The following is a 72,089-nucleotide window of genomic DNA, read 5'->3' on the forward strand; positions in this document are numbered from 1 at the left end:
TGAGATTATTTCCTATTTTAGTATGTGGCATTTCATGAAGAGATAAAGAGTACTAAAATGTTACAGGCATCAGTATTTGAAGCTAAATCTGAAAAAGTTTGAAAAAGTAGGTGGCAGAAGGATATGAAGGGAAATAGAAAAATATAAGTATCATTCACTTATTCAATATACAATTAATCACTAAATATTTCCAGCACTGTTCTAGGATTTGGGGACTATGATATACAAGACAGGGTCCTTGTCATTAACCTCAGTCTTGAGATGTGATTTATATGGTGATCACTGAACATCATGAAGAGATAGCCTATTTGAACCATTCATTATATATAACCACTTAACCCCAAATCCTTTCTAGACTATTAGCTTGTAACAGGGTCCGAAAGCTTCAGAAGAAATGATTGCACTTTAGACACCCCAGATGTCCAAGCATTTTGGCACAATCTCAGAAATGTTCAGAAGATTTGCTATTTACAAAGTGTGGAAAAAGAATAGAGAATGCCAGTTCAAGTGATGCCAAGAAATAATCTTGGCCAGTGTGAGAACATACTGTAATCTTTATCCCCACACGAACAGAGTACCACAGAGGGTAGGAATAGTCACCAAAATAGAGCTGAGGATTAGTAATTCTAATTCATTAGAAGTCAAAAAAGAGTAAAACAGAGTTTCATACTTGGTGGAAAGTACAAAAGTTAGGAAATACTTAGGAACATCAAAAGAAAAGAGTAGAAGGAAGACTTATAAGAACAAAGAAACCAACTTTTATGAAAAGTTATTTCACCATTAGCAGGAAGTGGGGAATAAGTAGTTATTCTCAAATTTTATTATTGAGGTATAATTGATTTACAATATTACATTAGTTTCAGCACACAACATAATGATTCAGTATTTCTATAGATTACACTCTATTTAAAGTCATTATAAAATATTGGCTTTATTCCCCATGCTGCACAATATATACTTATTTATTTTATGAATTTCTGGAAGTTCACGGTTCACGTATTGCTGAAGCCTGGCTTGGAGAATTTTGAGAATTACTTTACTAGCGTAAGCCTTACTTGAGAAACATGTATGCAGGTCAGGAAGCAACAGTTAGAACTGGGCATGGAACAACAGACTGGTTCCAAATAGGAAAAAGATACATCAAGGCTGTATATTGTCACCCTGCTTATTTAACTTATATGCAGAGTACGTCATGAGAAATACTGGGCTGGAAGAAACACACGCTGGAATCAAGATTGCTGGGAGAAATAACAATAACCTCAGATATGCAGATGACACCACCCTTATGGCAGAAAGCGAAGAAGAACTAAACAGCCTCTTGATGAAAGTGAAAGAGGAGAGTGAAAAAGTTGGCTTAAAGCTCAAAGTTCAGAAAACTAAGATCATGGCATCTGGTCCCATCACTTCATGGGAAATAGATGGGGAAACAGTGGAAACAGTGTCAGACTTTATTTTTTTGGGCTCCAAAATCACTGCAGATGATGATTGCAGCCATGAAATTAAAAGACGCTTACTCCTTGGAAGGAAGGTTGTGACCAACGTAGATAGCATATTTAAAAGCAGAGACATTACTTTGCCAACAAAGGTCCATCTAGTCAAGGCTATGGTTTTTCCAGTAGTCATGTATGGATGTGAGAGTTGGACGGTGAAGAAAGCTGAGCACCGAAGAACTGAGGCTTTTGAACTGTGGTGTTGGAGAAGACTCTTGAGAGTCCCTTGGACTGAAAGGAGATCCAACCAGTCCATCCCAAAGGAGATCAGTCCTGGGTTTTCATTGGAAGGACTGATGTTGAAGCTGAAGCTGCAATACTTTGGCCACGTCATGCGAAGAGTTGACTCATTGGAAAAGACCCTGATGCTGGGAAGGATTGGGGGCAGGAGGAGAAGGGGATGACGGAGGATGAGATGGTGGGATGGCATCACCAACTCGATGGACATGGGTTTGGGTAAACTCCAGGAGTTGGTGACGGACAGGGAGGCCTGGCGTGCTGCGATTCATGGGGTCGCAAAGAGTCGGACAAGACTGAGTGACTGAACTGAACTGATTTTACGAATAGCAGTTTGTACCACTTAATTTTCCACCCCAATATTGTCTCTTCTTTCTGGTCACACTAGCTTGTTCTCTATATCTGTGAGTATTAGCTGTGCATTTGTCATATAGCTTTTATTATATTGCATTATGCTTTTTCTATATTGAATTTGTTGAGAGCTTTAATCATGAAAAAATGTTTAATTTTTTTTGTTAAACACTTTTTCTGCATCTGTTGAGGGGATCATAGGATTTTTATTCTTCACTTTATTAATGTAGTGTTCTTGACATTTTGGGAAATTCAAATTAATTTCAATAATAGATTCTGAGAATTAGAAATAAAATTGCTGAGCTCAATAATGTAAAAGTATTGTTACACCAAATGAAATAAATGATTTAATTAACAGAGTACAGAATTTACAGGAGGATTGTAACAATATAACTTTTACCAATATTGCTTAGTACTGTCTCTTTCTAACAATATTAATAAGAATTAAATATTACAATATTAAATTGTTTTCAAAAATTATTACTTGTCTAGGCAAGTAAAGTATTTTACTTGTTATCTATTTTTTTACTGAAGTTAAACATTAAGAAAATATTTTGAAATCTTTTGCGTTTTTCAATTATAAATACTCCTTTCTTGTTCTTTGCTATTTTTTTCTAGTTCAGCTTATAGAAGGGTCTTTATCAATGGATATTTAAAATTGCATATTAAAATATCAATCCATTTTTGTACTTATATCAAATATTTTCACCTAAATTTGTTTAGTTTTTTTTAATTGTAAGCTTGTTATGTTTCCGTGTTTTTTTTTTTTCCAACAGATACTTTTATGGTTTTATAGTGACAAATCTGTCAATATTTTACTTTGAGATTGACTTTGCACTTAAGCAAAAACAAGTCTAAATTCACCGCACATATTCTAATTTTAACAATTTTACCTGGTATTTTGTGTGTGCTTGCATATGTGTCCATGTTTTGGGCTGATGATCTAGATATCTATTTCTCTCTCAAATTATTAAATTACTTGTTCAATAATTACTCGTTACATGTTAAAATTTTACATGAAATAAGAATTATTTCTGGGGTATTAAGCCAAGCAATAATATTTACTATTATTATAATCACATAATATTCTCAGTACTTTTCAAGGAGAAGTTGTTTTCATTACTTTCTGTTACATAGCATCACTCAGCACAGTTTAAAAATATTCTACTCAAGGATGTTTATTAATCTTCTTTCTAATACACAAAGTCATTTCTGTTTAGTTTCACTCATGCTAAAACCAAATCAGAGCAATATGACACCTGAAAAATCGTTCTGTAATGCATCGGTTGGCTTTCCTTTACCACATGCTATCAATCCATAGACAGAAATAGTCAAAAGGACCTTGCATATTTTGTTTTTGTTCCCTTGCCATCCCAAGCTCAGCTAAGTGAATATAGAGAAAGAAATATCAAAGGGAATAGTTGAAGAGAAAAAATATACATTTCTACATTATATACGTATGATATAATATATTTATACATTTAATAAATTTATACATTTAGAAAAGTATACATTTATTTGTTCATGTTATTATGCCATATATTTGTTATATATAATTATATTGTTTTAAATGTCATATTCAGTTCGGTTCAGTTCAGTCGCTCAGTCGTGTCCAACTCTTTTCGACCTCATGAACTGCAGTACACCAGGCCTCTCTGTCCATCACCAACTCCCAGACTCCACCCAAACCCGTGTCCATCGAGTTGATGATGCCATCCAACTATCTCACCCTCTGTCGTCACCTTCTCCTCCTGCCCTGAATCTTTTCCAGCATCAGGGTCTTTTCAAATGAGCAAGCTCTTTGCATCAGGTGGCCAAAGTATTGGCGTATCAGCTTCAACATCAGTCCTTCCAATGAAAACCCAGGACTGAGCTCCTTCAGGATGGACTGTTTGGATCTCCTTGCAGTCCAAGGATCTCTCAAGAGTCTTCTTCAACACCACAGTTCAAAAGCCTCAATTGTTCGGTGCTCAGCTTTGTTCTTCTTCTCTTTCTGCCTTAAGGGTGGTGTCATCTGCATATCTGAGGTTATTGTTATTTCTCCCGGCAATCTTGATTCCCGCTTGTGCTTCCTCTAGCCCAGCGTTTCTCATGATAGCATTGTATATATTATTCCATAGGAATGGAATATATACATATGTGTATATATATACATATAGAATCTCTACCACCCTCTTTTCCTCCTTTCTCCTATTTTTAAATAATTAGTATTTTATATGAATAACTTTTCACAGCAAAAGCTGATATTTGCTTCAAAAAGACAGCATAGGAAAAACTGTAGAGGAAAATGTTACTTCTTTTTCTATTTCCATCAAATATAACAAACGTTATAACTTACAGATTCAGAAAGAGAAACCTGGGGTGAGTGATAAATGGTTTCTTCTCCCCACCACTGCAAATGTATAGGAAAAGAGAATCATTTTAAAGCACTATACAAAAGTGAATTTTTGTTCCCAATTGTGAGATTTTATATCCTCATTTATATTTTAAATTAATCTTTTGTCATCCTATCTTGCTGCAGTATTCTGGCCATCTGATCACCTCTTCTCTTTTGACATTTCCCTGGTTGTAAGGGTTTGGCACCTTTTATGTTCTTTGGCACCAAATAGAGTATTTTAAATATGGTCTCAGTTGTGCCATTGATAGAAGAGTCAACACTCTCTAGAATCATAACATAATGTCTCTGTGTACCCTGGGATGTATTTCTTTACTCAAATATTGTTTCCTTGATTGTTTTAACAAAGTTGATGTGTTTTCTTAGGGTTCATCTATCACAAAACAATTTAAAATGCCTCACAAAACTCCACTACCTTGGAAAGAAAGTATTTATGTTTTCTTTGGCTCAGAGTGAATAACTCAGGTAGTACCATGTCCCTGAGGCCTTGTTCTTTAGATTCTTTCTGTTTAAAGAAAATACACTTAGGTCAAACACTGAAAAAGGAACTATGTTTAGACAGCAATGAGAACTTGTGAAAAATTGCTTGGCAAGCAAACTTTCTTAGCAAAGTTCTCTTGCTGAATTTAAGAACCTTAAGCTTAAAGAGCCCATAGCCTTATGTTATTTAAAACTACAGATAATTTAAAATTAGTATTAAAGAAAACAAAGCCTTTGATTAATGAAAAGAAAGATATTGTTTGATTTTCTACCTGTGTCAATAATAGTTGTCCAAGACTAAAATGAAAAATACTGTTTCATTCCTGCGACAATCTTAAATGGGCTGAGCATGTGTTAGATGCCTGGTGTGCACTTCTGTGTCTGGAGCATAAGAATGCATTAAAATGCAGGACTTGATAGACTATTTCTTTTATTTTTTGCCTATACAATTTTGTAAACACACAATCATAAAGGTATATTTATATAGAATAGTGGAGTTTCACAAGTCACTGTAAATTGCTTTGTGATAAATTGAGGTAAGTTGGAAACATATTCCCTAGTTTTCCATTTCCTGTACGTTTCTGGGTTAGGTTTGGTCACAGGAGGAATCTGTGCTAGATTTAGAAGTTGGAAGCAAAGCAGTAGCCAGTACCCTAGTGATCTGCACAGAGCTACAGGCATTATTGCAGTCCACACACACTGTTGATACTCATATCAGAGGGAAGACACCTATATTTTATATCTGTCTACTCTACAGTTTGCGGTCCTGGCTTTTGCATTAAGAAAAATGTTTACTCAGAGCCACAGGTTAAGTTTCTGGTTGTTTAGTACTTTATGCTCTTAAAATCCTTAGAATGCCTGTTCTTGTTTTGCAATAATAAGTTAAATAAGATTCTACAAACACTGGCAGTGTCTTATAAGCTTCACTCTATTTACCAGTTGTTTACATTAAAATTGATTTTAGTGAAATTCTCACAAATAAAAGTTTTCAAATCATATGTGTTGTGGGTGCTTAGTTGACATCAAGAATACCTATTGGTGGCCTGATTTGCTCAGAGGAGTCAGAATATTGGTTAAAAAAATACACATTTTGGGTTATCCATCTCTAGAAACTTATATGTAGACAAATAATGTCTCAATTTTAATCAAGGAAGAGGACAAAAGTGAAAAAAAAGAAAAACATATAGGAAAATGAGAAAGACCTATAATTGGTTGGAGAAAATTAAAAATAAGAAACAACATTAGGAAGGTAATTTAATGTTGAACTTAACTATAATCTTATATTTTGTCTCATTTTATTTATCTCTATCCTATTTTTAAAAATTAAAATATTTAATTTTATATTTTCACCAAAAATCCCCATTAGTCTACTAATATTTTGGACAAAATAAAGTTCAGTTCAGTTAGTTCAGTCACTCAGTTGTGTCTGACTCTCTGTGACTACATGGACTGCACCATGCCAGGCTTCATTCTCCATCATCAACTCCCAGAGCTTATTCAAACCCATGTCCATCGAGTTGGTGATGCCATCCAACCATCTCATCCTCTGCCGTCCCCTTTTCCTCCTGCCTTCATTCTTTCAAAGCCTCAGGATCTTTTCCAATCAATGGGCTCTTCATATCAGGTGGCCAAAGTATTGGAGTTTCAGCATCAGTCCATCCAATGAATATTCAGGACTGATTTCCTTTAGGATGGACTGGTTGGATTTCCTTGCTGTTCAAGGGACTCTCAAGAGTCTCCTCCAACACCACAGTTCAAAAGCATGAATCCTTTGGCGTTCAACTTTCTTTATAGTCCAACTTTCACATCCATACATGACTACTCGAAAAACCATAGCTTTGACTAGACAGACCTTTGTTGGCAAAGTAATGTCTCTGCTTTTTAATACGCTGTCTAGGTTGGTCATAACTTTTCTTCCAAGGAGCAAGCATCCTTTAGTTTCATGGCGGAAATCATCATCTGCAGTGATTTTGGAGTGCCCCAAAATAAAGTCTCTCACTGTTTTCATTGTTTCCTCATCTATTTGCCATGAAGTGATGGGACCAGATGTTATGACCTTAGTTTTCTGAATGTTGAGTTTTAAGCCAACTTTTTCCCTCTCCTCTTTCACTTTCAAGAGGCTATTTAGTTCTCCGCTTTCTGCCATAAGGGTGGTGTAATCTGCATATCTGAAGTTATTTATATTTCTCCTGGCAATCTTGATTCGAGCTTGTGCTTCCTCCAGCCCAGTGTTTCTCACGATGTCCTCTGCATATAAGTTAAATAAGCATGGTGACAATACACAGCCTTGATGTGCTCCTCTTCCTATTTGGAACCAGTCCATTGTTCCATGTCCAGTTCTAACTGTTGCTTCTTGACCTGCATACAGATTTCTCAGGAGGCAGGTCAGGTGGTCTGGTATTCTCATCTCTTTAAGAATTTTTCATAGTTTGCTGTGATCCACACAGTAATATTAAAAAATAAAATAATACCATGAAAATTTTTATTTAATATTATATATTCTTTAAAGAAAATTTAGACATAATGATCACGTATGAACTATGCAATTTAAATTTAGAATTTAAATATCCAAACCTAACATAATAAAATAAAATTATAAAAAAATTTTCCAGGGTATTTCACAAAAATTATTAACACGTTTTGCTTCATTTGAACCTCAAAACTAGCCAGAAAAGTGTGCAAAATGAAAGCTCTGACAAAGTTTATTATCCACATTATCTCAAATTTAGCAAATCAAATTTCAAATACTTCATGAAGTACAAATGTATATATTAGTATAAGACTGAATTAGGAAACAGCTACACACATATCCTAAAGGAAAAATAATAAATAGTTAATAATGAAATATTGACCAAGACTTTATTCAAAGCTTAATTTTTCTGTGTACGAAGTGAGATAAAACAAACCCCCCACATATACATTAATTTAAATTTTTATGGCATTTTTAAAACTTATTCAGGTTTATGTCTAGGCTTTCCCTTTGCAAAATTCTAAGCACTTGCTTCTCATCATTTTCTTGACATTTGAATTATTTTTCAAAAAAATAAAAGCTTGTATTTTGCCAATTGAAAGCTATTTTTTTCCTGTCAAAGGGGGAAAAATGTAACAAGACAATTTGAAAAACAAACAGGAATGTAATATATCTTTTGTACTCTTCACAGATAAATCCAATATGATCCTCTCTCACATACTTTATTTCTCTCACATACTATCCTTAGGGAAATCCCCCATCTTATTTTGTCCATTTTAACCAAGAGGGGGAAAAAATATTATACATCCTCAATGCCAGGATTACATGAAACACAATGACTACATTGTTCATGTCTGTCTTTCCAATTTATTCCTAATATTATCTATGATCTTGTTTTATTTCTTACAATTTAATATTTAAATATGTGTACTGTGCAAAGCATTGTTGCTTATGATGTTTTTTTGAAATGTTTAAATGGAATGTAATTTTAACTTCTGAAATATATAATTATAGAAACTTAAGGAATCTTAGCTTTCTTAAGCAAATCTGCCCTGTTTTATAAGAAAACCCATTGAATATGCTAATTGTTCAAATCTTTCTTAATGCAATGTTAATAAATGTAGATTTAATTTTAAAACATTATTTATAACTACAGTATAATAGACATCTACATTTCAGAAGTCTGTCAGATGCATTAAATCTAACTCAACAAATAATAAGCATCAAGGATTAACTTGCACCATGCTTTTTTACCAAATATACAGAGACACTTATATCATGATAACATCATCAGTCTTTTGTACTAAAACAGAGGTTCACCCTGAGTTATTATTTTGATATCTGAGAGTTAAGTATATGAAAAATTATTTTTATCTTGATGGATACTGGTGGTCAAATATGTAACTCTCTAAAGTGAAGAAGTGAAGTGAAGTGAAGACTCTCAGTCGTGTCTGACTTTTTGTGACACCATGGACTGTAGCCTACCAGGCTCCTCCATCCATGGGATTTTGCAGGCAAGAGTACTGAAGTGGGTTGCCATTTCCTTCTCCAGGGGATCTTCCCAACCCAGGGATGGAACCCAGGTCTCCCGCATTGTAGGCAGACGCTTTACCATCTGAGCCACAAGGGAAGGGAAATAACTCTCTATATTACTTTAAAGAGCCCTACAACTGTTCATCCATACTTTTGGCGATATGTACTCCAGTAGACGAGGCTTCCCAGGTGGAACTAGTGGTGAAGAACTTGCCTGACTATTCAGGAGACATAAGAGATGCCAGTTCTATTCTTGGGTTGGAAAGATCCCCCTGGAGGAGGGCATGGCAACACACTCCAGTATTCTTGCCTTGAGAATCCTATGGACAGAGGAGCCTAGTGGGCTACAGCCCATGGTGTCACAAAGAGTTGGACATGACTAAAGTGACTTAGCACACACACACGCACTCTGGTAGACACCTGGAGTAACACCTGGAGGACATTGATCCCTATGCCAGTTATTTAACACTTTTGAGCTTAGGATGCATCATCTAGGTGTCAGGGTTATTCCAAATGAATATTCCATGAACAACATTTTGCATTGGATCTCTCCATTACTAAAAGAATGAGTAGTTTCCTTAGCACCAAACGAGCAGATTCTTGCACTGATTCATAAGAAACATGTTCAGTAATGTAAATATATCTTAATCAATTGACTTCTCCTCAGTAACTTTTAATTTTAGGAAATAGTTGGGTGAAAACTTGATTTTTTTCCATGGGTAAGCAAGGATAATCCTATAGAAGGAGGACACATCATATCTAATTTTATATTTTTCCCTGAAACATTCATATTTTTTTAGTTTAATATGTTACCATTTAGATTTCATGATAGGCAGGTGATAATTGGTTGTTTTACACAGGACAATGCATTCAAAAAGTTTATTATATAAAGAGAAACTAAATACATTGAAGGATGAAGTGTGTTATACAAGTTCTAAAATTCATTTCATAGTTTCTTCTAGCATGTTTTATTTTCCCACTTTTTGTTTAATCCTCTCATTGAAGTACCCAATGGTGTAGAAAACTGTAACTGTTACATAAGTAAGCTTTAAGGAATGGTGCCATATTTTTTTAACAAAACAAAAATAGAAGGCTTTTTTTTTTCCTGAATAAATTTGCAATCTCTGGAGATATTTTATCTCATTTTATCTCATTTACCTCATTTTATCTCATCTTCAGAGAATTCTGCCCATAATGAGTTATGTTGTACAGTTTTATGCTTTTTACAGATAAATAAGGATTTATATAAATTGTTAACCCATGGTGCTTGTGTCAAAATAGATATACCATTCCATGTATTGCTCTTTGAAAATCAGTTCTTTAAAATTGTCCAGTATCTTCATTAGAAAACATACATTTTAAGGTATATGCCAGACTTTTTCCAAACTGTAAGAAAAGATGCTCAACTTTTACACTGAAAGAAAAAGTTAATTGAAGCATTATAAATATTGTCATGGATGTAAAACTAACAGATTAAAAGATACCAAATTTTATTGCTTTGAATTTGCAAACTATTTTTCAGATTCTAAAAACAAGATAGATGATATATCTTTGATCCTTCTTTTCTTTTAATATTTGAATCCAATTTTGAATAAAATTGTTATATCACTTAATAATCATTAGTGGGTAGATTTTCTCTGTTTTGCTTATTTCAAACATATATATATATGTTACTATGATAATATACACACATATTTTATCATAAATCAAATGCATATTATACTATATTCATTATAACTTTGTCTTAGAAATAACTTCATAAAATATAAAGCTTTAGCAATAGAAACATTTTACTAATAGCATTTTGTAACAAGATAATAGAGTATTAATACTTTCAAAATTTTTCTCCTCTTAGGTATAATATATGAAAGAGCCAACTACCAGACAAGACCATAGGATTCTTGTTAGAGAAGAACTAGTTGATTGCCTTGGAAACATTTCTTTTCTTTTTTTTATTCAATTGAGATATAATTGATGAATAATATTGTATTAATTCTTTGTGTATAAGGTAATTATTTGATAAATGTTTATATTGCAAAATGATTACTACACTAAGTTTAGTTAACATCCATTGCTACACAATTATAATTTTTTTCCATGATAAATTTTAATATCTACTCTATTAGCATCTTTCAAATATATACTATAGTATTGTTAGCTATAGTCAGGATTCTATGTATTACATCCACAGGATAACTAGGAGTTTATACCTTTTGACCATCTTCATCCATTTCACTTGATTCCCCCAATATCTTAACTTCAGAATCCAGTGTCTTTATCTAAAATGCTACACAAAGAGAGTTCTACCCAAACTTGTAAAGTTAAAGACTAGATTACTGAAACCCCTCCCAATTCATTATCAGAATTCATACAAATGCCAATCATCAGGCTTTCTTAAAAAGTTTGGAAACAAGTTCAGTTCAGTTCAGTTGCTCAGTCATATCCGACTCTTTACGATTCCGGCCTGCAGCACACCAGGCTTCCCTGTCCATCACCAACTCCCAGAGCTTGCTCAAACTCATGTCCATCAAGACAATGATGCCATCCAACCATCTCATCCTATGTTGTTCCCTTCTCCTCCTGCCTTCAGTCTTTCCCAGCATCAGAGTCTTTTCCAATGAGTCACCTCTTTGCATCACATGGCCAAAGTATTGGAGTTTCAGCTTCAGCATCAGTCCTTCCAATGAATATTCAGGACTGATTTCCCTTAGGATTGACTGGCTTGATCTCCTTGCAGTCCAAGGGTCTCTCAAGAGTCTTCTCCAATACCACAGTTCAAAAGCATCAATTCTTCAGTGCTCAGCTTTCTTTATGGTCCATCTCTCACATCCATACATGACTACTGGAAAAACCATAGCTTTGACTAGATGGACCTTTATCAGCATAGTAATGTCTCTGCTTTTTAATATGCTGTCTAGATTAGTCATAGCTTTTCTTCCAAGGAGCAAGTGTCTTTAAATTTCATACCTGCAGTCTACATCTGCAGTGACTTTGGAGCCCAAGAAAACAAAGTCTGTCACTGTTTCCATTGTTTCCCATCTATTTGCCATGAAGTGATGGGACCGGATGCCATGATATTCATTTTCTGAATGTTGAATTTTAAAATGGCTTTTTCACTCTCCTCTTTCACTTTCATCAAGAGGCTCTTTAGTTCCTCTTCACTTTCTGCCATAAGGGTGGTGTTATCTGCATATCATAGGTTATTTTTATTTCTCCCGGCAGTCTTGATTCCAGCTTGGATATCATCCAGCCAAGCATTTTGCGTGATGTACTCTGCAAATAAGTTAAATAAGACGGTGACAACATACAGCTTTGATGTACTCCTTTCCCAATTTGAAACCAGTCAGTTGTTCCGTGTCCGGTTCTAACTGTTGCTTCTTGACCTGCATACAGATTTCTCAGGAGGCAGTTTAGGTGTTCTGGTATTTCCATCTCTAAGAATTTTCCACAGTTTGTTGTGATCCACACAGTCAAAGGATTTAGCATAGTCAATGAAGCAGAAATAAATATTTTTCTGAAATTCTCTTACTTTTTCTATGATCCAATGGATGTTGCCAATTTGATCTCTGGTTCCTCTGCCTTTTCTAAGTCCAGCTTGAAGGGTATACAAATATTGAAAATCATTGTATATTTAGTATTGCCTGGACATTGAGAAAGGGTAAGTATAATTAGTATAGATGCCAATGGAATAGAGATGGCCAGGAAATGTAAGGGTCTACAGACTGTTTTAATAGTGTTCTGTCTTCAGTAAATATAAGTTCAAACTATAAGTTTAAAATTGTCTCATAATAAATAAAAGTTCAGAAATTTCAAATTGCATAGGTAAGGATGAGGGCAGAGCAAATGAGTCCAGGAAGGTTTGTATTTCATCCAGATTATAGTAGCTGTCTAGAGAAGGATTTAGAGAAGAATAAAAGATTGTTGGGCTTCCGTGATAGCTCAGCAGGTAAAGAATCCACTTGCAATGCAGGAGACCCCAGTTCAATTCCTGGGTCAGAAAGATGCCCTTGAGATGGGATAAGCTACCCATTCCAGTATTCTTGGGCTTCCCTGGTGGCTCAGTTGGTAAAGAATTCTGCCTGCAAGGCAGGAAACCTGGGTTCGATGCCTGGGTTGGGAAGGTCCCTGGAGGAAGGCATGACAACCCACTCCAGTATTCTTGCCTGCACAATCCCCATGGACAGAGGATCCTGGCAGTCTACAGTCTGGGGGTTGCAAAGCATCAGACATGATGGAGCAACTAAGCACAGCACAGCATAAAAAATATAGCTGCTGCAAAGCATGAAGAAGAAATGGTGATTTGGGCTGGGTGGTGACTAGGTGGTAAATGTCTGTCAAATCAGTCCACCTTTTGGACTGATTTGAGAGATATTTAGAAGGGAATATCTATGGGAAATCCAAGATGTTAGTGTCTATGATGACTCCTGTATTTTCAATTTATATAACTAGATAAATGGTAGACTATGGAAGAAATGCAAATTTGGATAGAAAGAAGATTAATTCAATCTTGCTTCATTAGTAATAGGTGGTTTTAAGTGATTCCAAGAAATAAGGCTGACTATGGTCCATCAGAAGAACTAAAGAGCCTCTTGATGAAGGTGAAGGAGGAGAGTGAAAAAGTTGGCTTAAAGCTCAACGTTCAGAAAACTAAGATCATGGCATCTGGTCCCATCACTCCGTGGGAAATAGATGGGGAAACAGTGGAAACAGTGTCAGACTTTACTTTTTTGGGCTCCAGAATCACTGCTGATGGTGACTGCAGCCATGAAATTAAAAGACGCTTACTCCTTGGAAAGAAGGTTATGGCCAACCTAGATAGCATGTTTAAAAGCAGAGACATTACTTTGCCAACAAAGGTCCATCTAGTCAAGGCTATGGTTTTTCCAGTGGTCATATATGGATGTGAGAGTTGGACGGTGAAGAAAGCTGAGCACCGAAGAATTGATGCTTTTGAACTGTGGTGTTGGAGAAGACTCTTGAGAGTCCCTTGGACTGCAAGGAGATCCAATCAATCCATCCTAAAAGAGATCAATCCTGGGTGTTCACTGGAAGGTCTGATGTTGAAGCTGAAACTCCAATACTTTGGGCACCTCATGCGAAGGGTTGACTCATTGGAAAAGACCCTAATGCTGGGTAGGATTGGGGGCGGGAGGAGAAGGGGACGACAGAGGATGAGATGGTTGGATGGCATCACCGACTCGATGAACATGGGTTTGGGTAGACTCCGGGAGTTGGTGATGGACAGAGAGCCCTGGCGTGCTGCAATTCATGGGGTCGCAGAGAGTCGGACACGACTGAGCGACTGAACTGAAATGAACTGATGGTCCATCAGTAGCCATAAGATATTTAAATAAAATGAAAAAAATTCAGTTTCATGCCATTTCAAGGAGATAAATGGTGGCCAATACTTTGGCCACCTCATGCGAAGGGTTGACTCATTGGAAAAGACCCTAATGCTGGAAAGAAAGCTGAGTGCTGCAGAATTGATGCTTTTGACCTGTGGTGTTGGAGAAGACTCTTGTCTTTCAAGAGTCTTGAGAAGACTCAAGTCCCTTGGACTGCAGGGAGATCCATCCAGTCCATCCTAAAGGAGATCAGTCCTGAGTGTTCACTGGAAGGAATGATGTTGTAGCTGAAACTCCAATACTTTGGCCACCTGATGTGAAGAGCTGACTCATTCGAAAAGACTGATGCTGGGAAAGATTGAAGGCAGGAGGAGAAGGGGACGACAGAGGATGACATGGTTGGATGGCATCAGCAACTCAATGGACATGAGTTTGGGTAAACTCCGGGAGTTGGTGATGGACAGGGAGGTCTGGCGTGCTACGGTTCATGGTGTTGCAAATAGTCCGATATGACTGAGCGATTGAACTGAACTGAACTGAACTGAACAGGTTTCAGGGATTTTGAGAAGTTAAGTAAGATGAGAACGTCAAAATAGCCACTGTGGTTGGAAATGGAGACCTGTGAAAAAATTAATGAGACTATTTTCAGAAGCATGTTACAGTGTAATCTAGAAGGGAGTGGCTTAAAGAACTAATGAGCATTACATTATGGACTTGTAGTTGTGAAAAGGAGAGAGATTGCAGTAGTTTCAAGATCATGAAAGGTTAAGGAGACTGATCTATCTGTCTGTCTGTCTATCAATCTATCTATGATTTATTTTATTTTAAAAAGTAAATTTTATTTTAAAAAATTTTAGAAAGAACAACTTGAAGAATAATTATCCTGTTGAAAGGGAAGGGAGATAAATATACAAGAGGAAGAAGAAATAATATATAGTGTAAAGTCCATAGGAAAGAGAAGAGATTAAGACAAAGCAAGAAAAAAATTGGACAGCTTATCCTGAGGTAGATTTACCCAGTTTACCAAAGTTCCTGTGATTTTATCACCTTTTGAATGATCTTCGAATATATTGTTTTTTTTTTTTTTGTATTTTGAAGTAATCTAAACATCTAATTTATAAACACATATAAAATATATTTTATTTACATGTGTTTCTGTTTTCATACTTGTCTGCTGCTTATATTTGTTCTTCCATAACAACTTCAGTAAAATGAGGTAATGAAGTTTATTTAATCCATGCAAGACTCCTCTGTATGTTTCCCACATGGCAGTAACTTACCACACGTTCACTCCTTTCCCTCTCCAAGGGACTGGAACATTGTTAATGAGTTAGATTTAATAACTACCTGGTCAGATTTATGTTTTAGGTAATTCTTCCTCAGTTAAGTGGAGAAAAATTCTAAGCCAAAGAAAGACAAATTAGGGAGGATAGTAAAAGGAGAGTGAAATAAGACAGAAGAGAAATGGCAACAGTTGGTGTTATCTGGGATAAGAATGAGGAATGTCAAGACAATGAACATCAATAACAAAATCAGAATGCTATACAGAATTACTTGGAACGTAAAAAATGTCAGTGGTTTCCTGTGTTGCTTTTTAATATTTTAGTCTAAGATTTGGTATCAATAACAGGATTACAGTATATATTAGCTCTGTCTAGTGTTTGTATACATAAATATATTACAGATACATAGTATATGTCTAGATATTGAATAGATATAGAATATATGCATATTTACAGCTAATTCATATGTATATTTGCATCAAAATTTACAAAATTCTAATCTTATAAGGGTTCAGTCTTTTTAATTTGTTTGCTTTTATTCTGTTTCTATTTTTCAGATATAGTCAAAGAACCCAGTAGACAGATTTCAACTAATAAGTACAAAGCATTATAGAATCTTGGAGTGGTTTGCCCAGTTAGTGGTTTATAGAGATGAAGTATTGTGTTTAGATTTATTATATTTTAGAGCATATTAAGATAAAAAATATAGACAAGAGTAGAAAATTAAGAATATTTAAAAATAATGAGAATGTAATAATTTAAAATGTACACAGAGATCTCAACATATTGTGTTTTCAATGCCAGTGCAGAATTTCCATGCTCCCCTAAGGCTTCGTAGGACTTAAATTATTTCTTTGATCTCTATATGCTCTTATAATCATAAAGCTCAGTCATGATTCTTTGTTCAACTTTAGATTCATACATACAATTGTCTCCATCTGACTGAATTTATTATTAAAATAATCAAAATTTGCTCAAAATACTACAAATGGAACCAATCATTTTCACAATATGTGTTCTTTCTATATATTTGTTTATCTTAGCTGGTGTGCTCAGAATATAACCAGTCACCAAGGCCAGAAACTTGAGTATTATTCTAAATTCCACATTCATCTTTACTCCACTATTTTACTCAAAGGTTCTGATTCATTTATAATTTCTGTTTTATGTTAATCTTGATCTACTCCACTCCGCTTGGCAATATTCCCTTTAATAACAAAAGGCATTGCAAGCCCAGTTCAAAGTTTATGTAAAATGCATTTCCACTTTTTTGGCTATCTCTCTTTATAGTCACACATGTTGTAAAAGCACTCACAGCCTCCAGAATGCTTTGAATATCCTGTGCCCAGAAATGGAGTCTATCCTGTGCACTCTCATCCCTTCCATTGCATTAATAGACTAGTTGTAATGTTTTGGGGATTATTTCGGAAATAACTCCCATGGTAGTTCTGAACTGAAAATATCTCCCAATTGCATGAACTCTGTCAGATAATCCCCCTAGACACAACTTCTGAAATTTTGTTCAATAATCACTGCATGCCCCCCTGCATTTAGATTTCATTTTTTTCTTCATATTTTAGCTCAGAAATTCCAAAACTTATATTTGTATTGGTCAAGAATAGAGTTACAATTGAGGGAAAAAACCTTCAACTACACCAAGAGGATCATTGATTAGCATACCTCAAAAGAGCATGTAGGAAACTGACCCAATGTCACTATTGGAAGCAAGGTTTCTCTACTCTGTCTCCATTTTCCTTTTGTCTTTACTTTCCTGTCATATCACTTAATTCTCCAACCATGATAAAGATACTCTATGGTTGTGGGAACACTTTCCTTGAACCCTAATTTATGTTCTAAGAGCATTAGAAGAAGATTGTTTTCTCTCATCTATGCTTAGAAACATGCTGGGTAAGATCTTTGATCACATGACTTAATCCTATTCCTACAATCATAAGCATAACAGGGTTCTGTGTGTAAGTTTTGTAACCAGAAGAACGAGTAGAAAGGCAGACACAATGTTCAGCAATTGTGGTAGTTATAATAAATATATTTTATTTCAAAAATATGTTCATCATGTTTTATTATAATTTTAGTTTTGAATATTACTTTTAGTCAACACATATTTAGAAAATCTGTTGTATTTGATTTTTGTATGTATTTACTACAAACAGAAAGGAAAAATAACCCCTTTCTTCTGCTTCTTGTTATATTTAGTCCTACTGCTCAGGAAACAGCAGAAAAATACATTAGCATATTCTTTTTTGTTCTTCCCACAGTGACTGGAGATAAATCTCAGCATGAATGAATATATAGTGAATGATGCTGAGGTCATCTTGGTATATGTTCTGAAAAGTCAAGCAGGCCTGATTTTATTAAATGCCAACTCCACCACAAACAATCTGGATATAATGAGGACATAATGATGAAAGTATTCAGAAGTTCTCTTATGCTGAGTTGTTGTCTTCAGACTTTAGATCTAAAGGAACTGTGTGTTAACTTGTCCAAATAGATTCTTGGCAAGTTGGTCTCCTACAAATGTCCACAGAAGCTAACCATTGTTCTTAGGGAACCAACCCTGAATGTAGCTAAGAGGGAGGGTTATGAAACTAGTCTGACATGTTATACACATGCAAGACCAGGCTTGGAATATTGTAATTAACCTTCTAATTACATCATAAGGGTTGCCTACATTGATGTTCCTCCAATCATGGATGCTGAGGCAGGAGATCTGGACTGGAGCCAAGGGGCTGGCCATGGAGTGCTATTTCCACATCCTAATCAGGGGAGGGATGATGATTTCTTAACCATGCAGTCTAACTAACCCCACATTCTAAGGGTTTTGTCCTATCAGAGTCTAGAAACTGTTCCTGCACTATTCCTAGGCTCTAACCCAGAGTGTAACTGGTTATAAGGGATCCAAACTTCTGTCACCTACCCAGACTCAGTTTTCCCCCAAAACTGTTTCATCAACCTTGATGTGTGTATTCTCCGACCATTTATTTGACCTTGTTCATTTGATATTATATTCACAGTTGTTTTTCCTCATTTTTCAAAATACTTTTCTATAGGTAAACTTACAACCTAGCATTATAGCTTCCCACCAAGGCTATGCAAACTTTCTCTACTGTCAAAATACCCTTTACCTTTTCACAGTAAACATTCATTCCTTAGAACCCAAGTCAAGTGTCACTAGTCTTTCATGTTTTACCCTATTTCCTGACAGAAATAGATGGAAATAATCACTGTAATTTGTAACAGTTTTGTGGTTTCTATATATTTCTAGAAAAGAACATAAAAATTGCAAATTTAATTATTTGTTGGCATGTTTTGCTTCCTGTAGAAAAATGTGCTTTTCAAGGGCAGGCCACATTCATCTTTTTATTTCTCTCTTAGCTACATGCCCAAACTAGAATAGACATTTGATAAATTTGTGGCACAGAAATCAGCTTGAAAACACCATTCAAAATCCACTGTGGTAGAAATAACCAAAATATTTAGATAATAAAGTTCAAAGCTACATTTTGAATGAAAATGATGCCACCATCTGGCTTATCTCAAAGAATGAATTAGAAAAATAATCTTTCAGAGTAATGACTACAAAATCAAATGCATTGGGTAACTGGGAGAAATAAAAATTTTACCAGTAACACTTTAAATTGTCACTCATTGTTTTCAAGTTACACTGGAAAATTTGAGCTTGAACTACTATCTGGTTATTTTATGGTAGTTGATAAAGCATCTGAGGACATTGGATAAATGGCCTCTCTTGGTCACAATTCATGACCCATTGGTTTAAAAGAAGTACCTATAATTCCTGTCACTTGTATCATTTATTTTATTATGTATTTGTGTATTCTTCAGAAGTATGTAGCTTAATAACAAGATTAATTTTTAAAATATGATTTTATAGTGTCATTTATCCAATAAAATATCTCCCTGAAATTTGTAGGTTGCAATTACTTCTTAAGTGAATGCCATATCTTGTGCTCTATACCATATATTTTATTTTTCATGAAGATTTATCTTTCTTCTACACCATGCTGCATATTTTTAGATCATTGATAACAATTTACAAATGTATTAGACATTTAGATTTCTCATTTTGAAATGCAGACATGAGATCCAAGCAAACAAAATAAATGGAGATTTCCCCTTTTCAAGAGGCGGTAATCATGTAAACAGATACACAGTGAAAGTGAATCAGATGAGAGGAAAGCCCAGAGAATTTGCAGAACCAATAAAGGGAAGGCAGCTGCCAGTATTCCTGAGGAGTACTTGAATGCATGGAAAATGTTCACCAAGCATGCTATGAATACGCACTTTCAACAACAGAGATCCTGCATTTAGACTGAAGTTGAAATAAGCACAAGAAAACAAGAGCAAAAATTCCTAGAAAAAGCTCTTGTCTGTCTGATTAATTTTGTAATGAGCATATAAATTCACAATGAATTTTTAAACCAAATGCCCTATGGTGCATTTTAGTTAAACTGAAAACAAGCAAGCCAATTGATCCCATTACTACTTTGTAGACATCTCTTTGCTCCAAAATATTATCAAAGTTGAGAACTTTCAAAGGAAATCTGAAGAGAGAGTAAAATGATGAAAAATGTCAGAAATGTTCTGTAGATTTTCTTAAAAACTGTATATTCTCCACTTTAGCTAGAAATGGACAAGGAAGCAAGTCCCTTCCTGGTACACTTCATCATTAGAAAATAAATGTCATGCCAATTCCACAAAACACATACTAAGCATGAGTTAACATGAAGGATTGGATTGTCAAGTCGGACTCACACAAATCCATGATCTTATTCAGTTTTAACCTTTATCAACAATTTCAAGTAAATAAGCTCTTAAGTGTCATGAGCGATACATGGTGAGGTGTAGGGATTTTTAGCGTGACTTTGTACCTACAACAGATGTACATTCTCACTCAAGTAAAAATTGAGGTCTCAAATTAGGAAAATGTTGAGTCTCCTCACAGTCAAGACCAGATTCAATTACAAACCACCTCCCTTTTCTATTCAAATAGTCATACAGCATATGTGACATTTTCCAGGGAGCCGTGCTTCCTTCATCCACGGATACCAACTGCATTATATAAGTAAACTAAGACTACATAAGTAATCTTAGATCATGTTTATCTTACATTTAGTATGTTTACAAGATATAAATCTATATATCACATATATTTTTATATATTGTATAGCATATCTTTTGTGTCATAGAAAGACTCTTTTGCATTAATTTATTTGCCAAAAGGTCAGTTATTACAATGTTCATAAGGAGATTAGACTAGGATCACCTACCTGCCTTCTTTCCTCCTTGAATTTTCAACCCTCCACCTCATAAATAAGAGCAAAGTGGATTGCAAGTTGTTCCTTGACTCCTTTCATCCTGGCATGCATTTAACAAATTTGGTTTTAATTAACAGCAAATCATTAACTTTCCCTGGTTCTCACTTAAACTGGGCCTTGGACAAGACAATCTAAGGGGCTTATTGTAAGAATTTCAGGTACCAATAAACAGCAGTGAATCACTGAATATTAGTGGTAAACTTCTGACATTAAGGAACCAATTACAAATAAGGTAAGGCACAAAATATCCGTCCCTTTACTACCTATGCCTGAAGAATGTATGTATAGGGGAAGCATGGTAAATATTTGTCAAATTAGATTTTTTTTAATGCAGAGACATCCCTGATTTTTGAAACAGAAACGTCAATTCGGAGACTCAATTTAGTTTTCTTTTATTCTAATTTAAACCTCTAAAAGTTTTTATGCACATCATTTCAAAATACACAAGTTAAATTTGACAATTTCACCATGATCAAACTTTGTTTTTTAGCTCTAATGAAAAATATATAAATCCTTCTTGAGTAGCAGATAAAAATAAATAAACCTGGCAGAAAAAGTAATGCTTTTCTCAATCTTTCAAAACCATGTTACAAAAATAAATAATAGCATTAAAATGCATACTCTGTAATAAAAAATAAATATACATAACAGAACTGTTTAATTGACCCCTACCAGCTTTTATTAAATAGCAAAGTTTTAGCCATAAACTTTAAATCAAAAGTTTTAATTTATTTAAAAAATATTACTATCATCATATTTGTAAACTTTAAAATTTCACAGAAAAGCCCCTTTTCCAAAATTTGGTTGCTGCTTTGTAGAAGCCAAAACAGTAAAGAAAAAGTTCATCAACCCCAATATCTATTTTTAAAAATTAACTTTTAAAAATGACTTGCCTTCTCAAACTATCCATTGAAAGTGAGAGCACAAATAAATAAAATGTGTAATATGAGTTTGTATTGGTAGAATCAATGATTGCCCTCATTTCATATGCTTGCATGGTAATGCTCAAAATCCTTCAATCTAGGCATCAACAATTCATGAACCAAGAAATTCCAGATGTACAAGCTGTATTTAGAATGGCAGAAGAGCCAGAGATCAAATTGCCAACATCCACTGAATCATAGAAAAAGCAAGACAATTCCAGAAAAACATCTACTTCTGCTTCATTGACTAGAGTAAGCCTTTGACTGCGTGGATCACTACAAACTGTGGAAAATTCTTAAAGAGATGAGAAAACCAAATCACCTTACCTGCCTCCTGAGAAACCTGTATGCATAGGTCAAGAAGCAACAGTTAGAACCAGACATGGAACAATGGACTGGTTCAAAACTGGGAAAAGAGTATGTCAAGGCTGTATATTAGCACCCTGATTATTTAACTTCTATGCAGAGTACATCATGGAAAATGTGGGACTGGCTGAATCCCAAGCTGGAATCAAGATTGCCAGGAGAAATAGCACTAACCTCAAATATGCAAATGAGACCACCCTCATGGCAGAAAAAGAAGAAGAACTAAAGAGCTTTGATGAGGATGAAAGAAGAGAGTGAAAAGCTGGCTTAAAACTCAACATTCAAAAAAAATTAGATCATGGCATCTGGTTCCATCACTTCATAGCAAATAAATGGGGAAAAAATGGAGACAGTAGCAGATTTTATTTTCTTGGGCTCCAAAATCACCGTGGACAGTGATTGCAGCCATGAAATTAAAAGACGCTTACTCCTTGGGGGAAAGCCTATGACAAATCTAGACAGCATATTCAGAAGCAGTGTCGTTACTTTGTTGACAATAGTCCACATAGTCAAAGCTATGATTTTTCCCGTAGTCAGGTATGGATGTAAGATTTGGACAATAAAGAAGGCTGAGCACTGAAGAATTGATCCTTTCGAACTGCGGTATTGGAGAAGACTCTTAAGAGTCCCTTGGACTGCAAGATCAAACCAGTTATTCCTAAAGAAAATCAACCCTGAATATTCATTGGAGGGACTGATGCTGAAGCTCCAATCCTTTGGCTGCCTGATAAGAAGAGCAGACTCATTGGAAAAGACCCTGATGCTGGGAAAGATTGAGGGCAGGAGAATAAGGGGGCAACAGAAGATGAGATGGTGAGATAGCATCACTGACTCAATGGAAATAAATTTTAGCAAACTCCAGGAGATAGTGAAGGATGGGGAAACCTCATGCACTGCAGCCCATGGGGGTCAGAGTTAGACATGACCTAGTCATTGAACAACAACAACAATGAAGTTGAACAGCTTATGCTGTAGATATGTGTTCTACTTTTTTTCAACTGTGTTTTGATGTCAGAAGACCACAGAGATAATTAACTTTAAGTTGACTCTGAAAAATTTTTCAATCTATTCTTTAATATCAGAGGCCATTTTTACAACAGAAAAGTCTAATGATCCATGCATTCAATTACATTATAATTTGTATTTGAGAAATTCAAGTAGTCTTCTTTTATTTTTAGTTAACTTTGAAAATATATAATTGAAGTTTCAGAGGAGAATTATCTAAAAGAGAACAAAAATTGCAATCACAATGTAATATGTCATATATTGTAAAGACAATATGTTTGGATAGAAACCACAATGCTTAAGTTGTTTATTAAGAATAGTTCTGATTACATTTAAAGACAAAATTGTGCAAGAACTTTTTTTTAAAAAAATCTTTTAGGATCTATATCTCTGAAATACCAATTTTTTTAAGTTTTAATAAATTACTTAAAAATGAAGTGATGACCACATATACATTAAACATGGCCATAATGAACACTTTAAGTATTTATAAAGCTATTTTAAAGCTCTTTTTTATTTTTAACTCACCACGGTTTGGAAACTATTAATATAAGCGACACCATTAAGGTCGGCATGCAAGCAGGTGGACTACATGACTTCCCACCTAATTAATTTTAGATGTCCTCATGATTTAAAAAACAATAATAATTATGGAAATTTAGTAGCTAAAAGTTTGTTTCTTAAATCTAAGCTTTTATGTTAGACTAAACGAAAATATACCTTAGTCAAATCACACTTGAACGTTTCTGTGGTAGAAACAAGAAAGAAAAGTACAATTTATAAGTTTTCTGACTGGGGCTTAATAATTGTACTTAGATTTTGGCTTTTATGTAAATATTGACTCGTTAAGTTGGTAACATAGAATATTGTTTCACCATGAATAATGGACAAGCTTGTTTACAGTTATTTCTTCCTTCCTCATCTTTGGTTACCTCCATTAACTGAAAGTATAATCCCACCATGTCGCTGTTGAGTGCATCCGTAAGATTTACCTTAGTCAATGGAATGTGGGAAAAAGAGACAAAGGGCTCATATGCAGCTGAGCATTTAATAGACATCACCTTTCCTCGGTTGCACCTACCGCATTTGTGCCATCTGCTGTGAGAACACTTGTGCTGGGAAGCCGTTGAAGAACAGACACTTGGAGAAAACCAGAACCTAATCACCACCCCTGCTGCTCACCAAATCATGGGTAAGAAGAACAATTTTTTTCATCATCAGCCAGTGAGACTTTGGGGTTGCTGCTAACTGAATTCTAATCAACTTTTCTTAAAACTCAATTAAGCAGTAACAGCTATCTATTATTCTATGTTGTTTAGTCGCGAAGTTGTGTTCAACTCTTTTGAAACCCCATGAACTGGAGCCCAGCAGGCTCTTCTGTCCATGGGGTTTTCTAGGCAAGAGTGCTGGGGGGCTGCCATTTCTTACTTCAAGAAATCTTCCCAGCTCAGGAATAGAACCTGTCTCTTGCATCTTCTGCATTAGCAGCAGCTTTTTTTTTTACCACTGCACCACTTGGGAAGCACCTATTCTATTTACATTTGAGCATAAATATGTACATAAATATTAATCCTCAGTGATCAATGTGAAAAATAGAGGAAAACAATAGAATGGGAAAGACTAGAGATCTCATCAAAAAAATTGGAGATACCAAGGGAATATTTCATGCAAGGATGGGCTCAATAAAGGACAGAAACAGTAGGGACCTAACAGAAGCAGAAGATTTTAAGAAGAGGTGGCAAGAATACACAAAAGAATTGTACAAAAAAGATCTTCACTACCCAATAAATCATGATGGTGTGATCACTCACCTAGAGCCAGATATCCTGGAATGTGAAGTCAAGCGGGCCTTAGAAAGCATCACTATGAACAAAGCTGGTGGAGATGATGGAATTCCAGTTGAGCTATTTCAAATCCTGAAAGATGATGCTGTGAAAGTGCTACACTCAATGTGCCAGCAAATATGGAAAACTCAGCAATGGCCACAGGACTGGAAAAGGTCAGTTTTCATCCCAATCCCAAAGAAAGGCAATGCCAAAGAATGCTCAAACTACTGCACAATTGCACTCATCTCACACGCTAGTCAAGTAATGCTCAAAATTCTCCAAACCAGGCTTCAGCAATACATGAACCGTGAACTTCCAGATGTTCAAGCTGGCTTTAGAAAAGGCAGAGGAACCAGGTATCAAATTGCCAACATTCAATGGATCATCGAAAAAGCAAGAGAGTTTCAGAAAAACATCTGTTTCTGCATTATTGACTATGCCAAAGCCTTTGAATGTGTGGATCACAATAAACTGTGGAAAATTATGAAAGAGATGGGCATATCAGCCCACCTGACCTGCCTCTTATTCTTTGCAACCCCATGAACTGCAACAAGCCAGGCTTCCCTGTCCTTCATCAACTCCTGGAGCTTGCTCAATCTCATGCCCATTGAATTGGTGATGCCTTCCAACCATCCCATCCTCTGTTGTCCCCTTCTCCTCCTGCCTTCAATCTTTCCCAGCAATAGGGTCTTTTCCAATGAGTCAATTCTTCGCATCAGGTGGCCAAAGTATTGGAGTTTCAGCATCAGTCCTTCCAGTGAATATTCAGGACTGATTTCCTTTAGGATTGACTGGTTTGATCTCCTTGCATTCCAAGGGACTCTCAAGAGTTTGCTCCAACACCACAGTTCAAAATAATTCTTCGGCACTCAGCTTTCTTTATGGTACAACTCTCACATCAAAATGTGGTCCACTGGAGAAGGGAATGGCAAATCACTTCAGTATTCATGCCTTGAAAACCCCATAAATAGGTTAGTAAACTTAGATACGTTGCTATTCTTTCTGTAAGGAAAATCTGAGTCTTGGTCTATGCATTGCTCTGCTTCTTTAACCTCCATACACAAAGGATATTTATATCTATGTTTGCAGTGTCATGTCCATCCCTTTAGAGGATTATTCATGATCTATGCATTCTTTTCTCCCCTTGCTTCTGGAAAAAATTTTTTTGATTATTTGCTATAAATTCTAACTTAGTATGGTTCTAACCTATAAATCCATGATAATCTTTGTTGTCTCCAATACACATAACACAGATCTGTTAAGAATGCTCTAATGTGTCCAAGGAGAAGGCAATGGCAACCCACTCTAGCATTTTTGTCTGGAGAGTCCCAGAGACGGCGGAGCCTGGTGGACTGCCGTCTACGGGTTCGCACAGAGTCAGATACGACTGAAGCGACTTAGCAGCAGCAGCATCAATGTGTCCAAAGTCTTTGACTGTGTAGATCACCACCAACTGTGGGAAATTCTTAAACAGATGGGAATACCAGACTACCTGGCCTGCCTCTTGAGAAATCTGTATGCAGATCAGGAAGCAACTGTTAGAACTGGACAGGGAACAACAGACTGGTTCCAAATTGGGAAAGGAGTACATCAAGGCTGTATATTGTCACCCTGCTTATTTAACTTATATGCAGAATACATCATGAGAAATGCTAGGCTGGATGAAGCACAAGTGGGAATCAAGATTGTGGGGAGAAATATCAATAACCTCAGATATGCAGATGACACCACCCTTAAGGCAGAAAGCAAAGAACTACAGAGCCTCTTGATGAAAGTGAAAGAGGAGAGTGAAAAAGTTGGCTTAAAGCTCAACACTCAGAAAACTAAGATCATGGCATCTGGTCCCATCACCTCATGTCAAATAGATGGGGAAACAGTGGCAGACTTTATTTCTGGGGGCTCCAAAATCACTGCAGATGGTGCAGCAATGAAATTAATAGATGCTTACTCCTGGAAGAAAAGCTATGACCAACCTAAACAGCATATTAAAAAGCAAAGACATTACTTTGCCAAGAAATGTCCACCTAGTCAAGGCTATGGTTTTTCCAGTAATCACGTGTGTATGTGAGAGTTTGAGTATAAAGAAAGCTGAGCACCGAAGAACTGATGCTTTTGAACTGTGGTGTTGGAGAAGACTCTTGAAAGTCCTTGGACTGCAAGGAGATCCAACTAGTCCATTCTGAAGGAAATCAGTCTTGAATATTCATTGGAAGGACTGATGCTGAAACTCCACCTGATGTGATGAGCCCACTGATTGGAAAAGACCCTGTTGCTGGGAAAGATTGAAGGCAGGAGGAGAAGGAGATCACAGAGGATGAGATGGTTGGACGGCATCACTGACTCAATGGACATGAATTTGAGTAAACTCCGGGAGTTGGTAATAGACAGGGAGGCCTGATGTGCTGTAGTCCATGGGGTTGCAGAGTGAGACTCGACTGAGCGACTGAACTGAACTGAACTGAATGTGTCCAAAACTTTTGAAAGCTGTGCCTTTATTTATATGTCTTTTTCCATCTGGGAATCATTCCATGTTCTAGCATTTGCAGTCTACATTCTTCATTCCTGTCCCAAAACCTAAATGTGAAGATCTTGAACTAGTTATAACAGGCTCTAACTGAAAAGTAAAATGTCAATTCAGAAAATAGCAAATATAAAAAGGGAGCAGAAAATACTTTCCTCATTTGTTTCCTTTTGTAAAGAAAAAAATCAAGGAAAACAAAAGATAATTATTAGAAAATTACAAAGGTGAGAAAAGATAGTGAAAAATTCAGGTCTATTTTTTAAAAAGAATATACAAAGAAAAATGTATCAAAGCAAACATCCTCAAAACTTCTATGGTACAGGAAAGAGTAAAAGAGGTCACTCATGTGTGCAGCTCAAAGCCAAGAAAGAAATCTATAACTCATTGTTGAGATGTTATTTTAAAGATCAAACGCAAACTATTATATTCTAGAAAAATATCTTCTAAAATATTATTTTACTGTCTATCTCTGTACATGTATTTTTTTTTTCTCTGTATTAATGGGCATTACTAAGAACAAATCAGTTTTAATTTCATGTTGAAGATTGAGAATAGAAAAAAAAATTAGCTAAGGAAAACCTGTTCATTAAGAGTGATATATTACATGAATTTTGCATATTTGTTATGGTAGTAGACTAGTACTGTTTTTCACATAATGAAAATTATATATTTGTTAAATATGTCCTTTGTGCAAATATGAGAATATTACTGCACAAATGATTTTTTTTTCTGGTGTTTGAAAAGCTATATTTTGCCTCATCTAGAATTTAAATAACATAAATTTAATAATCAATATTTATACTGAAACAAATGAATATTTAATATTTAAATATTAATATTTATTTTTTTCTTTATTCACCCTTATATATATCTATACCTAGCAATTTTTTTAAAATTCTAGAACACTGATTTCTGGTAGTCAAAAATACATAATATTCCATGCAAGAGAACTTGAAATTTATATAATGAGATTCTACTGAAGTAAGCTCAAAGAAAGTTAAAAGTTGACCACAAGAAAACTTGACAGAATTACATGAAGGAACACATATCACTCTTATATTCTGTAGGCTAAGAGCTTCAATAAAACAAGAGATATTGTTACTTAAAATATATCCATAGGAAAAGAAATTATATATTTCAGAATTTGAGAAAAATTGTTTGGTATTGTACAATTTTAAAAAGCTGATGTGTTTTAGAAAATGACCACATTTTTCAGTTTAGTAGCTTTAACAAAACAGATGATAATAGACACAAAAATTAGTCTAAGCATATTTACATTAAGTCCATGGTGTAGATTAAAATGCTGACAATTTTGACCACTTGCTAACTCCTTGGAGCTACGGTAAGGATATTATAGCATAGCATCATTTAGTCATCACAACGATCCTATTAAAAAGTATTATAATGATTTTTCTAGGGAAACTGAACCCTTGCTAAGTCGCTTCAGTCGTGTCCGACTCTGTGCGACCCCATGGACGGCAGCTCACCAGTCTCTGCCGTCCCTAGGATTCTCCAGGCAAGAATACTGGAGTGGGTTGCCATTACCTTCTCCAGTGCATGAAAGGGAAAAGTGAAAGTGAAGTCGCTCAGTCGTGTCTGACTCTTAGCGACCCCATGGACTGTACCCTACCAGGCTCCTCCATCCATGGGATTTTCCAGGCAAGAGTACTGGAGTGGGGTGCCATTGCCTTCTCCGAACTGAACCTTAGGTTATCATTTATCTACAATCTCAAAGTAATAGGCGTGGAATTTAAAATTACATATTTTCAGGTCCAAATTAAATTTACACTTTACTATTTGTTCATTTACTTTTTATTATTCTTTTATTCCATCAAACTGAATTCAAAGAAATAGTCACTGAGCCACATATATATTCCAAGAAAAGTTGTAGATGACTGTGAACTGTGAACAAGGCAGAAAAACACATTCCGGGTAAAATTTGTCAGAAAAAGCTAAAATATAATGGAGTATGTCAAGGCTGTATATTGTCACCTTGCTTATTTAACTTATATGCAGAGTACATCATGAGAAACACTGGGCTGGAGGAAGCACAAGCGGGAATCAAGATTGTGGGGAGAAATATGCAGATAACCTCAGATATGCAGATGACACCACCCTTATGGCAGAAAGTAAAGAAGAACGAAAGAGCCTCTTGATGAAAGTGAAAGAGGAGAGTGCTTACAGCTCAACATTCAGAAAACTAAGATCATAGCATACAGTCCCATCACTTCATGGCAAATAGATGGGGAAACAGTGGAAACAGTGGCTGACTTTAGTTTGGGGGGCTCCAAAATCACTGCAGATTGTGACTGCAGCCATGAAATTAAAAGATGCTTGCTCCTTGGAAGAAAAGCTATGACCAACCTAGATAGCATATTAAAAAGCAGAGACATTACTTTGCCAACAAAGGTCCATATAGTCAAGGCTATGGTTTTTCCAGTGGTCATGTATGGATGTGAGAGTTGGACTATAAAAAAGCTGAGCGCTGAAGAATTGAAGCTTTTGAACTGTAGTGTTGGAGAAGACTCTTGAGAGTCCCTTGGACTGCAAAGAGATCCAACCAGTCCATCCTAAAGGAGCTCAGTCCTGGGTGTTCATTGGAAGGACTGATGTTGAAGCTGAAACTCCAATATTTTGCCACCTCATGTGAAGAGCTGACTCATTTGAAAAGACCCTGATGCTGGAAAAGATTGAAGGCGAGAGGAGAAGGGGATGACAGAGGATGAGATGGTTGGATGGCATCACCAACTCAATGGACATGGGTTTAGATAGACTCCGTCAGTTGGTGATGGACCAGGAGGCCTGGCGTGCTACGGTTCATGGGGTCACAAAGAGTCGGACACGACTGAGCGACTGAAGTGAACTGAACTGAGTGGGAAAAGTGGAAAAGAATTATGGGGTTGGGAGATTTGTAGTTTTAGAGAGTGGCTAGTGAAGTCCTAACTGAAAAGAAATGTCTCTATAAAGCCTGGTAATAGCCAGAGAAGAGGTCTTGTGAATATTCAATATCCTTCCTACAAGTGAACACCCGACCACTTGGCACGTACTTACTCTGCACGTTTTAAAACTATCACTGTCTGACTGAGAATTCTGACCAGTGGGAAGAATGCATTAAAGCTTTGAGACAGGAGCATGACTGGTGTGTTCAAGGGACAGCAAAGAGGACAGTGTGTTTGGAGCCTAGGGAACAAGAGAGAAGCAACAGATGATGAATTCAGAAAAGTAATTTGGAGTCAATCATGTGCATTCCCGTCATTGGTGATGTTTTACTCTGAATGATTTGTGGAGTATTAGAGAATTTCAAGCAGAGGACTAACATGATCTGGCTTCTCTTTACTAGGATCCCTGCAGCTAAAGTGTTGAGAATAAACCTAAAGGGAACAAGTACAAGTGGAAGGAGGTTAAACATAGTGTTCAAGGAAAGTAGGTAGGGAACTATTGAAATATCAAAGGGATTAGAACTTATTTGTGTTACAGTTATGAACATGAAGAAACCTGGAGAAACTTGTTAAATACTTACTACATAAAGATCAACAGAATATTGTGATGAAATTGGAATCCAAGTTCTTATTTGTGGAGCTGAAGGCTGAACTTCTTGAACACTCAAACACTCACAGTAGCAGGCAAGCAGAGATCATTTCAGAGAGAGAGAGATGGTGTAATGCTCTCGGCATAGACACTGAGAGGGGGTGAAATGCACCCAAAAAAGTGGGAATTACAGCAGTTTATATCTTAGAGTATTGATTTTTACACATTTGGTTGGCTCATGACTTAAATATATGTTATTTTTGACCAATCAGTTTGAAGATTACAATACCTAATTTGGCATCTTCATGGCTTTATTGATCCCTGGATTTTAAGTTTTCTCAGACATTGAGTTGCTATCCTGTGATCCTTCCTGTGACCCATCCAAGATCCCAGGCCATTATTTAGGGACCAGATGTATGGGCTAAGAGTTAATGGTCCACCTGGTATTCTTCTTGATAAACTAGGTTGTCCTGTCCTGGGCCTGAAAGTTTTATGACTTACCAGACCAGAGGGACATTCCTCTGAATGCCAGGAAATTGGAACAAAGAGCATAGCTTTCAGTTAATGAAATGAGATGCTTACTTGAGAAGAAAAACATCGAAACTGAAAAAAAAAAAAAAAGAATCAAGGTCTCAAGAGTCCTACATTTACTATCTAAAAATTTCTTCCTCAGTAATGGGTTACATATGAAGCATCAAAGAGGAGAGGAGAGTGCCAAGGATTTAGTGGATTTCTAAGCTACTGTTTGTGCAATAAAAATGAAATTCAAAAGGAAAACCCTGGTGCCTTGAACTACCCATTCCCTTTCACATGAATATGGGGAAAAGGGTATAGATGGAAGGGGGAACAACAAGTAGAGTCCTAAACAGTCAGACAGTGATAGTTTTAAAAAGAGGAGAGTACATGCCAAGTTGTCAGGCCTTCAACTGTAGAAAGTATAGTGAATGTATATAATAATTTATGATTGATTTAACTATAGATGATAAAGCCATGGATATGGATGACATCACCTGAGAAGGAAATATAAAGTAAGAGAACCTCATCCTAGGAAGTATTGCAATATATACTGGCATGCTGCAGATAGGTCTGGAGTGGAGACAAAGAGAATCAATGTGTAACTGTATTTTCTATTAATCCTGTGTGTCATCCAGGGTAGCATAGGATACCCTGGTGGGATCACACTAACTTCTCCTAATTTACAGTGCATACGCCTGGAGGCATGAGTAAAGCACAGGCCAGACAGAGCCCACAATTGGAATTATTCTACCTGCAGACTATCAGAAACATTCAAAATCAGCTGAATGTGATTGGGGTTGTTCCTAATGCACCAAAAAGAAAGTTGAGCTTCTCTATAAAACAGACACAAGGGTAGCTGGCAAGAAAGCCAGGTCAATCATAAAGCTAAATGCAGAAACCTTGCTTCCAGGGCAACTACCTCATTAACACAGAGAATAAGCTGTGCAAAAATGAAGTTCCTCTGCTGGAACTGCCCAGAGCTATGATTCCTTTGCTATTAGAGTCATTCTGTTAAATTGTTGTACAAGAAATGCAAATTTATATCCACAGGCCCTTCAGCTTAAGATCTGAGGAATGTGCTAAAACAGTAACTAGGTAAACAGTGAGGAAATTTCAGCAACACACCATCACTAATTGTTAATACATCCAAGATAAGGTAATTAGATAAATTCAAGAGAATGTAAGGAGAAATTGGAGAAATAAAGAAAGAAAAATGGCAGGAAGAAAGGATAAACATATTTTGGTTTATACAAATACAGTAAAATAAAAGAAAGCAAATTGAGTCTGAAATCTTTTGGGTAGAGCGTAATTGCCAGCAATTTTTCCTATCCCTTCATCCCTCTCCTGGTTAGAGAACTTTTGAGAGATCTCTCAGTCTAACTCTCTTTGCTATCCAATGAGACATCAGCAAATAAGATTCAAGCTCTTAAAAATTAATTGTGCTTTAGGGCTTATCCTCTCTTGAAACCCAGCTGTCCTTAAGAAGTATGGGCTAGCCTTCTGGAAAGGAGAGACAATGGTCCCCATCACACACTTGGCCACTGCCTGCAGTCAATCAACTGCAGGTCCTGTGACCAAGGCCACCTAAGACTAACCAACTGAGCAGGACCAGCCTAAATTACCTGAGAATGCCCAGAACCAAAGAAATGCCCCCACAGAATCATGAGCTAAAAAATTATTAATTTAAAGCATTTCATTTTGAAATGATTTATGTGAAATAAAAATCATTGTTATAGATATTTATGTTTCAAAAAATGATGTAATAAAGAGTCTGTTGACTAAAAAATATAATCACAACCTGAAAGTAGAGTTATTCTATTTGGTGGGAATGTTTAGGATTCTGAACCGGGAGACACCACCTCAGCAACTCTAAGAAGCTGTTCCAAGGAGGCAGGAGGGGAACTCAGACTGTATACAAGTTTTCAACAATGGAAGCAGGCAGTCTGAACGTCAAAGATCAGATATCAAGTTAAGGAATGTAGCATTCTGTGTATGGGAAAATGCAAGCCTCTGAACACACTGAATTCATTTCTTTTCATTTGGAACTCAGCTATCTGGGGCCAAATCCTGTTTCCTTGTTCACCTTGCTTCTTGTATTCCCCTAACTCCCCAGCAATCACTGTGGAGGGTGGAAGGATCTGTTGGATCCCAGTTGTGGGAGCCCTCTTTCACATTTGGAGGCCAGAAATTGCTGATAGCTGTGATATTGCTTGTTTATTGAAATGACAGGAGATATTTTCATTTCACAATTCAAAAAGTAACCAACCTTAACTCTGATTATGTGTTTACTTATGATTATGGTCCTGTTGGTACAGATCTGAGCCAAATGAGAAAAAACTGGGGAACCATGGCTTATCAAGAAGTGTGGAGAGATTTTTTTTTTTTAAACTATGGACACTAACTGATAGTTTTTAAATGAGTTGAAAATTTAATAAATAACTCTTGCAAACTAAGGAATTCAACAATAAGAATGTAAAAACAGTAATAATGAATCTGAAATATCATGCTAATAAAAACAGAAAATAAGATATGAGCAAGGAAAAAATCTCTTGTTTAATATCTTGATTTATGCCATGGAGACTCAAGATACCTATTTATTGTAACACTATTAATAAAAAAATTTAGGATAAACTGTACTGGGTATATTACTAGCATGCTTAGTAAGATAAGAAACTTAAAGCATACCAAGTAAATGTAAACTATACATAAAAACAGACATATAAATTATATGATAACAAATGTGAGCTAAAAACATCAATTTTTATAAAATATGTAAAAGGGACAAAATCAGCATTGAAAGACAAGGCTTCATAAATTATGAAACAGATGAAGCCTCACCAAATATGTGAAATAAATCCAGATATTATCTACCCACTTAGAATAAGCTGGATGCTAAAGATTAAGTATAAAATACAGAAAATTTATGCTAGAGAAATGCAAATGAAAAATATTTGGTTATCTCCAGTACTATCACAATAAAAATAAAAATAAATGCAAAACTCATTAAAAGGTAATATCATTTGATTTTTCCATAGAGCATATAATCTACAACTCCATAAACTTGCACAAGCCAAGTAAAGAATTGACAGAATGACAGTGATCAGCTAACAAGTAATAACCTTAGAAATGTAACAAAATTGGCATAAATTCTGTGGTAGGAGATTTTATCACATGTCTTCCCTCTGGATAAATAATTTAATTTCAAAATTAGTAATAAGTTACTGATCTGAATTATTCAGATAAAAATGTGTTTTTGAATCAAATTCTAAATCCTTCCAGAGGAAATAACTGCTTTTTAAATATCTCTAAGCAATTTCCAAAAATAGTATCTATTTTAGGCTGTTAAACTCAACCATTTCAGCTAGCAGGATATGCATAGATTGTTTTTTGTAATTATAATGTGGTAATTTATAATTATTATTAAAGGTATCAAGAGAAAAAATCAACCATCTGAAAATATTTTAACTTTTTACAAATAATATTTCTGACCAAACTCTCCAAAAATAAACTTAATAAAATTCACCAAATATAGCTATTTAAAAAATACACTTTATGTTGAATAAAATTACAAATAATTTTAAAGTGGCACAGGATTAAGACAAAGATTTTATACTACTACTACTGTTTGAAATAGCATTTAAAATAGAACAATGCAAGAAAATTAGAGCTACCATGGGAACATTTCATGCAACGATGGACACAATAAGGACAGAAATGGTATGGACTTAACAGAAGCAGAAAATATTAAGAAGAGGTGGCAAAAGCACACAGAATTATACAAAAAAGACCTTAATGAGCCAGGTAACCATGATGATCACTCACCTAGAGCCAGATATCCTACAGTGTGAAGTCAAATGGGCATCAGGAAGCATCACTACAAACAAAGCTAATGGAGGTGATGGAATTCCAGCTGAGCCATTTCAAATCCTAAAAGATGATGCTGTTAGAGTGCTGCACTCATTATGACAGCAAATTTGGGAAACTCAGCAGTGGCCATAGGACTGGAAAAGGTCAGTTTTCATGCCAGTTCCAAAGAAGGGCAATGCCAAAGAATATATAAACTACCACACAAATGCACTTATTTAACATTCTAGCAAGGTAATGGTCAAAATTCTCCAAGCTAGGCTTCAATAGTATGTGAATTGAGAACGTCCAGATGTACAAGCTGGATTTAGAAAAACAGAGGAACCAGAGATCAAATTACCAATATCTGCAGGACCATAGAAAAAGCAAGAGAATTTCAGAAAAATGTGCTTCATTGAATATGCTAAGGGCTTAGACTTTGTGGATCACAACAAACTGGAAAATTCTTAGAGATATGAATAAAACACCACTTTACCTGCCTCCTGAAAAACTTGTTTGCAAGTCAAGGTGCAACAGAACCAAATATGGAACAATGGACTGGTTCAAAATTGGGAAACAAATATGTCAAGGCTGTATTTTGTCACCCTGCTTATTTAACTTCTTTGCAGAGTACATCATGCGAAATGTCCAGCTGGATGAAGAACAAACTGGAATAAGTATTGCTGGCAGAAATATCAATAACCTCAGATATGCAGATGACACCAACCTAATGACAGAAAGAGAAGAGCAACTAAAAAGCCACTTGATGAAGGTTTAAAGAGGAAAGTGAAAAGGTTGGCTTAAAACTCAACATTCAAGAAACTAATATCATGGCATCCAGTCCAAGCACTGCATGGCAAATAGACGGGGAAGCAATGGAAACAGTAACAGACTTTATTTTTAGGGCTCCAATATCATTGTGGATGGTGACTGGAGCCATGAAAGTAAAAGACGTTTACTCCTTGGAAGAAAAGCTATGACAAACCTAGACAGCGTATTAAAAAGCAGAGACATTACTTTACCAGCAAAGCTCTGTATAGTCAAAGCTATGGTTTTTCCATGTATGGATGTGAGATTTGGACCATAAAGAAGTCTGAGTGCCAAAGAATTGATGCTTTTGAACTGTGGTGTTGGAAAAGATTCTTGAAAGTCCCTTGAATTGCAAGATATCAAACCGGTCAATCCTAGAAGAAATCAACCCTGAATATTCATTGGAAGGACTGATGCTGAAGCTCCAATACTTTGGCCACCTGATACGAAGAACCCACTGATTGGAAAAAACTCTGATGCTGGGAAAGATTGAAGGCAAGAAGAGAAGGGCACAATAGAGGATGAGATGGTTGTATGGCATCACTGACTCAATGGACACGAGTTTGAGCAAGCTCAGCGAGATAGTGAAGGACAGGGAATCTTGGCATTTTGCAGTCCATGGGCTCGCAAAGAGTTGGACATGACTGAGTGACTGAACAACAGAAACTATTTGAAATAGCATTAACTACTAAACTAGTTCATACAAATAGAGGAGAAAAGGTAGCAATCAATATGAATGTTTAAAAGAAGAAAAGAAAATTACTCTTCTGTATAGATTTCAACAGTGTCTCTTCAAAAAAACACAAGAATATCAGCTGTTATACCAAGGAATCAGCTTAAGAGTTGAGTTTTAAAATAGATTTTAAACATCTAATAGCTATAATTCTCAACATAAATTTTATAAACAGTTTTAAAACACTCATAGGAAATCGTAGATCATATGAAATAGCACTTCAATTCCTATGAATACATTTAAATGAAATGTGCTTAATCACTCAGTCATGTCAGACTCTTTGCCCCACTCTGGACTGTATCCTGCCAGAATCCTATTCCCATGGAATTTTCCAGGCAAGAATCCTGGAATGGGTTACCATTTTCTACTTCAGGGGATCTTCCAGACCCAGGAATTGAACCTGTATCTTTTGAGTCTCCTGCATTGGTAGGTGGATTCTTTACCACTGTGCCACCTGAGAAGCCTTAAAAAGAAATATTAGAACCAATAAAATAAAAATAATGAAATTGTACTAAGGTTAATGGAAGAATTATTAAATAAACATCAGAAATTCCATGGCTCTGCTAGGAAAAATTAAATATCTGATATATAAGCAATCTTCAAACTAAGCTACATGTCATTCCAATCAAGTTTTTTTCTGCACATAATAATATGAAAGTTTTTATGTATGTGTGTATGTACATGCACATTTGTATATGCATGACACACATAATATTTTAATTAAATTTATGAAGCATGGATAGCACATTTTATTAGCACAATTTTCAGGTTACAAAGTTTACAAAATAATGATGACTGATTAGTTGCCTATCATGAAGTCTACTGTGGAGCTTATAGTTAATTTATAATTAATAATTTATAGTTAATTTATACTTTTTTATGGATTACTAATGTCAAAACTAAAATGTAGCTGCTGCTTCATAAAACACAAATCCAAGGTCTCCATCAGTAAACTTTCAAAGTTAAAAGTAAATAAAAACTGGATAACAATAAAAATCTTATTTTGACAACCCTGTTAAAGTTGAGATCAATATTCAGTTCACTTCAGTTCAGTCACTCAGTTGTGCCCGACTCTTTGCGACCCCATGAATCGCACCACGCCAGGCCTCCCTGTCCAGCACCAACTCCCTGAGTTTGTCCAAACCCATGTCCATTGTGTCGGTGATGCCATCCACCCATCTCATCCTCTGTCATCCCCTTCTCCTCCTGCCCCCAATCCTTCCCGGCATTAGGGTCTTTTCCAATGAGTCAGCTCTTCGCATCAGGTAGCCAGAGTATTGGAGTTTCAGCTTCAACATCAGTCCTTCCAATGAAAACCCAGGACTGATCTCCTTTAGGATGGATTGGTTGGATCTCCGTGCAATCCAAGGGACTCTCAAGAGTCTTCTCCAACACCACAGTTCAAAAGCATCAATTCTTCGGTGCTCAGCTTTCTTCACTGTCCAACTCTCACATCCATACATGACCACTGGAAAAACCATAGCCTTGACTAGACAGACCTTGGCTGGCAAAGTAATGTCTCTGCTTTTAAATATGCTATCTAGGTTGGTCATAACCTTCCTTCCAAGGAGTAAGCGTCTTTTAATTTCATGGCTGCAATCACAATCTTCAGTGATTTTGGAGCCCCAAAAAATAAGTCTGACACTGTTTCCACTGTTTCCCCATCTATTTCCCATGAAGTGATGTGACCAGATGCCATGATCTTAGTCTTCTGAACGTTGAGCTTCAAGCCAACTTTTTCACTCTTCTCTTTCTTTCACTTTCATCAAAAGGCTCTTTAGTTCCGCTTCACTTTCTGCCATAAGGGTGGTGTCATCTGCATATCTGAGGTTATTGATATTTCTCCTGGCAATCTTGATTCCAGCTTGTGTTTCTTCCAGCCCAGTGTTTCTCATGATGTACTCTGCATATAAGTTAAATAAGCAGGGTGACAATATACAGCCTTGACATACTCCTTTTCCTATTTGGAACCAGTCTGTTGTTCCATGTCCAGTTCTAACTGTTGCTTCCTGACCTGCATACAGGTTTCTCAAGAGACAGGTCAGATGGTCTGGTATTCCCATCTCTTTCAGAATTTTCCACAGTTTATTGTGATCCACACAGTCAAAAGCTTTGGCATAGTCATTAAAACAGAAATAGATGTTTTTCTGGAACTCTCTCGCTTTTTCGATGATCCAGCGAATGTTGGCAATCTGATCTCTGGTTCCTCTGCCTTTTCTAAAACCAGCTTAAACATCTGGAAGTTCACAGTTCACATATTGCTGAAGCCTGGCTTGGAGAATTTTGAGCATTACTTTACTAGTGTGTGAGATGAGTGCAACTGTACAGTAGTTTGAGCATTCTTTGGCATTGCCTTTCCTTGGGATTGGAATGAAAACTGACCTTTTCCAGTCCTGTGGCCACTGCTGAGTTTTCCAGATTTGCTAGCATATCGAGTGCAGCACTTTCACAGCATCATCTTTCAGGATTTGAAATAGCTCAACTGGAATTCCATCACCTCCACTAGCTTTGTTCATACTGATGCTTTCTAAGGCCCATTTGACTTCACATTCCAGGATGTCTGGCTCTAGGTAAGTGATAACACCATCATGATTATCTGGGTCGTGAAGATCTTTTTTGTACAGTTCTTCTGTGTAGTCTTGCCACCTCTTCTTAATATCTTCTGCTTCTGTTAGGTGCATATCATTTCTTTCCTTTATCGAGCCGATCTTTGCATGAAATGTTCCTTTGGTATCTCTAATTTTCTTGAAGAGATCTCTAGTCTTTTCCATTCTTAGGGAATTTAAAATGAGGTTGTTTTGTTTAATATAAAGGCAACTATTGTACATTCAAAGAGCTTCTTATTAATCTAAACAGTACAGATAGTCTTGAAAGTGGAGAAATATATGTGATAAAGACAATACTTCAATTCCTTTATCAGTTGGGTAATCTTTTTTACTACTCTATTTCTCTGTTCCCTAGCTACACCAATTCAAAGCACTTTAACTCTTTCTTCATAAATGTACTGTAACAATGATTAACCATACTAGATTGAGATAATGAGAATGATGCTCTCACAGCAGTTACACAATCTTGTTGCTGGGAGTTACTTTGACTTTGGGAACCTCCATATGCTAAAGTGAATATGAGATATGTAGGGAATATCCTAAGTACCACATGGCTTTGAAAACTAAGCTTTCTGAGAATACACCTATATTTATGAACTTACTTATCTTTGCTCTATGGGCACTGAGTATGTTTATGTAGTTCTCAAATACAATTAAGTAATTTTACAAACCTAATTAAGCAAAATGTTCTCTATACTGAATTGACTAAATTCTCTATGTCAATGATCATAAACTCAAATGCCTGGCCCCACCAGAAAGTAGCATAAATAAGTGAAAGGACCAGGTGGAGTAACGGTGAACAGTATAGCATATGCTTTCTCCAGAAAGGCAGCTGCCTCTGGCTTTGGGTCATTGTTGCTTGGTGTGGTTGTGGTTCCTTCATTTTTCATGTGAAATCTCCATGTTTTTAATTATTAAAAATAATTCAATTTTGCTGAAACAGTGCAAAGACTGAGTGCACAGCATTTGGTATGAGAATTATTAGTCAATTTCAGTTTTTATCCATACACAGATATCAGTAAAATGTAGGTATTTTCCATATAATAACAAGTGATAGAACTTGGGATGTGACTCCTAAAATCTCTAGGACACAGGATAGACATTAAATTATGTAATTTTATACAGCAAGCAGTAAATACATCAACAGAATAAACAACAAGCAGATCTTCCAGAAAAGGTGCTAAAGTAAATAAGAGTAATCCTGATGCCTCATCTTATGAATCAAACTACGGACACTGCTGTGATTACACATATTCCGGGGGCAGGAAGAGAAAGAGAACGAGCCAGGTTCAAGACATCTTGTGGCAGTATTCTGCTTTCTAGTATTCAGTTCAGTTCACTTCAGTCACTCGTAGTGTCTGACTCTTTGTGACCCCATGAACCGCAGCACGCCAACCCTCCCTGTCCATCACCAACTCCCTGAGTCTACCCAAACCCATATCCATTGAGTCGGTGATGCCATTCAACCATCTCATCCTCCATCGTCCCCTTCTCCTCCTGCCCTCAATCTTTCCCAGCATCAGGGTCTTTTCCAATGAGTCAGCTCTTGGCATCAGGTGGCCAAAGTATTGGAGTTTCAGCTTCAACATCAGTCCTTCCAATGAACACCCAAGACTGATCTCTTTAGGATGAACTGGTTGGATCTCCTTGCTGTCCAAGGGACTCTCAAGAGACTTCTCCAACACCACAGTTCAAAAGCTTCAATTCTTCAGTGCTCAGCTTTCTTTATAGTCCAACTCTCACATCCATACATGACAAATGGAAAATCCATAGCCTTGACTAGACGGACCTTTGTTGGCAAAGTAATGTCTCTGCTGTTTAATATGTTTTCTAGGTTGGTCATAACTTGCCTTCCAAGGAGTAAGCGTTTTTTAATTTCATGGCTGCAATCACCATCTGCAGTGATTTTGGAGCCCAGAATAATAAAATCTGTCACTGTTTTCCCATCTATTTCCCACCAAGTGATGAGACCATATGTTATTATCTTTGTTTTCTGAATGTTGAGCTTTAAGCCAGCTTTTTCACTCTCCTCTTTCACTTTCATCAAGAGGCTCTTTAGTTCTTCTTCACTTTCTGCCATAAGGGTGGTGTCATTTGCATATCTGAGGTTATTGATATTTCTCCCCGCAAACTTGATTCCAGCTTGTGCTTCCTCCAGCCCAGCATTTCTCATGATGTACTCTGCATATATGTTAAATAAGTAGGGTGACAATATACAGCGTTGACATACCTCTTTTCCTATTTGGAACCAGTCTGTTGTTCCATGTCCAGTTCTAACTGTTGCTTCCTGACCTGCACACAGATTTCTCAAGAGGGAGGTCAGGTGGTCTGGTATTCCCATCTCTTTCAGAATTTTCCACAGTTTATTGTGATCCACACAGTCAAAAGTTTTGGCATAGTCAATAAAACAGAAATAGATGTTTTTCTGGAACTCTCTCACTTTTTCGATGATCCAGCGAATGTTGGCAACTTGGTCTCTGGTTCCTCTGCCTTTTCTAAAACCAGCTTGAACATCTGGAAGTCTGAGGAGGCCTTACAAATAGCTGTGAAAAGAAGGGAAGTGAAAAGCAAAGGAGAAAAAGAAAGATATACCATTTGAATGCAGAGTTCCAAAGAATAGCAAAGAGAGATAAGAAAGCCTTCCTTAGTGATCAATGCAAAGAAATAGAGGAAAATAACAGAATTGGAAAGACTAGAGATCTCTTCAAGAAAATTAGAGATACCAAGGGAACATTTTATGCAAACATGGGCTCAATAAAGGACAGAAATGGCAGGGACCTAACAGATGCAGAAGATATTAAGAAGAGGTGACAAGAATACATAGAACTGTACAGAAAAGTTCTTCATGACCCAGATAATCACGATGGTGTGATCACTTACTTAGAGGCAGAAATCCTGCAGTGTGAAGTCAAGTGGGCCTTAGGCAGTATTGCTACAAACAAAGCTAGTGGAGATGATGGAATTCCAATTGAGCTATTTCAAATCCTGAAAGGTGATGCTGTGAAAGTGCTGCACTCAATATACCTACAAATTTGGAAGACTCAGCAGTGGCCACAGGACTGGAAAAGGTCAGTTTTCATTCCAATCCCAAAGAAAGGCAATGCCAAAGAATGTTTTCTAGCGTATCTTTTCCTTAAATCTCTGGTAAGAAATTTCACATAACTTTGTGTGTGCATGTGCCTAAACCAAGTCTCCGAAAATAACAATCTCACTGTATTCTTTTACTGGAGAAAAAATCAGAAAGAAAGATGTAGAGATAGAAGTCCAAGAGGCAAGGATGTCCTGATGACAAAAATACATAGTACATTTATTTTAAGGATGTTCTAATATCATAAATGATATTTTATTATATTTAACACAGGATAAAATACATTTATTAAATACTACTGTATTCCAGGTTCTTTATCTACCTTACTTTATTTAATTATAGCAGTAATTAGTGTTTTTATCTAGACTTTACGTGTAAAGACATTGATACTGAGAGTAATTAGGTACCAAAGGACACATAGCTAGTAAATCAACAGATTTCAGAAAGACATATAAGTATACCTAACTCCTTCTATACAACATTCTGCCACTGAGCAAAAGGAAGGGAAATGCTTCCCTAGCCAAGTTTCATTGCCTCCAGAAAGTATGGAGAAAGGAGAGACAAACCTTAATTTCTACTCTGTTACTGACTCTCTGTCAATCTTCTGTCTTGTTAGTGAAGTTAAATATGAGGGTGTTATAAAGGATCATTCAGGAATTTAGGTAAGGTCCCTTCAGCTCCCATAATATATACCAGTCTTTGGCTTTTAAAATATATATGTATATATATTAATGCTAGTTCCTTTAAAATTGTTACCTTATTATATTTCAAAGTAATGTGTAAAATATATGTCAGGCTATACAAAGGAGTAAAAAATTTCAAATACTAAGAAATGCATGCAATGAAAATTATGCACTCGTAACTTTGGAATCTAGGGCTTCCATGATGGCTCAGTGGTAAAGAATACACCTGCAGTGCAGGAGACACAGGAGATGCAGGTTCAATTCCTGGGTCATGAGGATCCCCTATAGGAGTAAATGGCAACCCACTCTGGTATTCTTGGTTGAGAAATCCCAGGGACAGGGGATGCTGACACGCTACAGTCCATGGTGTCGCGAAGAGTGGGACATGGCTGAGTACACACACAACTTTAGAATCTATCCTCCTCCCAACTTAATAGTTGCTTAGATATTCTAGAAAGGAAATATATATATATAAATAAAATGTATGTGTGTTTATAGATATACATATACATATCCCCTATATATGAAAATATACATATAGATTTTTCATGTACATATATATGTACATAACACATAAAATATAAATTTAGTGACTACTAAAATATTATGAAGTAACACAATTTTGCCTAACTTTAAGCTTATTTTTATTTCATACATGAGCATTGTGTAAAACACTTTTCATTGTGACTTCTAATATATCTAAATAAAGCATAAGATTAAAAATATATCTCTAAGAAGCTTAGCAACATTTTCAGGTTAAAAAAAGAAAATTTAAACTTCCTGCCTCACAGTTTCTTACAAAACTAAACATACTCTTTTCATACAATTCACCAATCACACTCCTTGCTATTTACCCAAAGGAATTGAAAACTTATGTCCACAAAAAAATCTGCATGCAGATATTTATGGCAGCTTTATTCATAATTGCTAAAACTTAGAAGCAACTCAGTTGTCCTTCACTAGGTTAGTGAATAAATAAGCTTAGTTACATAACATATTGGAATATTATGCAGCACTGAATAGACATGAGCTATCAAGCCAGAATGAGACATGGGGAAAACTTAAATGCATATTACTAAGTGAAAGAATTCAGTATGAAAAGGCTACACACCATATGATTCCAATCATATGACATTCTGGGAAAGGCAAAACTATGGAGACAGGAAAAAGGTCACTGGTTGCTAGAAGTTAGCAGGGAAAAGAGTTGAATAGGCAGGGCACACAGGGTTTTTAGGGCAATGAATCTACTCTGTATAGCACTATAATAGTAGGTCCATATTACTGTGCATTTGTCCAAACTCAGAATGTATAACAAGAATGAACCCTAATGCAAACTATGGTCTCTGAGTGATAATGATTCACTGTAGGTTCATGGATTGTAACTTATGAAGCACTCTGGTGAGGGATGTTGGTCAGAGGGGATTCTATGGCTACATGGCAGATAGGAGGGTATATGGGAAATCTCTGTATCTTCTGCTCAGTTTTGCTGTGAACCTAAAACTGCTCTAAAAAAATAAAGTCTATTTAAAAACCAACCAAACAAACAAAAAACCCAAAACAAAAGCTTCCCTCCTCAGCACAAACAACATAATTGGGAATTTCCTGCAATATCCTTGCTCTCTTATAAACAGTATAGAAAATATTTATGTACATCTAAGTCACAGACTTTTCAGTAAAAATGAAAGTCAAAGAATTAAGTACAAATCAATATTCAGTATGAGTTTATGGCATTTTCCATCCTTAGTGGAATTCAATCTACTTGGCAGGCTCATTTTGGATTTGTTTCATCTCTGTGATTTTGTACTGACTTAAAGTCAGCTTCCATGAAGTACTGATGAGGCCATGCCATTGAGTGTATAGAAAAGACCTTTCTAAAATGTAGAGTAATGATATTTAAGAAACAAAAAATGTTTTTTTTAGAATTAGACTATTAGCATGTGACTATACTGGAAGTTCCCCTAGAGTTTTGAAACATTATTTTTTCACCCATTCAGCAGTTATTTTGAAGCTTTAGGTAGTTTATTTGAAAAGGAAAAAATATTTAATCATTAAGTTATTTGTTTTTTGTTTGTTTGTTTTTTTCAGTTTGAAACCACTAAGACTGCAAACTAAAACTTTTGAAAATTAAAAACAGAACAAAATAGAAAATTCATGTCTGTGTATTGGCCTATATGTAGATGTTCTATATGCAGCTTACAGCTTAGTCATTAGAAGTCATCATGCTGCTTTGACTGTTAAAAGTTTGGAATTAGTCATATTTTGGGGCTTGCCACAATTTCATTGAAAAAAAAATTCTCTATTTTGTGTCGATCCAAGTAATAATGCCTAGGATTTTAGAATGTTTTCCTAATTCTATTTTTAAAAGCACTCACCATTTAATTAGAAGTTTGCCTTAATGCTGTCATTAAGAAATTAACACTGGATTGCTAACCCAATGATCAACAGAAAAAAAACAACAATGCTGAAAAGACCTTCACATCTTTTCACATAGTTGACCCTGCTGGACCAAAGTGGAGAGAAATCACTAGAAATTATCTTTTCATTAAAGGAAAAAATTCAGTTTTCATCTATGGTCTTCCATCTACCTGAGGTGCTTTTACCCTCTCCATTGCCTAGCTAATTGCCTACATCAAATCCCTAACTATTATACAGTGGAAGTGAGAAATAGATTTAAGGGACTAGATCTGATAGGCAGATGGCTGATGAACTATGGACGGAGGTTCGTGACATTGTACAAGACAGAGAGCAAGATCATCTCCAAGAAAAAGAAATGCAAAAAAGCAAAATGACTGTCTGAGCTAAGAAAAGAAGAGAAGCCAAAAGCAAAGGAGAAAAGGAAAGATATACCTGTTTGAATGCAGAGTTCCAAAGAAGAGCAAGGAGAGATAAGAAAGCCTTTTTCAGTGATCAGTGCAAAGAAAGAGAGGAAAACAACAGAATCGGAAAGACTAGAGATCTCTTCAAGAAAATCACAAATACCAAGGTAACATTTCATGCAAAGATGGGCTCAATAAAGGACAGAAATGGTATGGATATAGAAAAAGATGAAGATATTAAGAACAAGTGACAAGGATACACAGAAGGACTATAGAAAAAGCATCTTTACCGCCCAGATGATCATGATGGTATGATCACTCACCTAGAACCAGACATCCTAGAATTTGAAGTCAAGTGGGCCTTAGGAAGCATCACTACAAACAAAACTAGGGGATGTAATGGAATTCCAGTTGAGCTATTTCAAATCCTAAAAGACGATGCTGTGAAAGCGCTGCACTCAATATGTCAGCAAATTTGGAAAACTCAGCAGTGGCCACAGGACTGGAAAAGGTCAGTTTCCATTCCAATCCCTAAGAAAGGCAAAGCTAAATAATGCTCAAAGTACTGCACAATTGCACTCATCTAACAGGCTAGGAAAGTAATGCTCAAAATTCTCCAAGCCAGGATTCAACAGTACGTGAACAGTGAACTATCAGATGTTCAAGCTGAGTTTAGAAAAGGCAGAGGAATTAGAGGTCAAATTGCCAACATCTGGTGGATCATCAAAAAAGCAAGAGAATTCCAGAAAAACATCTATTTCTGCTTTATTGACTATACCAAAGCCTTTGACTGCGTGGATCACAGTAAACTGTGAAAATCCTGAAAGAGATGGGAATACCAGACCACCTGACCTGCCTCTTGAGAAACCTGTATGTAGGTCAGGAAGCAAAAGTTAGAACCTGACATGGAAAAACAGAGTGGTTCCAAATAGGAAAATGAGTACGTCAAGGCTGTATATTGTCACCCTGCTTATTTAACTTATATGCAGAGTACATCTTGAGAAACGCTGGGCTGGAGGAAACACAAGCTGGAATCAAGATTGCCGGGAGAAATATCAATAACCTCAGATATGCAGACGACACGAACCTTATGGCAGAAAGTGAAAAAGAACTAAAGAGCCTCTTGATGAAAGTGAAAGAGGGGAGTGAAAAAGCTGGCTTAAAGCTCAACGTTCAGAAAACTAAGATCATGGCATCCAGTCCCATCACTTCATGGCAAATAGATGGGGAAACAGTGGAAACAGTGGCTGACTTTATTTTTCTGGGCTCCAAAATCACTGCAGATGGTGATTGCAGCTATGAAATTAAAAGACACTTACTCCTTGGAAGGCAAGTTATGACCAACCTAGACAGCATATAAAAAAGCAGAGACATTACTTTGCCAACAAAGGTCCGTCTAGTCAAGGCTATGGTTTTTCCAGTAGTAGTCATGTATGGATGTGAGAGTTGGACTGTGAAGAAAGCTGAGCGCTGAAGAATTGATGCTTTTGAACTGTGGTGTTGGAAAAGACTCTTGAGAGTCCCTTGTACTACAAGAGATCCAACCAATCCATCCTAAAGGAAATCAGTCCTGAATATTCATTGGAAGGACTGACATTGAAGCTGAAACTCCAATACTTTTGCCACCTGATGCAAAATGCTGACTCATTTGAAAAGTCCTTAATGCTAGGAAATATTGAAGGCGAGAGGAGAAGGGGACAACAGAGGATGAGATGGTTGGATGGCATCACTGACTCAATGTACATGGATTTGGGTGGACTCAGGGAGTTGGTGATGGACAGGGAGGCCTGGCGTGCTGCAGTTCATGGGGTCACAAAGAGTCGGACAGGAGTAAGTGACTGAACTGACTTTCATTACCTAGCTAATGCTTTTCAGGCATTCATTTGTTTACATTTTACTTCCTCAAAGAGTTAGATGATGTCAGTACTCTTTCACATCTACTTAAACCCTTTTCATTAATGCTTAATTGTAAATCTGTACTAAATAGACCCATGTGTCTATTCTAACTTTCTAACATCACATACCTCACTATCTCATGCTCTTACTCCACACTAGTCATACTGGCCTCCTTGCTGTTTCTCAAATGTGACAGGCATTCTCTTTTCTCAGGATTATGTCACTGTGCTCCATCACCTTATACGTTTTTCTCTAATTCCCCGAAGGCTGGCTCCTTGTTTCACTCAAACTTTTGTTCACCTCATTTTTAGTCTTGTCTTCTCTGGCTATTTATTTAAAATTGACTGCCCTATTATCTCAAGCTCCTTCCTTTGTTTATTTTCCTCCATAACAACCACTGTCCTCTAATATACTGTGCTATATACTTTAGACTATAAACTTGAACAAAGTAGATATTTGTGTCTGTTTCATTAACTGCTGTAGCTCTTCCATATTGGAATAATGGCTGGCTTGTTGTAGGTACTCAAGAAATATTTTCTCGTAAACAAATGAATGGAAAATGAATGGAAAAATATGTTAAGGACATTTAATCTAGGATCTACTGGAGCCCATAAATTGGTTTCATGGGTTCAGTGAATCTCTTGAAATTAATTATAAAATATGCATAGGTCTTCCTATATGCATTCAAAAAGTGTTTGGCTACCTATCACCATTCTGAGGCTTAACACAATATACTTTTCAATGCTTAACACATATGGCATACCCAAAATTACAGTTAATATTAGTACTACAATGAATGACAAGTACCTGTTTATGCATCTGTTTTATTAGACTACAAAGTTATCAAATCTCTTTGAACTCATGTTTTCTAACATAATCTTTGAACTCAAATTCTCATATTTGAAAATATATTTGATCTTATATTATGAAGCATGCAACAAGCTAACCTTGTTTAATAAGTATCTGATGAACTGAGCAATTTGTATAACAGATAAAATGTCCACAAAGAAAAAATAGAGAACAAGTACAAGTTGGTAGATTGAGTGAATAGCACTCAATGGAATGTCCTTCCCAAAACCCCATTAATGTAAGATTAATAAAACAAAATATATGAGAAAATTCACCAAAAAGTGAACAAGATGTGAACATCATTGCACATCATTTTATTAACATTTTGGAAGATAGAGAGAAAATTAAGAAGCAGTAACTGATGGAGAGATTTCAGAAAATTTGAGCTTTTACCCTGGAAAGCTAAAGAATACCTAGAATGCCTAGGACTACAAAAAGGCAGGAAGCAATGAGATGGAAATTTAAATTTGAATATTATTTGAAAATCTGTAGCTGAATAGTCAATCTCATCTCTCTTTCACATATATACTCTGCACTCTACCATATATGCATTCTTAGAAAGTAAATTCAGAGTTACTCCAACACTAGAAAATAAGCTGGGAAGAAAAATATGCAATACAAGAAATTGTGTCCAGGAGATCAAAAGATGGTGAAAGAAGAGAGATGTCACGAAGATGGCAGAATAGAATGCTACAGACCTTCTTTCCCCGCAAAGACATTAAGTTAACATTGAGTTAATAGTATACAGACCAGAACTCTAGTTGACGAGCTAAAAAATTTACATATATATAAAATCAAAGAGGGATTCCAGCAAAAAGGATTTAAAAACCCGCAAGTGTTAAATACACATTTGTGCCTGTCTACCTACACAGTATTATGCATATGACAAAAAGAAACCTACCATACTTGGACTCTCCCATTGGATGGAGACAAGAGTACATCCAGCATTCTAGCTTGTTAGAAAGTTGCCTGGTGGAATGGTTTTTATCTTGCATCTCTTGGACCACTTATGGAGATGTGGTAGAGTTTTGAAGCCACTAACAATAAGCAAGTGTCATTGCATGTTAGAGCTGTAGTTCCACAGGCAGATTACAAGGTGAGCAAGAGGCAAGAAAAGGTTTGAGAGGTCCTAATACTTTTAGCTGGGCTTCCCAGGTGGCTCTAGTGGTAAAGAACCCACCTGCCAATGCAGGAGACATAAAAGATATGGGTTCAATCCCTGGGTTGAGAAGATCCCTTGGAGGAAGGCATGGTATCCCACTTCAGTACTCTTGCCTGGAGAATTCCCAGGCAAGATGAATAAGTTTTGGGGGTGAAATGTAAGATGTATTGGCTGTACTTAACAATACTAATTTAATTGCAATATTTTATACATGCAAATTGTTAAATAGTAGATATTAAAATTTCTTACCATACAGAGGAGCCTGGCAGGGTACAGTCCATAGGGTCACAAAGAGTTGGACATGACTAAATCAACTTAGCACACAGGCAAAACTTTAGCTAGGCTGACTAGCAAATGTTTTTCCCTTCATAAAGTCAATGTGTATAAAAAGAATACAGAGGAGGTTTATTTATTTTTTTCCAAATGCCTGTGTTCCAGAAAAACGTTAAAAGGCATATAAAGAAATAGCAAAAATGACCCAATCAAGGGAACAAAATAAAATTATGGAAACCAAAACTAAAATAATACAGATGTATGAGTTACCTAACAATAATTTAATAACAACTGTCATAAAAATGTTCAATAACTTAAAGAGACTACAGATAAAAAAAAAATTGTAACCAGGAAAGCAGTCCATAAACCAAATGAGAATACCAACAAAGAGAAATTCAAAAAGAATCAAACAGAAATTCTGGAGTTGAAAAAAATAAACAATTCATTGACAGATTTCAATAGCAGACTTTTTCAGGCAGAATAAAGAAGATCACACTTGAACACAAGTTATTTGAAGTCATTAAATCACAAGAAGAAAAAGAAATAAAATTAAGAAGTATGAATAAAATCAAAGAGATTTACAGAATACCATCAAGTGGACTCTGCATTCAAATGGGTATATCTTTCCTTTTCTCCTTTGCCTTTTGCTTATCTTCTTTTCATAGGTGTTTGTAAGGCCTCCTCAGACAACCATTTTGTCTTTCAAATGTTGATGTGAACATTGACATTTTAGGTATCAGGGAACTAAAATGGACTGGAATGGGTGAATTTAACTCAAATGACCATTATATCTACTACTGTGGGAAAGAATCCCTTAAAAGAAATGAAGTAGCCATCGTGGTCAACAAAACAGCCTGAAATGCAGTACTTGAATGCAATCTCAAAAATGACAGAATGATCTCTGTTCATTTCCAATGCAAACAATTCAATATCACAATAATCCAAGTCTATGCCCCAACCAGTAATGCTGAAGAACCTAAAGTTGAATGCTTCTGTGAAGACCTACAAGACCTTCTAGAACTAATGCCTCCCCAAAAATGTCGTTTTCATTATAGGGGACTGGAATGCAAAAGTAGGAAGTCAAGAGATACCTGGATAACAGGAAAATTTGGCCTTGGAGTACAAAATGAAGCAGGGCAAAAGCTAATAGAGTTTTGCCAGGAGAACGCACGGGCCATAGCAAACACCCTCTTCCAACAACCCAAGAGAAGACTCTACAAATAGACATTACTAGATGTTCAATACTGAAATCAGATTGACTATATTCTCTGCAGCCAAAGATGGAGAAATTCTTTACAGTCAGCCAAAACAAGACTGGGAGCTGACTGTGGCACAGACCATGAATTCTTTATTGCCAAATTCAAACTTAAATTGAAGAAAGTAGGGAAAACCACTAGATGATTCAGGTATGACCAAAATCAAATTCCTTATGATTATACAGTGGAAGTGACAAATAGATTCAAGGGATTAGATCTGATAGACAGATTGTCTGAAGAACTGTGGATGGAGGTTTGTGACTATGTACAGGAGGCAGTGATCAAGACCATCCTCAGGGAAAAGAAAGGCAAAAAGGCAAAATGGTTGCCTGAGGAGGCCTTACAAATACCTGTGAATAGAAGAGAAGTGAAAGACAAAGGAAAAAGGAAGATATTCCCATTTGAATGCAGAGTTCCAAAGAATAGCAAGGAGAGATAAGAAAGCCTTCTTCAGTGCTCAATGCAAAGAAATAGAGGAAAACAATAGAATGGGAAAGACTAGAAATCTCTTCAAGAAAATGAGAGATACCAAGGTAACATTTCATACAAAGATGGGCTCAATAAAGGACAGAAATGGTATGGAATGAACAGAAGCAGAAGATATTAAGAAGAGGTGGCAAGAATACACAGAAGAACTACACAAAAAAGATCTTCATGACCCAGATAATCACAAAGGTGTGATCACCCTCCTAGAGCCAGACATCCTGGAATGTGAAGTCAAGTGGATATTAGGAAGCATCACTACGAACAAAGCTGGTGGAGGTGATGAAATTCCAGTTGAGCTATTTCAAATCCTAAAAGATGATGCTGTGAAAGTGCTGCACTCAATATATCTACAAATTTGGAAGACTCAGCAGTGGCCACAGGACTGGAAAAGGTCAGTTTTCATTCCAATCCCAAATAAAGGCAATGCCAAAGAATGCTCAAACTGCTGCACAGTTGCACTCATCTCACATACTAGTAAACTAATGTCTAAAATTCTCCAAGCTGGACTTCAACAGTATGTGAACCATGAACTTCAAGATGTTCAATCTGGATTTAGAAAAGGCAGAGGAAGCAGAGATCAAATTGCCAACATCCGCGGGACCATCGAAAAAGCAAGACAATTCAGAAAAATATCTGCTCTTCTTTATTGACTATGCCAAAGCCTTTGACTGTGTGGATCACAATAAACTGTGGAAAATTCTGAAAGAGATGGGACTACCAGACCACCTGACCTCTCTCTTGAGAAACCTGTATGTAGGTCAGGAAGCAATGGTTAGACCTGAACATGGAACAACAGACAGGTTCCAAATAGGAAAAGGAGTACATCAAGGCTGTATATTTTCACTCTGTTTATTTAACTTATATGCAGTGTGCATCTTGAGAAACGCTGGGCTGGATGAAGCACAAGCTGGAATCAAGATAGCCAGGAGAAATATCAATAACCTCAAATATGCAGATGACACCACACTTTGGCAGAAAGTGAAGAAGAACTAAAGAGCCTCTTGATGAAAGTGAAAGAGGAGAGTGAAAATGTCGGCTTAAAGCTCAACATTCAGAAAACAAAGATCATAACATCCGGTCCCATCACTTCATGGCAAATAGATGGCGAAACAGTGGAAACAGAAAAGACTTTATTTTTTGGGACTCCAAAATCACTGCAGATGGTGACTGCAGCCATGAAATTAAAAGATGCTTGCTCATTGGAAGAAAAGCTGTGACCAACCTAGACAGCATATTAAAAAGCAGAGACATTACTTTTCCAACAAAGGTCCGTCTAGTCGTAAAGAGTCGGACCCAAACTGAGCGACTGAACTGAACTGGTCAAATGGACTGAAATACACATTAAAGAAATTCCAGAAGAAGAGACAAAAAAGGACAGAAAGCATATTTCAAAAAAATAATGGCTGAAAACTTCCCACATCTGATGAAATAAACTGACATATAATTTTGAAAACCTCAAAGACTTCACTTGGGATAAATTCAGATAGAACTGCACAGTTACACATTCATTTTAATAAACTACCAGAAGTCACAAAGAATCTTGAAAGCAGCAATAGATAAGTGTCTCATCACATAAAAGAAAACTTCCATAAGGTTATTAGCAGATTTCTCAGAATAAACGTTATAGGCCAGTACAGATTGGGATAACATACTTCGATGCTTGAAGACTAAAAGCGTCAACAAAGAATATTAAATTCAGAAAAAAATCCTTCAAAAGTGAACAAGAAATTCAAATATTCCTAGATAAACAAAAACTTAGGGAGTTTATTAACACAAGGCCAACTCCACATGAAACACCAAAGGGAACCAAAGGATGCTAGATGGCAACATGAAGCTAAATTAAAATACAAAGTTTTGTAGTAAATTTAACACATGGATAGATATAGTAACCTGTGTTATTACAACTTTGGTGCCTAGCATATAAGTGACAAAAATATTTTTAAAAACTGTAAGTCTATCTTAATGGGTACACAATATATAAATAAATGAAAGGGGGATGTTACTACCAATGACACAAGAAGATAAATGAATTATAAGATATAATTACAAACAATTGTACACCAGCATTTTTGATATCCTAAAAGAAGTGTATAAATTCCTAGAAACACCCACTTACTCAGACTGAATTATGGATAAATAGAAAAATCTCAATAAACCAGTAACTGGTAAGTAATTTCAATCAATAATCAAGTCCCCTGTCTCCCTGCAACCCAACAAAGCCTAGGTTCACGTGGCTTCACTAAACAGATTTACCAAACATTTGAAGAAGAATTAGCACAAATACTCTTGAAACTTTCAAGAAATTAAAGAAGAAGAAATAAGTCCTCATTTTATGAGGACATCATTACTTTGATGCCAAAGCCAGACAAAGACAATACAGCAAAGCTATAGACCAATCTTCCTAAAGATTATTTGTGTAAAAATCTCAACAATACACTGGCAAACTGAATTCAGCAGCACATTAAAAGGTTTATACTACATGATAAAGTGAGATTTATTTCTGGAATTCAAGTACAGTTCAACATACGAAATAAAAAATGAAAATCAACCAATGTAATATAGCACATAATGGAATGGACAAAAAAATACATAATTATATCAATTGATGCAGAAAAAAACATTTGACAAGATTTAAGACCTCTTCATGATAAAAACACTTAATGAACTAGTGATAGAAGAAAACTACCTCAACATAATAGAATCCATGTATGAAAAGCCCATAGCTAACATCATTGTCATGGTGAAAGATCGAAAACTTTGCAAATATGTGTTGTTTAGCCATAAAAACAAGAAAATGCTATGATTTGCAACAATAGGGATGAACTTTGAGGGCATTATGCAAACTGAAATAAATATGAGAAAAACAAATATTGTTTGACCTCAATTATTCCCTTAATCTATACTACCCAAATTCATAGAAACAGAGAGTAAATTATTATTGCCAAGGGAGAAGTGAAGGTGGTCAAGGGGTACCAACTTCAGTTATAAGATTAGTAAGTTCTGGGGATGCAATGTAAGGCATAGTGACTATAGTTAACAATATTAGATTTTGTACTTGCAAATTACTAAGATATTAGATATTAAAATTCTTACATAGAAAAAAAGGTAACTATGTGAGGTGATTGATGTATTGACTACCCTCACTGTGGCAATACCTTCACAGTATGTGTTTATCAAATCATTGAGTATTATACCTTAAACTTACACAACTTTATATGCCAATTTATCTCAATAAACATTGACAAAAATAAAATTAATACAATAACAGTAGCATTTTGGTTATATAAATTAGAATTGTGTTCAAAACAATCTAAAGAGTTTATTTTCCCTGAGTGGGATTAAATAAGAATGGCAACATGGAGCCAGAGGAAAGCAGTGCAGAAGGGTCTTAGATTTAACAGAAGTTATATTGATACAATTTAATTCATTAATGTGTGCATGAAACCTTGATAGGATATATACATTATTTGGGGGCTTCTCAGGTGGCACTCGTGGTAAAGAACCTGCTTGACAATGCAGGAGACATAAGTGACACAGGTTGGATCCCTGGATCAGGAATATTCCCTGGAGTAGGAAATGGCAACCCACTCCAGTATTCTTGCCTGGAGAATCCCAATGGACAGAGGAGCCTGGCAGGCTACAGTCCATGGGGGGCGGGGGGGGGTCACAGTCGGATACAGCTGAAGCGACTGAGCACACATTAATTATTTTAGAGTAAAAACAGCTGGCTTTTGGCTCAAATACTTGCAGTGTAAAATGGATATGGAAGAGACATATTCTATAATGTAAGTATTCTATACTTGGTTGGTTAAGAGATTTAAAGGATAGCATAGATTGATTTACCAACTTGCCGGGAGCCAGCTCACGAGATCCCACCCATGACAAGGTCATGAGGAGAAGACCTGACGAGCAAGGCAACTCAGGCCTCAGGGGTTTCAAAAAAGCTGCCTCAGCGCTCACCTTGAAGATGATATCTATCTTTCTGATGCTTGCTATAATAAACTTCTCCCTAATTTCTGTGACTTAGGCAGAAGGCCTTCCCTGATCTTTTCCCAAACAGATCAATTTAAAACTTTAATCGAGATGCCCCCCAAACGGTGGCACCCTATAAGATTATCCATGATAAAGAGTATTTTAATTTAAACTCTTCTTGCTAGCATATTAGTTTGTTTGATAAATGTGCCTGTGCCTTTGGAGCCAATGTGCATGACTGCTCCTCAGCAATAAACAGCATTGAGAGCCTGAACGCACAAAAAGTCCCAATGGGCACAGAACCCTTCGTGGGGGAGAAAGCCTATTGGAAAACATAAGAAATATTACTTTATGAAACTGTTATTCAGTCTGTATTTACTTGCTATGTTTTTGCTTTTAACGTGCTTAGCCTGTATAATAAAAGTATAATAGTTATAGACTTATATAAATAAAGGTTTAGCCTTAATATAAATAATAAGACAATTGTTAATCTAGCTGGTGATTTTTGCTAAAGAACTGACCTTTGTGCTACGTTGTTTCAGCTTGTTGTACCATGACTTTATGGGACCATATTCTTTTCTGTTAGGCTCAAAGCATAAGATAGATTACAAAAAACAGGTTTTACTTTGAAACCTTGAGTTAATGAATCTTTTCCTTGTCGTAATCTACTGTGCCTGTATTCTTTAAAAAATGTAGCTCAGGTATGTTCTGTGCCTGATATAAGAATACCTTTAGAAAAAGTGTTCTGGCTGATCAATCCTTATCAATAAAGAGTCATAAGATGTTAGCAGGCCCCCAGGCCAGAAGATGATGTAAACAACATGAGACTTTTGTAACTAAGGTATACAAACGGTGTCCTGGTTTCAATTAAGGTCAAAAACTGCTGACCCGTTGAGCTAATTTGGCATGACTCTACATTTTACATTTTCCTCTACGTACAACTAAAGATATAAAAGCTCCTTTTGAAAAATAAAGCTAGGAGACGCTGACGCTACTTCACACTTGCCTAGTCTCTCTGTGTCTTCTCTTTTCGCTGACGCCGTCCATCCTGAGGGAACCCCTGGACCAGCTGGAGCAGGACTCTGACACCAACTCATTTGGCAGATTTGCATGAGTTTTTTCTTTGAAAGGCCACTACCTTACTGGGGAGTGTCTGAGTATGGATCAAGGAGAAAAGGGATTCAATAGCAATTCTTTTGTTTTGATTATTGAAGAAGCAGAAAACTACTCATGGATACTGGGGAGTTCAGAGCAGAGCCAAGGATGTTGACATCTCTTTTGTATAAGATGTACAAATCAATAAAGGGTGAATCAGCTCAGACAATGCACCAACCTCCACAGAACCTTTAAACTAGACACCTTTGCAAGAATATACATTCACATTCTATGAATGGGTGAATATAAATTCATGCATTGCTAATTAGCAATTAACATTTAAACAAATAGAGAAAGCACTGTATTTTCTCTTAATTCTAATACCTAGGTGCCTTTTAGCTGTTCTCCTTTAGACATGTAATTCCATCATTTATGGGCTTTTCTTAAAAAGTGAAGTTTCTTTTATTGTGCCACAAATATTAGACTATTTTTTTGTGGTTATATTTTCTTTCTGGACCATCTGCCTACAAAACAAAAATTCAACAAGTTTAATCTCAAAATAGTACCACTATCTCTGAAATCTCTCACCTTTAAACCCAAATGTCCCAAATTAAATGCATCATCTTCCCACAGTCCCCTCCTCTCTCACCACCAGGCTTGTTCAGGCTGCCTTTCCTAGAGTTATCCAAAGACAAATCCCTTCATCTCCAGCCTCAATCTCCAACATCTAAATCGCTGTCTCCATTCTGTCACTTTCTTTGCTGTAACTGTTCTCTCAGAATAATTTTTATGCCCAGGCATCTAAAAAATTGCAGCTGCTTAAATCTAGTTGCTTTTACTCCGGTTGTACCCTGCTAAAACCCATACCCACAATGCTGTCAAAATACTCTAATTACAAACCAAATATGTGCCTGTCTCGCCACTGTTTAAAATGACTCTTTTGGCTTCAAGATGAAAGTGAAGCATTTAGGATAGTTTATAAAGTTATCCATGTTTTGATCTCTGTCATTTCTTTAGCCCTGCTCCTCTTGCTCTCACTGTGGTAGTGATGATGGCCATAACATCTTTATACTCTTCCCATTGAGATGTGGTGTCCAGTCGCCGTCACAATCACCATACACTCACTCATGACTGAGTTTCTCCATTAGAATATAGTAGAAGTCATGCTGTTTACCTAATATCTAAATTCAATTAATGAGTTTACATATATTACCCTGTGTGTCATCTCTATGATGTAAGCTTACTATTACCATTCTACAGATGAAGAGATTGAGGCCCAATAACTTTACAGATGTGACTACGATTCAACCGCAAAAGCCAGGCTTAAAGAGATTTGCTTCTGCTTTCACTCTTGTCAATAATACTCATTCTTGGAAGCCGGTTTTAAGGTAGATCATGTGGAGAGGTCCACATGGAGGAGAACCCCAACTTTTAGTAAATAACTTTAGCTGAGGTCCACCCAGTGACCAGCTCCAATGGCCAGTCATATGAGTGATGCTTGTGCAGCAGATGATGTATCCCTGCTAAAATATGCCCTGATTGTATAATCATGAACAAGGAAATGATTATTAGTCCATTTGCCAAGTTGATAAAAAATCAAAATACATATGATTAACAAGTTATATATATATTATTTGCATATGTGTGTGTGTGTGTGTGTGTTGTTGTTATTCAGTTGCTAAGTCATGTCTGACACTTTGCAACCCCATGAACTGCAGCACATCAGTCTTCCCTGTCCTTCACTATCTCCTTGAGTTTGTTCAAACTCATGTCCACTGAGTCAGTGATGCCGTCCAACCATCCGTCCTCTGTTGTCCCTTTGTTGTCCTTCTGCCTTCAAAGTTTCCCAGCATCAGGGTCTTTTCCAGTGAGTCAGCTCTTTGCATCAGGGGGCCAAAGTACTGGAGCTTCAGCTTCAACCCCAGCCTTCCCAATGAATATTTAGGGTTGATTTTCTATAAGACTGACTGGTTTGATCTCCTTGCTGTCCAAGGGACTAGCAAGAGTCTTCTCCAGCGCCACGGCTTGAAAGCGTCAATTCTTCAGCATTCAGCCTTCTTTATTGTCCAAATTTCACATGCATACATGACTACTGGAAAAACCATAGTTTTAAATTTCTGGACTTTTGTCGGCAAAGTGATGTCTCTGCTTTTTAATATGCTGTCTAGGTTTGTCATAGCTGTTCTCCCAAGGAGCAAGAGTCTTTTAATTTCGGGCTGCAGTCACCATTCACAGTGATTTTGAAACCCAAGAAGATAAAATGTGACACTGTTTCCACATTTTTTTTCCATCTATTTGCCATGAAGTGATAGGACCAGATGCCATAATCTTCATTTTTTTCAATGTTGAGTTTTAAGTCAGCATTTTCACTCTCTTCTTTCACCTTCATAATGAGGTTCTTTAGTTCCTCTTCACTTTCTGCCGTTATAATATGCTTTAGTTCCAAACACAAATAGTTCTTCTCTATACCTCTCTTATTCTGTAGACTTTTCTAAAATACCTTTCTTCTCTAGCTACTCAAACTCATTTTAAAGATAACTGAAGTAATTAAAAAAAAACAAAGAAAACAAAAGAAAAAAAATAAAGAGAAGTGAAGGCAAAATCTTCACTCAGATGCATTCTTTTACTCTACCATCTCATCCTATCTCAAACTGCAAAATTGGACATTGTATCCTTCCTTAGTGCTTCTCAATATCTATTAGAATGAAACTTTCTGAGAACTGGTGGTGTGTATTATTCACTTTTGTTATATTTTCTTATCACCTAGTCTCCCTGTCACGTGTACATGCCTAGACAAAAAACATCAGTTAAATATTGAAATAACTAAACTTTCTTATTGTGTTAGCCGCCTGAATTGTGGACAAATGATCTTTGCAATAAAATGAGAACAGGGAATTATGAGGAAGGTGGTGAATGAAGGAGGAATTAAAATCTAAATGTAATGCACATAATTGCATGTATTTAACCCTTATAGCAGAGAAGGCAATGGCACCCCACTCCAGTACTCTTGCCTGGGAAACCCCATGGACGGAGGAGCCTTGCAGGCTGCAGCCCATGGGGTCGCAAAGAGTCGGACACAACTGAGCGACTTCACTTTCACTTTTCACTTTCATGCATTGGAGAAGGAAATGGCAACCCACTCCAGTGTTCTTGCCTGGAGAATCCTAGGGATGGGGGAGCCTGGTGGGCTGCCATCTATGGGGTCGCACAGAGTCGGGCACAACTGACACAACTTAGCAGCAGCAGCAGCAGCAGCAATCCTTATAGGCCAATACTTTGGCCACCTGATGTGAAGAGCTGACTCATTTGAAAAGACCGTGATGCTGGGAAAGATTGAAGGCAGGAGGAGAAGGGGATTACAGAGGATGAGATGGTTGGATGGCATCACCGACTCAATGGACATGAGTTTGAGTAAACTCCGGGAGTTGGTGATGAACAGGGAAGCCTGGCATGCTGCAGTCCATGGGATTGCAAAGAGTCAGACACAACTGAGCAATTGAACTGGACTGAACCCTTATAGGATCATTATGAAGCAATGTTAGTCCTCTTATTTTAGAAATGAAGAAATTGAGGTTCAAAGAGTTTACAGAGATAAATGAGATTCAATCTCAAGTGTAAGTGACTTCAGAGTTCTTACTCTTTCTACTATACTGTTGTGCCTTGTGTTCCCATGCAGTCTTCTAAAATTATTAAAGTCATATAGAATCAGGAAATTTACTAAGCTAGTATATTGTTCAAAGTTGGACATAGCACTGTGCTGATGCCTGATGTTTCACAGTGTAGTGTTACAAAAAGTGTTTTCTAGAAAACCATCTATCGTCATTACCAGGGTACTTGTAAAAATGTAAATTCATGACCTTCACCCCTGAATTACTAAATCAAATCTTTGGTGTGGGGCCCAGGAATTTGCATTTAAAGAAGCCCCACAGATGTTTTTAATGCTTTCTTATTTGAGAACCACTATCTTTGTATATCACAACCTTTGTGATCACAGCCATTTAGCATGATTTTCTCTTTTCACAGGTAAAGAAACACAGGGTAACTATGTCTGGCCTTGTGAAGTCATTATGATTAACAACTGGCAAAGCAAAACATCGATGTCAGGATATCCTGATTACCAGTTAAAGGCTTTCATTGCATTTCAGCGAGATTTTACTTATAATACACATCAAATTTTGACTACCAATAGCATAAAAGTTTCATTTCAAACAAAAGAAACAAAAGTATGTGTATATATATATAGTTATCTAACTGCACTGAGATGACAATTGCTCTCAGAAGAACATGTGCTAAAAACTGAATCTCAGCAGGCTCCCGTAGCCAGCTGGAGTAGGGCGACGACAAGCGAGGTTCACAAAAGAAACGCTCCAAGGATACACGGAACCAGCGTGAACTGATGAGGCATGATTATAGAGTCTGAGACATAATCATAGCATAAAGAACAGGCTCAAGTACCCAAATCAGAAATGTGAGAAAAGCTCTGCAAACATCTGCTTTCACCCAACTCAAGAATACGAGTCACATTTGCCTGCGGTAAAACAATCTGCTGGTCACACTTTGTCAAACTTAGATAGCAATTCTGAAACATGAGACGGCCAAGAAAATGGATGTGTGCTCAAATGTACAGAAATACCCAATACAAAACTTCATAAATATATGTAATATATATAAATGCAGATGAATTTAGATACATGTCATTTTAGCATTCCCAAAGCCATAAAATATCTTTTCATCCTTGGGAAAGTTTAGGGAAAAATTGAGAATGATAATCTCCTTTGGAGGTTTACATATGCTTTAGTGTATCAGTATCCTTAAGGTGTTCTAGAGCAAATCAAACCTTCGTTAAGCCTTTGTTACCCATTTGTCTTTGAACAAAGATTTAGAAAACAAATTCTAGCAAGTGTATAGTCTTTTATTAAGGACAAACCCCCATCCGCTTACTCTCCTAGAATATCACTGCCTCTGTTGCCTATTCTTCTGTTGGAAAAGAAGCAAAGACTTCATATGCCAAGTAGCACTAACACTTCTGTGGGAAAGAAATCACATGCTGAAGAGATTTTATATAAAATTTTGGGGTTTTGCCTTCTCTTGGGGAAAAAAAAAAGTCTGAAAATATTTCGCTTATGTTCCTGCAAAGCAACAATTAACTCTTGAGACAAGGGTTTCTGTGTTTGTGCAGTGCCTACCACTGCCTCAGTTATTTTTATCAGTTATTTTTAATAATTTACTCAGTTATTTTTATCTGCTTGACCCTCTAAGTTGCAGAATTTGTTATCCTTCCTCTGGGACTTAAAGGGAAAAGGATCATTCACTTCAGGTGACAAGATATTGCTGGTGATTTAAGTAGAGATTTGCCATTAATTACTTTGCAACTTGGGCTTCCCTGGTGGCTCAGACAGTAAAGAATCTGCCTGCAATGCAGGAAACCCAGGTTCAATCCCTGGGTCTGGAAGATCCTCTGGAGAAGGGAATGGCAACCCACTCCAGTATTCTTGCCTGGAGAATTTCATGGACAGAGGAGCCTGGTGTGCTACAGTCCATGGGGTTGCAAAGAGTCGGCCACGACTGAGCAACTAACACAAACACACACTTTGCAACTTAGTGGATTTAACTTTTGTTTGAACTACTTGCTGAAGATATTCATAGGTGAGAACGCCAATACTCACTCACGTTGTTTTCTTGCATACTCATTCCCATTCTGTCTGGTTATGGATGAAAATAATGAAGTCAAAGAACTATTGAAAATTTGCAGTCTGAAATATATGTGTAAACCCAAAAAAAACACCTTTTACCTTACATTTTAATAAGATGATTTAAAAATCATCTCATCTCTGCTCTTTGGAAACCTTATCTTCATTAATTACCATTCCAGGCAGTGCTATTCCCATCTTCTCCATGTACACGAGGGATCAGATTGCCATTTGCTTTTATTCTGTTTAAACATCTATGAGGAACAAGAGTAAAATGATAAATATGCTAAACTTATTTGAACTGTGTTTAGTACAATGCCTAGATTTTATTTGAAGACTATTCCTCCAGCAATAAAATTAATTATTATTTTAAAAAGTGTGGAAATAATACATCATATTCAGCATTTCTCTCCTCTGGTTTCTAAGAGCTGTCTTTCTTCTTCCTTGTGGGCATGAAAAGAAGATAAACCACTCTGACTTTCTCCTTCTGCTCACTTTTCGCTTCTGGTTATGTTTGTTCCTGAAGGGAATAGAAAGTGTCAGCAGGCTTAGGAAGCAGCTTAAGGGTTATCTAGGCTGGTTTGTCCATTCTCTGCCTGCTTAGTAAGGAACTATGATGTATCTGTTACCCTCCTCAGTATTGTTAGGGACCTCTTGGACAAAGGAGAAAAGATAAAGTAATAGAGAGCATTAATTAAAAAAAACAAACCTTTCTATGACTAGACTAGATAATTTTACATTCCTGAAGAGTTGCAAAAATAGTATATAGAATTTCTATATATATTTCCACTAGTTTCGCCTTATGCTAATAACTTATTTAGCCATAGAATATGTATCAAAAGTAAGAAATTAACACTGATACAATGTTATTAACCAAAATATATAATTTACATGAAAATATATGTGAATTTAATCTTTATGGGTTGTTTTTTTTTTTTTTTAATATTGTCCTTTTCTTTTCCAGGATACAGTCCAGAATCTTGCATTGCATTCAACTGTTATGTCTCCTTAGTTTCCTGTAATGTAGGAGAGTGCCTCAGAATTTTCTTTTCTTTAAAAAACCTTATGCTTTTGAAAAGTGCTATTCATTTTATAGAATGTCCCTCAGTTTGGTTTTTCTGGTATTTTCTCTTGATTAGATTGAGGTTATCTGTTATTGGGAAGGATATCTCAGAGATCACATGTCTTTCTTAGTCATAGCAGGGGTATATAATAGACATATGTCTATTACTGGTGATGTTAACCTTGCTCTTGACCACTGGGTAAAAGTGGTATTTGCTTTTTATTTTGTAAATTTTCTTTGTTTTCCCTTTTTCAATACTAATCATTTTGAAGGACATACCTTGAGACTGCACAAAGATCCTATTTCTGCTAAAGCTTTTGTCCACTAATTTCTGCATCCACGATTACTAATTTTCTAATTGCTATTTTCCTTCTGTCACTAATATTTGAAATTTTCTGTAGGGAATATGTGCCTTATCTCCTCTGTTTGTTACTTTATTTTGTTATCATTGTATCATATGGACTCATGAATCTTGTGAAGTGACCGAAAGTCACTCAATCGTGTCCGACTCTTTGTGACCCGATGGACTGTATAGTCCATGGAATTCTCCAGGCCAGAATACTGGAGTGGGTAGCCCCTCCCTTCTCCAGGAGATCTTACCAACCCAGAGATCAAACCCAGGTCTCTCGCATCCCAGGCGGATTCTTTACCAGCTGAGCCACAAGGGAAGCCCAAGAATACTAGATTGGGTAACCTATCCCTTCTCCAGGGGATCTTCCCGACCCAGGAATCGAACTGGAGTCTCCTGCATTGCGGCAGATTCTTTACAACTGAGCTATGGGGGAAGCCTTCATGAGTCTTATTGTAGCACAAAAAAATCATATACACCACAGAAATGAATAAATATGATTATGTTCCAATAAAACTCTATTTATGGACACAACTGAATTCATATGATAGTTATATGCTATGAACTATTATTTCTTTTATTTTTTTCAACTATTAAAATGTATAAATAATTCTTAGGTCACAGATGGTATAAAAACAACCAGTGGATAGGATAAAGCTCACAGACTAAGTTTGACAATTTCTGGTCTAATTCATAAATTTAACCATTATTTAAATACCTGATGCAACACTTATGGAAGAAATCCAGAGTAACTATGCTAAAAGCATCCAAGGAAAGAGACATCTGACTCAAAAATATAATATTTAATAGCCTCCAGAACAGGAACAGTGAATCTCACCAGTGTCCATTTGTTAGCTTGCCTTCTTTAGCAGATTATTCTCACCGGAAGACTTTCTTATTTTTTTAATCTATTAATTTATTTGTCTGTACCAGGTGTTAGTTGTAGCACATGGGGTCTTCTAGTTGTGACACATGGAATCCTTATTTGCAGCCTGGGTACTCTCAGTTGTGACATGTGGGAATAGTTTCCCAACTAGGGATAAAACCTGGCCCCCCTATATAGAGAGTACGGAGTCTTAGCCACTAGACCACCAGGAAAGCCCCAGACTTCTTTCTATAAAGTCTACTAGAATCACCTTCTGGGAGTGGAGTTGAAGTTTTGTCATTTATTTTCCCTGTTGTGACATTTATTTTTCAATAAATCTACAACAGATATCTTTTTCTAGAACCTCTAATTTGCCCAGAATTTTTCTAGAATCTTAGGATATAATTGTAAACAAAATAGGCAAAAATCTCTGTATTCATAAAGCTTATATTCTAAAGTGTCCGTTAATGGAAGGGGTTAGAGACAGACATCAACAAATAAAAACAATATAAAATTAAAATAGTGTGATACCTGTGAAGAGTTAAATAATATTAAAAAAAATGATGAAAGCAAAAGAGAAAGGACTAATGGATTTGGGTTAGTTCTATTTTAAATCAAACAGAGGAGATATCACTGAGAAGATATTTGAGAATAAAAGATTTGAAGGAGGTTAGTGAATTAGCCTCGGAAAAAGCTGGGAGCTGAGAATTCCCAGAAGCTATAAGAACCAGTGGGAAACCTGTAATTTTGCAGCAAAGTGAGGCAAGACAGGAGTTGCAGGAAGAGAAGATACAGGGGTGAAGTGGACTGTTTGTCTTGATTTAATTCTGTGAAGACAAATAGCTTAGCTAGTCAGATGCTTGTCAGAATTTACGAGAGAGAAGGGAATAAGAGAGAGAGGTAGTGGGAAGAAGTGAATGAGATGCTACAGTAAAATGGAGACCAGGCTTGAAAATCCCTCAGACAAAACCAATTAAACCATGTAAGCAAAACTAAATCTAGTTTATGTTGTGACCAAGGAAAATTTAGGTTGTTTCTTATAAATCCCTCTGATGTTAATTATAAAAGAAACTTAAGCTATCTTTTCTAAAGTGGCATAAGATAGTCATTTTTAACCAATCTCCTGATGTCTGGAACCCCTATTGTAATAACCTCTCATTGTAAAGGTTAAAATAACTTCCTTATTTTCACTTTATAAGCCATCCTATAATATTACACCTCTAAGTTTGTATCCCTTTTGGATTTGAAAACTCCCAGTTTATGAGGCGTTCTTATATGTGCACTAAACTCTTAACAAATACTATTTTACTCATCTGGTTTTAACATTTACTGTTCCTGGATTTTTGACAGAGGGAAGACTGAAGATAAGGAGTAAAGGTGGGTGGGAGGGAGGGAGGAAGCAAAGAAGGAATCAGAGTGAAGGAAAGAAAGGAGGAAAAATGCACTAATTGACCAAGAGTACATTAATCTTCTAGCATGATATACATTTTATTTTATTATATTTATTAATACTATCTACTATTAACTGAGGATTTAAGAATTCTATAAAGGTAGCCATTGAGTAGAATAAAATTGACAGTAGTGTACGTGTTTCAAGTCAAATAGCAATGCAAGTGAATGTTCAGATGCAGATAGAAACACAAGCATGCTAAAGACTTACTCCCAAAATTTTACAAATTTTTACTGTCCACTAGGAAATCAGTCTCTTTTGTTCTTTTGTGTGTGATTCTGAAATGTTATTCTAGCATTCTATCTTTCTAAATAGAAATAAATACTTTGAATAGAAATGCCTTTATTTTCCTTAAACTTTTAAAAGTAAGGTTTCTCATTGAGAAGTTTAATAGATTTTGACAATGTTTATTCCGTGTTTCTATTAGAACTATCCTTTTAATCTTTTGAAAGAGAATTTAAATGACATGAGTATTTAAATGGTATTCCCCTGATAAAACCTAGGTGAACAAAATAAACTCTCAAATGGCTGAAGCTGCAAGAAAGATTCTGGACCTGTTCTTGACCATGTATATTCCTGTGGACCGAAATCTGTAGAGAGTATAGTCTACAAAAGCAGAGAGATGAAATAGAAGATGCATAAGGAAGATAGAAAGGATGATGTGGAGAGAAGCTTGATATTGTTCAAGTACTGGATTCTACTTTACTCTGAAGTCTAGCTCAGGTTCTATCCTTGACTTCCACTGTACAGCCTAGAATAATTATTTATAGGTGCACTGTTCTTAAGCTAATTTAAGTGGTACTGTTATTTGGTTGTTTGTAATGCAAACCCAAATTAAAAAAAAAAAAGTTTAAACTATATTTCAAAATGTAGTGGTCTGGGCAGTAGATTCAACTAAGGATACTTTCACAGTGGGTTGACAGATACCAGTCATTTTGATATTACTTATTTACCCTAAGGCACATGCTAGGGAACCACAGGAATGGGAGATTTAAGGTGATGTCAGATTACCAGCTCATATATATTGTCTGATACGTGTGAGCTCTGCTCTAGAAATCATGGAAATATTACCCAATAAACTGATGAAAATCTTTTACCTCAGAGGAGCTTATATTTTGTTAAATATTTGTTCACAAGGAAATTTTGTTCTCTTTGGAATGGCCTGGCTGAAAGTAATTAAGAACTTACAATTGAAGCTAATTTTGTACAAGGAAACTCTTTTTGTCTACCTTCAGATATATGTGGGAGAATGTGAGATTACCATGATCAAGAAAGACATTCTGGGAAATGGCAGGGGAAATTCTTAGTCTCGTGAGGCAATACCATTGCTATGAATCCTTGCTAGGCAGCAAATGGCAGTGTATCTAAAAACAGAAATACTGAGTCTCCATGCTTATTACTAAGAAACAGAGCCAAAAGAGTGGGGTCCAAATCAAATAGCAAGATTTCACAAGATTTCTGGATTTTTGCTAGCAGCAAACAGAACTCCTTCAAATGAAATTGCTAATACCAAAGTTTTAAGGATTAAAAAGTTTCAAGTTAATTTATACAGTTTATATTATTTTTGAATGATAGCTATTCTATAGAAGCATCCTCAATTTACTGAAAGCTTTAATTAAAATATGGACGTGATTCATGTTTGAGGAGTTCATAATTAGGCTGTGCAGAGCTGTGAGGAAATAAATAACAGTGCAGAGTAGAGAAGAATAAAGTCCAGAGGGATGTGCAAAATCATAGATACGGCAACTGCCAAAGGGCCCAGATTTATTCTAAGCCTGAATCTATACACTTGACATTCAGAGGAAAGCCGAATCTCACTTTAATGAGACAATTTTATGATCAGCTTCTGCCTTCCTCATACAAGAACCTAGCTGCTAAAACATTATGTTAATGATTTACTTTAAAAGCAAACCTTGAAATAAGAAGTCCTAAAACTACAACTTTATTCATACACTTTTACATTTATTTAGTAGAAATTTTTTTAAATCATTTTCTATGCATTCTACTATGAATGCGTTTGTAAACAGTGTCTTAGTGTCCTATGGAAAAATAAACACAAAATTCATCCAAGAATAATAACGATAACATAATAGAATAAGATAAGGAGACCTAATTTGTAGAATCTCAGACTTTAGAGCTAGAAGATAATTTAGAGATTATTTAAATCAATTCCCTTCATTTTGAAGAAAAGTAAAGTCCAGATAGGTTAAATGCATATACAATGCCAGGAATAGATTCAGATATTCCAAATGAAAGTGGCAGCCAGAACCACAGAGGAGCCAGAGTCTGTACAGTCTTACAGCTAAAGAAAACACACACACACACACACACACACACACACACATACATACATGAGCTCCACTTTCAAGTGTTCTTTGTTCTTATTTTTGTTAAATGCACAAAAGCACTACATTTTATTTATTCAGTAAATCTATATTGAGAACATATCATATACCAGGCTTTCTATTAAATGTTAGCAAATACAGTGTCTGCCCGAGTATTTGTCTCCTAAAACAAATAAACCTACATGACCATGCTTTGAAATAAAGGTTATATTAAATCAGATTTTACCTATGCCATGAAGCTCTGACTCCTAATTCTCACTAAAATTATAATTCTAAAGGCATAGATATTGCTTGAAATAGTATTTTCAGAAAATTGCAGTGGATGACATAAATAAACAGCATGCCATGCTAAAGTTTCCTATAAGAAAGAGCAGATCAAGTTATGATTGCCACAGGGTGGGAATCTGAGAAGCTGATAGAGGGGTATTAGTCTCCCTGCAGGATCAGGCCATCAGATCAAGAGAAAGGTATAGAGTATTCAAATACCATCCATACTTTTCCGGTGTCCAGCAATGTTCCCTCTGAGATAGTAAAGGATAACATGCATGGGTGGATTTCTGTAGGACAGTCATTTTCCACAGCAGCAATTTTTATAAGTTACCTGGTTTAATTAGAGGGATACCAAAAGATGCCAGTATGATGGAAAGGTCCCAGAAAGCAGAGAAATATGTGAGGAAGTCAAGATTTCTAGATAAAATCTGCCTGAAGACCAGGTTCTAGATAACATTCTATATAATTCTTAGGACATAGTGGGCACCTCATCAACTTGGTGAATTATTGACTAAATCAATGATGTTATCATTCGCCATTGTAAGTAATGTATTACATTCAGTCTTTCTTTGAATACATGTTGCTTTGATACCTATCATATTCAAACTAATCTGATAGGTTCTATTGATAATAAATACAAAGTAAAATGGACAGAGTTCTGAACTCAAAGACTACAGAGTATAGTCAAGGACCCATAACAATCTTACCCATATCTAATTTATAAAGAAGTATAATAAATGCAAATAATTGACAGACATAAAATTCAAAGGAAAAAGTCACTGTCGTCAGAAGAAAAACCAATATCTACAATTTGATTATAAGCAAGAAAGAAACTGAGATGGAAAGAACAGAGGTGCATTGGCTTCTAGGAGAAACAGTGCAGAATATGGTCAGGCCAGATTATAATGTATAGAAACAATGAGTAATCAGAAAAGGGGTTACAAGTTACAACAAGATCAAATCTTGAAAGCTTTGTAAATTATTCTTAATTTTCACTCTACTTGATGATATCAAGAATCTGAAGGTCTGTGAGCAGTAGGGTCAGAATTAAGTGGCTGTGCAATGTTTAATGTGACAGTCATTTGTGATAGATAGAAAAGGAAGAATTCAGAAACTATGTGTATATAAATAAATTTGATAGCTATAACAAAGGTCCATATTAATAAACTTTAAAAAACTATTATTTCCCATGAATTTTAATATAGGAGGATGTAATTTCATAAAAATAATACCTTGGTTCATATAAATCGGATATTTTATAGTAAACTCTTTAAAGTCGAACATTGTGTGTTTTAGCAATGTCAAAGGAGTAATAAAAAATCAATGTAATATTAGTACTCCTACCTTACATTATAGCAAACTCATAGCTATTATCGACTAAATGCCTTGAAAGTTCTTTAAGGAACATTATAATAGAGTTTTTAATGGAAAAAAAGAAGGTCAGTTTCACAGCAAGAGAGGTCTGCATCAAATGATAGAAGAAATTCACAGTTCACTGCTTTTTCTATAGGGCATCTTCTTCCGTTTCTTGCTTGAGTTTGGGGCAGATAACAATGGCAGGTGGAAGTGGCAAAGGTCAAATTGCTCTGAAGGTGTTGAACTAAATCATTATATATATATATATATATACAAGAAATGATAGAAAAGGCATCAGCAGAATTCTCCAGGGAAAGGAACATTTAAATAAAAATTATTTGCCACTGTCCTACAAAAAGCTAGATCTTTGTTGTCCTAATGTTGCAATCAGTTCCTGATTACCCACACTAATTGGAGAAGTAGTGGCACATTAATCTCAAGTTCATTTATATGTGATGACTGACTTAAGGACACTTGATAATATCCATGGCCTGTTGAGCCTCTTTGAGGACCATGTTCTAATGATCCAATACCAGTATTCTATCACCAATTTTTAGGATTTGTAGAGTGCCCTTGAGAAGACTGAAAAGGAGTGAAAAAACAGAACAAAATGAATATTCCATTTTACTTCATTAACAATAGAGAATCAGGATGGGCATGACAACAACCAAAATACAATTTTCACAGAACTCAGCTAGGATATACTGCCCAGGCAGCTGTGAATTTCATTCTATGATGGAAACAACGTTCTTTCCTAAAACTACATAAAATAGAATAAAATCTAAATCTACTGTACAGTACGTTCATTATGGTAGCATACTACCATAGTGTACTATAGTGCATGTAGATACAACTATGTAGTTGTACCCTGCACAGCTATATCTCTTCAAAATCTGACTTCACAGACCAATAAAATCTGTCATTTATCATGTTCAGATGCATTAGAATTGCAGAAAGTAATTAAAAAAATAGTTGATTGTGCAATTTCTCGCTCCCCCCACCCCTCTCACATGTGTGCATGCATATGTTACTCACAGATCAATTGGCACTTCTAATGGAAATTGTATTCCATGATTCAGAAAAAAATATGTTAAATGTGCCTAATAATTTCCATAAAGCTTGAGGATGTTCACCAATCTCTTAAAACTTTCTCTAGTGAAACAGTGAGGGTTTTTTGTCTCCAGTACAAAGCCTTCAGTTCTAGTCAGTTCTACCCAGTAGTTAGTAAAGCCTTGTGCTATGGAAAAGAGACTGCATCTGAGTGTGTCTGTCTTTCAGTATGCATGTCTAGGAAGTAAAAATAATCATAGTCATACTCATAATTGTAAAAACAATAAATACAACATGAAAATCTGAAGATTATATTTAAACTTCTTAATTTAAGCCCTTTGTTTAAAATAACTGGGGGAAACAGTTGCTTTATAAGTGATGAATAGGAAACCTCAAGATTTTTTTTAAAACTACTTAACCCAAGATTGTAAACTTAGTCTAAACATCCCTTTAGAATAGG

Source organism: Giraffa tippelskirchi, chromosome 9 (genome assembly GCF_054371585.1).
Source record: "Giraffa tippelskirchi isolate mGirTip1 chromosome 9, T2T-mGirTip1v1.2.pri, whole genome shotgun sequence".
Classification (NCBI taxonomy): domain Eukaryota; kingdom Metazoa; phylum Chordata; class Mammalia; order Artiodactyla; family Giraffidae; genus Giraffa; species Giraffa tippelskirchi.